The sequence below is a fragment of the Tachyglossus aculeatus genome, chromosome 5 (assembly GCF_015852505.1).
Source record: "Tachyglossus aculeatus isolate mTacAcu1 chromosome 5, mTacAcu1.pri, whole genome shotgun sequence".
Lineage (NCBI taxonomy): Eukaryota > Metazoa > Chordata > Mammalia > Monotremata > Tachyglossidae > Tachyglossus > Tachyglossus aculeatus.
This window is the reverse complement of record NC_052070.1, coordinates 43,198,130-43,270,218: the sequence shown is the minus strand read 5'-3', so window position 1 is coordinate 43,270,218 and position 72,089 is coordinate 43,198,130.

Genomic DNA, 72,089 nt, shown 5'->3' with positions numbered 1-72,089 from the left:
AGGTGATCAGGTTGTCCCACATGGGGCTCACAGTCTTAATTCCCATTTTACAGATGAGGGAACTGAGGCACAGAGAAATTAAGTGACTTGCCCAAGGTCACACAGCTGACAATTGGCAGAGCCGGGATTTGAACCCATGACCTCTGACTCCAAAGCCCATGCTCTTTCCACTGAACCATGAACCTTGCCGTGATGATGTAAATCAGAAAATGATTTTTATTAGGGGCATTAAAGGTTCAAGGTCATGAAGGCTCCCCTGGTTGGTCTGCAGCTACGCCGCAACCCTCTAGTGTTAAGTAACTGCTCCCTGCTGGTTTGGAGCTGACCTGCATAGGAAGAATCGATGCCTTTGTCTTGAGGAGGAGAGTTCAGAATCCAGGAATCAAATCCCATCACAGATAATAATAAGAATAGCATTTATAAAGCGCTTACTATGTGCAAAGCACTGTTCTAAGCGATGGGGAGATTACAAGGTGATCAGGTTGTCCCACGGGGGGCTCACAGTCTTAATCCCCATTTTAGAGATGAGGTAACTGAGGCCCAGAGAAGTTAAGTGACTTGCCTAAAGATAGAGTATAGTGAGGCTATTGATTTCTGCCACCACTTTTCTCAGACTCCCAGGCTTAGGCTGTTTCTACGAGGCCTGCTGCTTCCGCTTCTGTCCACTCTTCTTCTGCCCACTAGAGAAGCAGTGTGGCTTAGTGGAAACAGCATGGGCTTGGGAGTCTGAGGTCGTGGGTTCTAATGCCAGCTCTGCCATTTCATTTATTCAGTCGTATTTATTGAGCGCTTACTGTGTACAGAGCACTGTACTAAGTGCTGGGGTAGATACCGGGTAATCATGTTGTCTCACATGGGGCTCACACTTTTTCCCCATTTTACAGATGAGGTAACTGAGGTAACTGAGGACATGGGTTGTAATCCTACCTCCGCCACTTGTCAGCTGGGTGCCTTTGGGCAAGTCACTTAATTTCTCTGGGCCTCAGTTACCTCATCTGTAAAATGGGGATTAAGACTGTGAGCCCCACGTTGGACAACCTGATGACCTAGTATCTACCCCAGTGTTCAGAACAGTGCTTGGTACATAGTAAGTGTTTAACAAATACCAACATTATTATTATTATTATTATTCTTGCTAATTCAACTGTAAAGTCCTTAAGGACAGAACCCCTGTCTTTTAATAATGATAATTGTGGTACCTGTTAAGTGCTTACTATGTGCTAAGCACTGTTCTAAGCACTGGGGTAGATACAGGTAATCATGTTGCCTCACGTGGGGCTCACACTTTTTCCCCATTTTACAGAGGAGATAACTGAGGCACAGAGAAGTTAACGGACTTGCCCAAGGTCATGCAGCAAACAAGTGGCAGAGGCAGGATTAGAACCCATGTCTCTGACCCCCAAGCCCGTGCTCTTGCCACTAAGCCATGCTGCTTCTCTACTTCGATTGTATACTCCCCAAGCCCCTAGTAAAGTACTTATCATTCAATAGATTTTCTGCTCACAGTAGGCAGCCAGTACAGTGCTCAGCATGCAGGAGATGCTCAGTCCAGTGATCTGCTCACAGGAAGCACCCAGTACAGTGCTCTGCATTCAGTAGATGCTCAGTACAGCAGTGTGTTCACAGTAGACACGCTGTCCAGTGCTCTGCACTAACTGAATATAGCTTAGTGAACATTGTACATGATGATGATGAAGAAATGGTTAACAAGAATAATAATAACAGTAACAATAATAATTGTGGTTTTTGTTAAGCACTTACTATGTGCCACGCATTGTACTAAGCCTGGGATAGATACAAGATTATCAGGTCCCATATGGGGGTCATAGTCTAGGAGGGAAAAGGGGAATTGAATCCCCATTTTGCAGATGAGGGAACTGTGGCACAGAGAAGTCAAATGACTTACTCAAGGTCACAGAGAAGTCACAGCAGAACAAGGATTAGAACTCAGGTCCTCTGACTCCCAAACTTCAAACTCTCTAGTTCAACATCTCTGACAGACACTGAACCTTCTGTAGAAACACTGTAATGGCTTTTGCTTGGCAATTTTATGGAGTAAATTCTGAGTGCGTTCAGAAGCTAGATGCAATGAAACAATGTGTGTTTAGTGTGATTAAACCAAAGACACAGGCGAAGAGGCTGCCGATACACTGGACATTAGGGGGATATTATTTCCATTTGCACAGATCCTTTCATCATCGCCCTCCTGGGTCTTCCCCCTAGCTGCTAGGCTGCCTCCTGGACCATGTCATTGAAGAATCCCCCTTTGCCACAAAGAAATCAGAAAAGCAGGGAACTCAAAGCGTGGGATTTTGTTTATCAGTAGAATATCCGTTTCATGCTCCACAAACTGAGAGCTCCCATTTAAATTGCAAATATTGTGCTGTCAGACTTCAAGGGTGATAGTGACTTACTTAAAGCTGCATGATTTGACTTAAAATGCAGGACTCAGATTCCAGTGGTCCATTGGCATTTTCTACAAGGCGGCGAAACGTGCATTTTAATAACCTTTCACTGTGTCAGGCGGTTTTTCTGTTTTAAGTGGTTTATCAGGGAAACGGTGCTAATTCTGTAATTGGCAGGTCGGAGGAAGTGCAATTAAACCAGTGCTCTGGCAGGCAGCCTTACTGTGTATCACTGGGATCAGGGTGGAGGCCATGGAGCCCAGTCGGTTTTTGTGGCTGGGGACTGACCAGAGGAGAGTTGAGGGCTTTTTTTTTTTAATGGTATTTTTTAAGCACTTACTATGTGTCAAACACTGTTCTCAGTTCTGGGGTAGACACAAGTTAATTAAGTTGGACACAGTCCCCACCCCGCATGGGTCTCACAGTCTGAATAATAATAGCTGTGGTATTTGTTAAGTGCTTACTATGTACCAGGCACTCTACTAAGTGTTGGAGTGGAGACACACAAATTGGATTGGACACAGACCCTGTCCCATGTGGGGCTCACAGTCTCAATCCTCATTTTACAGATGAAGTAACAAAGGCCCTGAGAAGTGAAAAGACTTAATCAAGGCCACACAGCAGACAAACAGCAGAGCTGGGATTAGAACCTTTGACCTTCTGACTCCCAGCCCTGAGCGTACTGCTTCTCATAGGAGGGAGAACAGGAGAATTGAGGCAAGGAGAAGTTAAGTGATTTGCCCAAGGTCACACAGAAAGCAATTGGTAGAGGTGGGAGTAGAATGCAGGTCCTCTGGCTCTCAGGCCCGTGCTCTACCCACTAGGCCATGCTGTTTCTCATGGTTGACAGTGTTTGTCAGGAAGGGAAGATGGCTGCTGAGCAGCTTCCTTCTGCTAGCAAAGATTGGGTAGTCACTGACAGCCTTGCCCAGATGTCAAAGCGAACAGGATGTTGGGGTATCCTATCGGCCCATAGAGTAACGCAACAATGTCCTTTGCGACACTTGACGGAAGTCTTTTGGACGACTAGCAATGACAATTGTGGTATTTGTTAAATGCTTACCAAGTGCCAAGCACTGTACTAAGTGCTGGGGTATATACAGGATAAACAAGTCAGACCCAATCTGTGTCCCACATTGGGTTCGCAGTCTAAGTCGGAAGGAGAGTGGGTGTTGGATTTCCATTTTCCAGATGAGGAAACTGAGGCACAGAGAAGTCCATTGACTTGTCCAAGCAAGCAAGCAAGTGGCTGAGCTGGCATTGGAACTCAGCTCCCTTTTCTCACAGGCCTGGTGCTCTTTTCACTAGGCCATACTGCTTTTCTATTTTGCTCTATCTTAGGATCCTTCTCTAAGGGGTCCCCTACCACCCTCACCACCAAATTCCTCCAGAGCCATTGCGTTCTGCTTCTAGAACCCTCTGAACCCAGACTCTGCTTCCAATACACAGGCCTTGCTGGCAGAAACTGTGGCAGAGAGAGCTGGGTGTGGAAAAAAACAACCAACCAACCAACCAACCAACCAAACAGGCATAATGGGCTTCTAATGACGTAGCCATATTCGACAGGGGACAGGCTAGCTGAAACTGCACTGCACCAGAGGAATTCCAGCCTAATTGGGGAATGAGCTAGGATCATAGCGGATGGGACCAGTTCCGCTCCATTCCAACGCGCCTGGTGTCGAGAGAGAGTCAGAATGGGATTAATCCATCCCCACACCTATCAACAGGCAATTATTTCCTCCAGCCGCTGCTGACTGCATTTTAATTGCTAAGTTATTTATTAATGTGTTAATCAATATTATCCCCGCCATGTAATTACCACCACGGTGATGGATTCCCATGTAACTCCAATGCATTAGGAGTCATCAAAGTAGCCTGTTATTTTCTTGGACATGGTTTAGTGCTATTAGCTTTTGTTCATCTTGTGCCTTGTGGCTCCACATTCGTGATCAGATGCCCAGGGTCTCTCTTTGTTCCATGGTCTTGGAGCAATATGAAAGCAACATTAGGCAAGACTGGTGCCTCAGACAATCTCACTTAATGATTTCAGAACATGATGTCAGAACAGATCATCAAACAGCATTGTTGGATTTCTCACCCTTCTCAAAGAGGCAGTGAGACCTACTGGAAGAAGAATGGGACTGGGAGACAGGAGACCTGGGTTCTAGTCCTATCTCTGCCACAAGTCTACTGGGTGACCTTGAGTAAGTCACTTAACAGCTGTGGGCCTCAGACTTCTCATTTATAAAGTGGGGAAAAAGTACCCGCTCTCTCTTCCTCTTAGACCCGGAATAGTGTTTGGGGCAGAGACTGTGTCCAATATGATTATCCTGTAACTACCCCAGTGCTTAGCACAGTGCTTAGGCCCATTGTAAGTGCTTAATAAATAATTGTAATGATAATTAGTGGTATTTGCCAACCACTTTGCTACAACTTAATCAGGTTGGACAGAGTCCCTGTCCCACTTGGGGCTCTCATTCTGCGTAGGAGCAATAACAGATATTGAACCCTCATTTTACAGTTGAGAAAACTAAGGCACAGAGGATTTAAATGACTTGCCCAATGTCGCACAGCAAGCAGGTGGAGGAATCTGGATTAGAACGCAGGTCCTCTGACTTCTAAGCCTCTGCTTTTTGCACTAGGTCACATTGCTGCCCAAGTAATTGTTATTCGTTGTGGGCAGGGAATGTGTCTGTTGTTGTACTGTACTCTCCCAAGCACTTAGTATGGTGCTCTGCACACAGTAAGCACTCAATAAATATGATTGGATGAATGAATGAATGTTATTGTCCTTCTGTAATTGACTGTTTTGGGGATGCGGCCTCCATTATCCTCTCCTAATAGTGTACCAGTACTCTGCACACAGCAAACAGCACTTAGAGCAGTGCCTGGCACACAGTAAGTGCTTAAGACATACCATTAAAAAAAATCTCAATAAATACATGGATTGATTGACTCCAGCCCTGACCCAGGTCCCTTCCCACTAGGGCCTGTGTGGGAAAGCAGGGTTGGAATGTTTGGAAAATTTGAATATTGAAGTCCATAGTCTTTGTGGTCTGGGAATTAGGCAGGGAGGGGCAAGGGCTGATTTTGGTGATTAACTGTTTGTTTTTCTGAGTTTGCCTGGACCCATTGGACTGTAAACTCCCTTTCTGCAGGGGTTGTCTCCAACATAGTTATGGTACTTGCTAAGTCCTTACTATGTGCCATGCACTGTACTAAGTGCTGGGGTAGATACAAGCTAATCAGGTTGGACACAGTCTCTGTCCCACATGGGGCTTACCGTCTTAGTCTCCAATTTACAGGTGAGGTAATTCAGGCACAGAGAAGTTAAGTGACTTGCCCAAAATCAAACAGCCGACTAGTGGCGGAGTTGGAATTGGAACCCAGGTCTTTCTGACTCGCAGGCCCTTGCTCTATCCATCAGTCCATACTGTTTCTCAGAGGGTTTCTAAGGAGCTTCCTGAGAAAACAGATTCTTCTTCCAGAAAGTAAACTGGTCATGTCAAAAAGCATTACAGGTAGGCTGACTGTACATCCTCATGTAGGCAGTGCAGTCCTGGATTTCTGCAGGCTGTCCAAGGCAACTAAAAAAAAAATGTGAATCCAGAATTAGGACAGTCCTGGATAAGCAACTTCTAGCTACTCCAGCCTACTTTAAGTGCCTGAATTTCCACCACCACTCTGGAGTAACAGTTAGTTTAGTTCTCACACTATTTTGGAGTCCCAGAATGTTGTGAAATTTTAGCCCTACACTCCCTTCCAAAATCCTTCCATCCTTCTTCATTCTCCCAGTGACCAAGGGAGAAGATGGGGACACTCAAGCTTGGCACAGTTCCATTGTCCTGACTTTCACCATGAATGATCTTGTCGTAGAAGACCTGTTGGGATTGGTGTGACATTTTGATTGATCTTTTTGCCACTGAATTATCCTCCAGAGGATTTAGACTTTTGGCTAACATTGGAACCCAGATGGGCTCTAGGGGGTGAGGATGCCTCTCCCCTAGATTTTAAACTCGTTGTAGGCAGGGAACCTATCTCCCAACTTTGGTGTGTTGCACTCTCCCAAAAACTTAATTCAGTGCTCTGCACTCAGTAAGTGCTCAGTAAATACCCTTGATTGATTGATTGGTGCCACTTGCATGGTTGAGGTTATTTCAATCAATCAATCAATCAATCAATTGTATTTATTGAGCACTTACTGTGTGCAGAGCACTGTACTAAGTGCTTGGGAAGTACAAGTTGGCAACATACAGAGATGGTCCCTACCCAACAATAGGCTCACAGTCTAGAAGGGGGAGACAGAGAACAAAACAAAACATATTAACAAAATAAAATAAATAGAATAGATATGTACAAGTAAAATAAATAGAGTAATAAATACGTACAAACATATTTACATATATACAGGTGCTGTGGGGTAGGGAAGGAGGTAAGGCAGGGGGATGGAGGGGGGAGGGGGGAGAGGAAGGAGGGGGCTCAGTCTGGGAAGGCCTCCTGAAGGAGGTGACCTCTCAGTAGGGCCTTGAAGGGAGGAAGAGAGCTAGCTTGGTGGATGTGGGGAGGGAGGGCATTCCAGGCCAGGGGCATGATGTGGGCCGGGGGTCGATGGCACTTCCTCAAATGGATGGCCATGACTCTGTTAGTTTCTGTCCTTCCTCTTGATTAAAAAAAAGATAACAATGAAGGTATTTGTCATGTGCCTACTATGTGTCAAGCACTGTTCTAAGTGCTGGAGTAGATCCAAACTAATCAAGTTGGTCACAGCCCCTGCCCCACATGGGTCTCATAGTCTTAATCCTCATTTTCCAGATGAGGAAACAGAAGTACAGAAAAGTGAAGCAACTTGCCCAAGGTCACACAGCAGACAAGTGGTGGAGATGAGTTGAGAACCCAGGTCCTTCTGACTCCTAGGCCTGTGCTCTATCCAATAGGCCATGCTGCTTCCTCTTCTCTCTGCCCTTGGGGCTCTCGGGGTTCTTTGGGTCTTTCTCATGTGATTGAACTTTAGGAGAGACCAAACAGGGTGGCATATTTCTAGCCCCATTTTTGCTTGAAGGAGGCTCTGGCCCTCCATGAGCTCCACTCTGTGGAAGACTGGCTCCATCTGGGAACTGCAACGGAAAGGCACAACTGACATAGGTGTGCCATCTTCTTTCACTCCCAATCACCTGGCACTAGGTTGGGTCTCTGTGGCTTGTATTGGTCCCTGCCTAGCTGCCAGGGCAGGGCTCACTAACGCTGCACAGAGGATCAAAATGCATTTCCAGCTTTCTGACATTTACCCATTAGAACCTTCCTAATGCCAAACCAAAACCTCGAGCAATTAGATTTTTAAAATTATACTCTGCCTCCTAAGTTTCTGATGGATGGAAACCGATGGTTTCTTTTGCTAAAGGATAATAGTTCATATTAACAAAGCTTTATTCGTTCCCTCTTCTCAGTTCATTAGGGAGCCTCCAGTCTGTCTCAGGCATGTTGATATTCTGGACAGTTTCCCACTTACCCTAACAACAGTTAGCAAACAGCTTTACTCATGCTTAGACCCTCCTTGGGTTTCTGGATCAAATTCTCATTACCAGTAGCTAACTTGGCAGAAGATGGTTAGCATCAAATCCAAATTGGAGAAAATGTCGACAAAGAAAAGCATTTTCCACAAAAAGAATTTAGGACAAAAGTCTTTTATTTCCTTTTCACCTGGAGCTTCCTGGATGAATCCATCTCATCACATATTAACTGACTGGATGGCTAGCTGAGGGTGTGTTGTTCATTCCCTGGATTTCTTCTTTTATCCCTCCAGTAGAACATTTGTACTTCTCCAGCTCATTTCAGACTTTGGGACCTTTCCTTGGCTGTACCATTGAATTTGTTCCAGCAGCAGCTGTTGATTTCTTTTTAATTACTCTGCAAACACTTTCCATGAAAAGTTACAACAGAAATCAATAGTCTCGCTACACTCTATTTGTGATGGGATTTGATTTCTGGATTGTGAACTCTCTCCAAGACAATGGCATTGATTCTTCCAGTGCAGGCCTGCTCCAGACAAGCAGGGGGTACTTGCTTAATGCTGACAGTGCTTGAACAGCTGTAGACCAATCAGTAGAGCTTTCCTGGCTACTAATCCTCTCTCCTAATGCCCGTTAAAAAACACAAAACAAAACATTTCCTGATTGACACCATCAAAGCAATCTCTGCAAGCCCTTCAGAAGACCTCACTTGGTTGGCCCTCTGAAAATTCAGATGCCTCCTTGGCTTTAGGAGAAGCAGCATGTCATAGTAGATAGAGCATGGGCCTGGGAGTCGGAAGGTCATGGGTTCTAATTCCTTCTCTGCCACTTATCTGCTGTGTGACCTTGGTAAAGTCACTTCACTTCTCTGGGCCTGTTACCTCATCTGTAAAAGGGGAATTGAGACTGTGATCCCCATGTGGGAAAGGGACCGTGTCCAACTTGATAGTACAGTGCTCTGCACACAGTATGCACTTAATAAATACGATTGAAGGAATTTGCTTGTATCCACCCCCGTGCTTAGGGCATTGCCTGGCACAAAGTAAGTGCTTAACAAATATCAGCATTATTATTATTATTACTTCTGTCACTGCCATCGCCACCACCTCCATTACCACCATCACCAGAAAAAACGACTTCCCCAGTACCTGTGAGCTCACTTTGGGCAGGGAATGTGTCTGTTGTTATATTGTACTTTCCCAAATGTCTAATACAGTGCTTTGCACACAGTAAATGCTCAATAAATGCAACTGAATGAGTGGCTTAGCACTCCATCCAGAGCTGTGCTGCAGTGCAGTGGCAAAGGGGATAAAAGGCTTTTGTCCCTTTCCATCCTCCTGCAAGTCACAGTTGATTGACCTGAGTCCAGTCCCAGAGAGAAGCATAAATCAAGATGCTTTTTATTCTATTTGTTAATCACTTAATATATGCCAGGAACTGGAGTAGATACAATCAGGTTGGACATCGTTCCTGTCCTATATAGGGCTCACAGTCTTAATCCCCATTTTACTGATGAGGTACATTAAGTGGTTTACCTGAGGTCACACAGTGAAGAAGTGGCAGAGCTGAGATTAGAACCCAGTCCCTTCTGATGCCCAGAGGATGGGCTGAATGATGAAGGAGAGGTAATCCCATATCTTCTGTCCCCACATTCACTTTTTCCATTCTCTCATGGCCTCAACCATTGTGATCTGGAGAATTTATCCACCTGATTGACTAAAACACAGAGTTTGTGATTTTGTCATCTGACATGAAGGTTTTTTTTTCCTTTCTCTTATCTCTATTTCCCTGGTTGTTCCTTGTAGTCTCTGCTTGCCTGTGGCCTCGGAGAACCATGCCTTGGTAGTGGTGAGTGGTGGGACTCGATTTGTTCACTTCTCCTCCCCTCCTGCTGGATGGAAACATGAAGGGCAGGTGCTCACAGGTGAATTGGGTGCATGTGTCAACCAATTTACAAAAAGGGCTCAACTCCATCTGCAAAATGAGCAGCAGTTCAGGCAGGTCAGCCAGGTGTATAGCAACTAGAAATGAGGGCTACCTTCACAGCTCCAAGTCTTCTAGAAGATCTTAGGGATATGAGAGGGAAACAAAATTAGCCACAGGCTTCCTGGAACAGTGAACAGGACAATCCATCAATGGTATTAATTGAACATTTGGTGTGTGCAGAGCATTGTATTAAGCGCTTAGGGCTGATCTCTGGGAAGCAGCATGGCTCAGTGGAAAGAGCACGGGCTTTGGAGTCAGAGGTCAGGGGTTCAAATCCTGGCTCCACCAGTTGTCAGCTGTGTGACTTTGGGCAAGTCACTTAACTTCTCTGTGCCTCAGTTACCTCACCTGTAAAATGGGGATTAAGACTGTGAGCCCCACATGGGACAACCTGATCACCCTGTATCCTCCCCAGCGCTTAGAACAGTGCTTTGCACATAGTAAGCGCTTAACAAATGCCAATTATTATTATTATTATTATTATTATTATTATTATTATTATTATTTTTATTTCTCTGTGCACATGCTGAGGAAGAGACTGGTCTTCCCAGCCTCATTCTCACCCTCGGATCAAAGCAGCGTGGCTCAGTGGAAATAGCACGGGCTTTGGAGTCAGAGGTTATGGGTTCAAATCCCGGCTCCACCAATTGTCAGCTGTGTGACTTTGGGCAAAGTCACTTAACTGCTCTGGGCCTTGGTTCCCTCATTTGGAAAATGGGGATTAAGATTGTGAGACCCACATGGGACAACCTGATCACCTTGTATTCCCCCAGTGCTTAGAATAGTGCTTTGCACATAGTAAGCGCTTAACAAATACTATCATCATCATCATTATTATTATTATCAAAGCTCAGTGTCAGTAGCACCCTTCTTCTAGCCTTGGATATTTTTCAGAACACTTTGCTCAGGTCAAAATAATGCCTCCCCCTTTGCCCCAGAGTGCTCAGAGTATTTCCAAATTATTGCTTCAATGACTCCTAGCAGCACTGTGACACAAGAAGGCAAAATTGAGCTTTACCCATTTCGTAGGTGGGAAAACTGAGGTATACTGAAAGAAGATTGGAACCATGCTAGCCAGACTTTTGTGGTATTCATTAAGTGATTATGTAAGTGATAATCACTGTGCTAAACTTTTTTGTAATAGTTTCAAAATAATAATAATAATAATGGCATTTGTTAAGCTCTTACTATGTGCAAAGCACTGTACTAAGCGCTGGGGAGGATATAAGGTGATCTGGTTGTCTCACGTGGGGCTCACAATCTTAATCCCCATTTTACAGATGAGGTAACTGAGGCTCAGAGAAGTTAAGTGACTTGCCCAAGGTTACACAGCCGATATGTGGTGGAGCTGAGATTCAAACCCAAAGCCCGGCTCTTTCCACTAAGCCATGCTGCTCTCTAAGATAAGCGGATTGAACATGGTTCTCATCCCATATTGTGCTCCCAACCTAGAAAGTAAGACAAGTAGACATTTTAAGCACATTTTCAGATGAGGATATGGAGGCACAGAGAGGTTAAATGACTTGGGTGATGTCACACAACAGATTTGTAAGCAGAGCCCATCTAACAGAGCTGGGACTAGAACCCAGTTTTCCTGAACCCCCTTCCCAAACTCCATCCACTAGACCCCACTGCTAGACTCATAGTCTTGGGTGAGGTCCCACAGTGAGCAGTTGGAGGAGCATGGCTAGAATCCTCCTCTTCCTCTGAAATCTGGTGCTCTTTCTACCACAGTACACTGCCCGCTGCTGGTCCGATCCTGCACTCAGAGGTCCAAATTGATCAATCAATCGGTGGTATTTATTAAGTGCTTAATATCCAGCGCTTAGAACAGTGCCCAGTGCTTAGAACAGTGCTTTGCACATAGTAAGCGCTTAATAAATGCCATTATTATTATTATTATGTGCAGAGCACTGTACTAAGCACTTCAGAGCAAAAACATCTGGCATTGGAACTCAGGGGCTCAACCTGGACCTTTATTATTATTATTTTTATTATTATTCTGGTATTTGTTAGGTGCTCACTATGTGCCAAGCACTGTTATAAGCTCTGGGGTAGATACAAGGTAATCAGGTTGTTCCATGCAGGGCTCACATTCTTAATCCCCATTTTACAGATGAGATAACTGAGGCCCCAAGAAGTTAAGTGGCTTGCCCAAGGTCACATAGCAGACAAGTGGCGGAGTTGGGATTAGAACCCATGCCCTTCTGACTTCCAAGCCCATGTTCTTTCCACTAAACCACACTGCTTCTCAATATCAATCAGGAGTATTTACTGAGCAATGGCTGAATGGTATACACTGTGCTATTTATTATATTAATTAATTAATACTATTTATTACTATTGATGTCTGTTCCCCCTATAGACTGTAAATACATTGAGGACAGAGAATGTGTCTAACAACTCTGTTAACCCAAGCACTTAGTATAATGCTTTGCACACAATAAGGGCTTAATATATATGATTGGTTGATTGATTGATTAGTAAGCACCCAGGAGAATACTCCAGAGCCTCTGTCTTTGAGTAGTTTGCAATTTAGGAGATGTCTGAAATCCTCCCCTTGAATACAGTTGGCCGAGAAATGACACGGAACCACTGACTTCAAGGAAAACACCCAGGATTTGAGGCTAAATGAAAGAGACCAAGTCAAAGTCTGTCAAATAGTGAATAAAAAAGACATTATCAAAGTGTTACAGTGAGTAGTTGAACTCTGGGAGAAAGTTGGGGCCAGGGTTACAGTTTGAGATCGCCAAATATGTCATCTCCACAAATCGTTCCTTTTCTGTGACTGCTTGCAGTGATTGCGGTTGGAATAAAATAACTCGATTAAAATGTATAGAACTGAATTAAAGTATCAGTATCAGCTTGTATCAGTTCCAGGTTTAACGTTCCGTTTAGGCACCCAGCCGAAAACCTTTTAATTCACTCAATGGGAAACAATGAGTCTGGCTGATTAAATTTAAGCTGGTGATTTATTCACCCATGTCGATATTTTAGGCAATTTCCAATTTTGCAATTTACCTAGCAGTCCTGTTCGGTTGTGTATGATGGCAGCCTTTTAGATGGGATGCATTTGTGTAGATTTTAGGAGAGTCCAGAGGTGAAGGACATTGAAATTCTTTATTTCTTGTGTAGTTTAGTTTTCTTTTTTTTTAAATGTTATTTGTTAAGCACTTACTATGTGCCAGGTACTGTACTGAGGTAGATGTGGAGAAGCAGCATGGCTAGAGAAGCAGCATGGGTCAGTGGAAAGAGCACGGGCTTGGGAGTCGGAGGTCATGGGTTCTAATCCCGGCTCCACCAATTGTCAGCTGTGTGACCTTGGGCAAGTCACTTAACTTCTTTGAGCCTCAGCTACCTCATCTGTAAAATGGGGATTATGACTGTGAGCCCCATGTGGGACAACCTGATCACCTTGTATCCCCCCAGTGCTTAGAACAGTGCTTTGCACATAGTAAGCGCTTAACAATTATAAGGTAGTCAGGTTGGATACAGTCTGTCCCATATTGGGCTCTCAGTTTTAATCCCCATTTTACCGATGAGAGGACTGAGACACAAGAAGTTAAGTGATTTGCCCTCGACCGTACAGTACACAAGTGGTGGAGCTAGGATTAGAACCCAGGTCCTCTGAATTTCAAGCCTGTGCTCTTTCCACTAGGCAACACTGCTTCTCTGCTCTGACAAAGTAGTCTAAGATGTGGGCTTGGAATAGGTTGGTGACACATTGTGATGGAGGCTGTTAAGTTTTTTATGCTTATCTGCAAGGTAAGGCAAGAGAATATTAACTCATTCAATCGTATTTATTGAGTGCTGACTGTGTGCAGAGCACTGTACTAAGTGCTTGGAAAGTACAGTTCAGTTACAGATAAAGACAATCCCTACCCAAAAACGGGCTCACAGTTTAGAAGGAGGGAGACAAATAACAAAAAAAACAAGCAGACAGGCATCAAAATAGATAAATAGATTTATAGATATGTACACATCACTAATAAAATAGAGTAATAAATATGTACAAATATACACAAGTGCTGTGGTGCAGGAAAGGGGGAGTGCAGAGGGAGGGAGTAGGGGTGATGGGGAGGGAAGGAGGAAAAGAGGAGAGGGGGTTGCTCAGTTTGGGAAGGCCTCCTGGAAAATAGTCAAGGAATAGGATTTCTCCAGAGATCATATGGGCACTTGCCTTCTGGCTTAATAATAATAATTGTAGTATTAGTTAAGCATTTGCTATATGTCAAGCACATGAAAATAATAATGACTCCTTAAGCAGTCGTAAGGCGGTCTCAACCGCTGTGCTAAGCCTTGGGGTAGACACTAGATAACCAACTCAAACCCAGTCCCTGTCATGGGGTTCACAGTCTAAGGAGGAAGGAAAATAGGTATTGAATTCCCATTTTACAGATTTGGGAACTGAGGCACAGAGAAGTTGAGAGACTAGCCCAAGATCACACATCAGACTAGAGGCAAAACCAGGGAACTAATACCCAGGTTTTCTGTCTCCTAAGTCCATGCTCTTTCCATTAGGCTACACTGTTTATGGAGTAAGCTTGCCCCTTTTACCCACTGGCTGCTGATGTTGATAATATAGAGCATGGTATGGAGGTTGCCCTCGTGTTGTCTGGACACTTTCCCATTGATCCACATTTAGAATGATACCATGGGTACAGGAGACCGAAGGTCTGCCTGCCAAGCCTGTCTGGAGTGTGCCCATAATTGCTAGCCTAGGGACAAATAATAATAATAATAATAATAATAATAATAATAATAATAATGGCATTTATTAAACACTTACTATGTGCAAAGCACTGTTCTAAGCACTGGGGAGGTTACAAGGTGATCAGGTTGTCCCACGGGGGGCTTATGGTCTTAATCCCCATTTTACAGATGAGGTAACTGAGGCACAAAGAAGTGAAGTGACTTGCCCAAAGTCACACAGCTGACAAGTGGCAGAGCCAGGATTTGAACCCATGACCTCTGACTCCAAAGCCCTTGCTCTTTCCACTGAGCCACGCTGCTTCATGCTCTGAGCCACCAGGGGGACAGGGACTTCCGGACCCCATCTGCCCTGGGCCCCCTGCCTCTAGTCTGTAAGGTCATCTTGGTCAGGAAATGTGTTTGTTTATTGTTATTTTGGACTCTCCAAGCATTTCAGCAGTGGCATTTCTGTACTTCCCAAGTGCTTAGTACAGTGCTCTGCACACAGTAAGCACCCAATAAATATGATTGAATGAATGAATGAATGAGTGTAGAGAGGCCTGCCCATTCAGGGGAACGTTGGCGTGCAGTAGTGAGGGAGGAAAGACAGAAATGACAGGAGAACAAATGGCTGCAAAGAAACGGTGACCCTGAGTGCCACTGGAGGTTCTTGACAAGAGGGGAAGAATTGATTGAATGTTTTTATAGAAAAATGAGAAGTAGGAGAGGGAGAAGGATGGGGAAGATGCAAATAACAGTTCTTGTCCAGTGAGCAGTCCAACACTCGGAAGTGCTCCCCCGAGATGTTTCTAGATTCAATGCGTGTCCCCTTCCATTCCACTACAGGATTTTTGTTTAAATTTCCTCATGCTTGACTGCCTGCTCCACGGTTTACTAGGTCCCTCAGAAAATCGAAGCTCAGAGATCAGGTTTCGGTGTTTTGTTTTTCTTGGCAAATCAGCTGGGTTACTAACCCCAAACAAGAGCAGAGTCTATGACAGGACAAGCTGGACAAACGATGTTGCCAGCGGATTGAGGGATGTTTCTGAGTGTGCTGCGTAGGCCGAGTTGGGGGCAGGGAGGGGACTCCCTTGCCTGATGTCAGTCCTAAAAACTGTCAAGAAATTGCCCCCCCCAGCCCACTGCTCTTCAGGGTGTCTGGCCAGGGGTTGCTTTTCCCATCCCCCATCCTCCCCAACCTCTCCCAGCTTCTGCTGTCAAATTCATAGCACAAGTCTGGGATGGGCAGGGTGCAGGAAGAAGCCAGACTGGGAGATTGGGAAAGGAGAAGGGAGAAAGGGAGGCAGAGAGAAGGAAATCATGCTCTTAATCAATGCTCAAGATTTTGCATTGTGTCTGTGCCTTCTTTGTCTCATGGGTCAGACAAGAGGCTATCCTATGTGGTCCTGCTTCCTGACTCCCAAAACCCCTCACCTCCTAGAAGTGTAGAGGAGTGGATTTCCACATTTTCCTGATGGTGAGCTGCTGGAAGCAGGGTTGTGGATTGAATGTATAATCCACCATTCTGTAGATGTTTCTCAGTGCTCTTTCCTGCCCAGTGAGGAATGCTGTGCTGTAGGGTTGAGGTCAAGACTCCTCCAATGTCAATCAGTGGTATTTATTGAGTGCTTACTATGTACAGAGCACTATACTAAGCACTTGGGAGAATACGACAGAATTAGTGGACAGGTTTCCTCCCCAAAACAAGCTTACAGTCTAGAGGCGGAGACAGACATTCATATAAAATGTCATTTATAATATATAATTTAAAGATATGTACATAAGTGCTGTGAGGTGAATATCAAATCATCAATCGTATTTATTGAGCGCTTACTACTTATCAAATGTCCAAAGGTCACAGATCCAAGGACACACTTCCTACAGAGTTCCGGAGAGCTCGTTATGGGCTGGGAACTGGTCTGATACCTTCATTGTATTGTATTCTCCCAAGCACTTAGTAGAGTGCTCTGCACATAGTAAGCTTTCAATGAAAACCATTGACTGATTAATTGTCTACAGAGATAGGGCAACTTGCCTGTGGCCAACCTCCTTAACACCACTCTGTGGCCCAAATGGCTACCAAGGGGGAAGTGTCTAATGCTGATGGTGTAGCGAGATGGAGCTTCTCCCTATCCATTGATCTGTCAGTCAGTCAGTCAATCAGCCAATAGTATTTACTGAGCATCTACTCTATGCAAAGCACTATACCAAGCCCTTGGAAGAGTACAATGGCAATAAAGAAAGAGCACTGGCTTTGGAGTCAGGGGTCATGGGTTCAAATCCTGGCTCCACCAACTGTCAGCTGTGTGACTTTGGGCAAGTCACTTCACTTCTCTGTGCCTCAGTTACCTCATCTGTAAAATGGGGATTAAAACTGTGAGCCCCCCCATGGGACAACCTGATCACCTTTGTAACCCCTCCAGCACTTAGAACAGTACTTTGCACATAGTAAGCACTTAACAAATTCCATCATTATTGTTATTATTATTAAAGAACATGGTCCCTACCTTCAAAGAATTTGCAATTCATCCTCCTCAGACTCTGATAATTAACCGTGGTATAATTTCTCTATTACATATCTAATTCTTGTTCTTCTTACTGCTCCTACTACCTTTCATACTTAATTTTTATACCTGCCTCCTCCCTTGAGAGCTGGAAACGTGTGCTTTTCTTATGGTGTTCTTTCCCACACTCAGTACGGTACATAGCACTGTAGTATAGCTATGCACTGTAGTATAGGTGCTAGATAAATACCATTAACAACTGCTACTACTACAACTACTGCCAGCCTGTATCCTTTTGGTCCCAATCAAAGCAGAGGTGTTGAAATGAAGTTTTTTTCACCCAGAGGACCCTCTGGGATATGCTACCTTGCTCTCCTCTTTTCCTTTTCTTCAACTCCCTTCTGCATCACCCTGACTTGCTCCCTTTATTCATCCCCCCACCTCCAAGCCCCAGAGTACTTATGTACCTGTCTGCAAGTTATTTATTTATATTAATGTCTGTCTCTCCCATTCTAGACTTTAAGCTCGTTGTGGGCAGGGACTGTGTCCGTTTATTGTTATATTGTTTTCTACCAAGCGCTTAGTACAGTGCTCTGCACACAGTAAGTGCTCAATAAATGCGATTGACTGACCAACTGACTGCTTGGTACTTGTTAATCAGTCAGTCAGGGGTGTTTGTTGAACACTTGTACATGGAGCACTGTACTAAGTGCTTGGGAGAGAACAGTATAACAGAGTTGGTAGACACATTCCCTGCCCATGAGGATCACTTACTATGTGCCAAGCACTATGGAACAAAGTTGGAATCTCATTCCCAACTGTGTATTCTTTCTCAATGCTTAACATGGTACTCTGCACACAGTAAGCACTTAATAAATACTCTCATTACTAAGTTCGGGCAGAATCACTATGAGAAGATTGGCCCCAGTCCCTGTCCCATATTGGGCTCATAGTCTCAAGGGGAGAGAGACAAGGTATCTTATCTCCATTTTTACAATTGAGGAGGCTGAAACACTCAAGGTCACACTGCAGACAAGTGGAGGAACCGGGGTTAGGACCCACATCTTCTGCCTCCCAGTTCCAGGCTCTTTCCACTAGGCTGTACCTCTATGGGCCAATATCTCCACCTAAAAAATGGTGGACTGGAGCCTGTGAGGAACAAAGTGGAAAACTTTTGCAAAGATGAAGAGACTGTGCCCTGCCCCAGTATCTGCAAAACTGCTACCCACTCACTTTCCCTTATGTGACAGTTGAGGGTGTGGAAAATGTTGTTTATTCTCCAAGCTCTCACTTATTTATCAAACGGCTCCCCAGAATACTCCCTAAGCCCTGGCATGATTCACAGCAGATAACGAAGGTACATTTAAACTTGGCCTTCGAAGTTCAGAAGTAAATACCTGTGAAACAGATGTGCCCAGACGCTCTGCCAGAAGGGCACAGCTGGAGGTCACGAAGGAGACATTACACACATTGTTGACTTGGCAGGAAAAGGCTCGAAAAGGATCCACGAGAAAGGAAGTTGCCACTGTTCTGAAAAGTTTTGTCTTTCCATGCTTCTCTCAGATCTTCTCTTCTTTCAGCGTTTGCTTCCCTCCCTTCAAGAGGGGTTTGGGGATATTGGCCAAAGCAGTCCATCATAGGATAATTAGAATAATAATAATAATTTTGGTATTTGTTAAATGTTTACTATGTGCAAAGCACTGTTCTAAGCGCTGGGGAGATACACGGTGACCAGGTTGTCCCACGTGGGGCTCATAGTCTGAATCCCCATTTTACAGACGAGGGAACTGAGGCACAGAGAAGTTGAGTGACTTGCCCAAAGTCACACAGCTGACAATTGGTGGAGCCGGGATTTGAACCCATGACCTCTGACTCCAAAGCCCGTGCTCTTTCCACTGAGCCACGGGACTGTTTGGGATGTAGAGGGGAAAGTTCTGGGATATTGTATGGTCAACTGTGAGGGTGGGTAGTGATTATATTTATTGAAAACCCATTACATGAATGTGCTGTACTAGGCGTCGTGGAAAGTACAAAAAGAAACAAGAGACAAGCTTCCTGCCCACAAGGAACTTGAACTACCCCATGCGAGACAGACATAAAATCATTTACAGCTAGTGAAATGAGAATAAATAATTGCATGTACAATGGATTATATATTATTTAGCAACATGTTAAGGGTGAAGAGCTGTATGGCCTATTGGAAAATCAGTCAATTATATTTACTGAGCCCTTACTGTGTGCAGACCACTCTACCAAGCGCTTGGGAGAGTACAATATAACAGACACATTCCCTGCCCACAACAAGCTTACAGCCTAGAGGGATCGAAAGAGCACGGGACTGAGAGTCAGACCTGGATTCTAATCTCGCCTGCGGTGTGACCTTAGGCAAGTCACTTCACTTCTCTGGGCCTCATTTGCAAAATGGGGCTTCAATATCTGTTCTCCCGCCTCCTTAGTCTGGGATCCATATATGAGACAGGAACTGTGTATCTTATATCTACCCCAGGGCCTAGTACAGTGCTTGGAGCATAGTAAACACTTTACAAATACCATTATTATTAAATACCTTAGTATCTGAAACAGGCTGTTGAGTATGTGAGATGTCAGGTGTCCAGATTTAATGGGAGAAGGTTTGTTGGAGGAGAGGGATTTTAGGAAGGTGTGAAAATGAGGAGATTACTCTGAGTATCCTGGTGCTCTGTTGGACACAGCTGGCTGGGTTGGATAGATCAATGGTCTGACCCAACGATGGTTAACGGACTTCCATTCTCTGTTCACGTTGCAGCAGTGCTCTGAGAAAGATAAACCCTGATGTCTGGGCAGGTCTTCCTGTCACAAGACAACTGACCCAACCAAGGGAATCCTCAGTGCTTAATGAATCTATGTGCAATAGAAAGACAATGAGGAAAAAAAATCCACTTCTTGAGCCAACCAATATGTGAAATTCTTTCCTAATCAGAATTCCATGGGACATGCTTGCACATGCATTTTCATGGAAAAGAGCCAAATCCAGGAGGGGGAATATAATAGTCAATTCTGGTTTTTTGATTCAATATATTTAAATGAGCTTTGAGAAGCGGTATTCCATTTTGGGAACTTTTGAGCTATTTGCTTCATTAATTTTGTTACAACGGCAACATGGAAAGCTTATTCAGACAAACAGATGGGTACCCGCGGTGCCTAGACTTCATTTCTAAATGAGAAACACGCTCCAATTTCTGTCTCACTTCAACATTTAGAGGAAGCAATTTCAGTGAATGGATGCAATGATGAATAGAAGTTTCAGATGTCCCCTGGCCGTCTGTCCTGGGACCTTCCAGTTTTCTCATCTTACTTAGATGGGCCCAGTGGAAATTTCTTGGCATTTTCCTTATCACTCCCCCAAGGTTTCATAATCTCCAGAAAGCCCCAAAGAGCCATTAGAGGATTATTTTCACACACCGAGCTCCAGCGGGTGATTTTGAATTCTTCTCCAAACATAGCCCTGCCAAGGACTAAATTATTCACAGGTTCATTGGTTGGAAGTCTTGGGGAAAGTAATGGTGCCTTCTGGGGAAGGGATAGAGATAGAAAGGGTGGGGTTCATGGGGCTCCGGGCTAGGGAGAGGGTACTGACCACCCCACAAAAGTGCACCCAGTGGCAACTGTAGTTCTAACCCCCAATCCCGCTGAAAGCCACCTTCAAGCTTGATTGGATGGAGCAGGATTTTCCCACCGGTCAGGCTCTTTCCCACACTTGCACTCCATTTCCTCCCAGCAGCTCTGGTCTGCTGCAGGGAATGGTGTTCTGGAGACATGCAGAAGCTGCAGACCCCAGATGTAAAGCAGCGTGGCTCAGTAGAAAGAGCTCTGGCTTTGGAGTCAGAAGTCATGGGTTCAAATCCCAGCTCCAACAATTGTCAGCTGTGTGACTTTGGGCAAGTCACTTAACTTCTCTGTGCCTCAGTTACCTCATCTGTAAAATGGGGATTAAGACTGTGAGCCCCACGTGGGGCAACCTGATCAGTGCTTAGAACAGTGCTTTGCACATAGTAAGCGCATAACAAATACCATTATTATTATTATTATTATGTACAGGAGCCAAAATCATGGCCAATCTGACTCAGCTTTGACAAGTCGGGGTGGGGGTGAGAGCCCTCGGGCCATCAGAGAGAGAAGTGGCAGCGGGGGGATCACCTTCACCATATCTGTCCCCTTCTCTCCTTCCCCTGCCTTGGAAACTCGGGGCTATAAGAGGGCTGATCCTGACAGAGCTGTAACAGCCCTGAGGACATCTCTGCTCTGGGGTCCAACAAACTAGTAGCCCCATAAGCAATGCAGTAGTCAATGGAGTCATCAGAGTTGATCTTGAGGATTAGCAATTTCTCATGGGAGCAACTAATGGGGATTCATTAGTCAGATCAGCCCGCACTAGGCTGAGTGGGTAGCACGTGCAGAATTCTTGAATAATGAGAACCATTGTGGAATGGGGGATTGGGGACCTCTTTTGGGAACATGGAGGGAAGATTCTTCCCTAGAACTCCATCAAAGAAAGAGCATGAGAATCAACATAAGAAGGTTGTCCAACATGAGAAGAAGCATGGCCTACCATGGGCCTGGGAGGCAGAAGGACCTGGGTTCTAAATCCAGCTCCATCACTCATCTCCTGTGTGATCTTGGACAAGCCGACTAACTTCTTGGTGCCTCAGTTATCTTATCTGTTAAATGGGGACTAAAGACTGTTAGCCTCATGTGGAACAGGGACTGTGTCCAACCTGGTAATCTAATATCTACCCCAGCACTTAGTACAGTGCCTGGCTCATAGTAAGTACTTAACAAATACCATTAAAAAAAACTCCATGGGGCATAGATGGGATTAGGAATGCTTCAGACCTGCTGTGGAATTGGTGACTCAAGGAGAATTGGAAATCTGTTTGGTGTGTCTCCTGTGTCAAAGAGAACCCTAGTCACTAGGGCCCTAGTTACAAGGTGTAAATGATTCTCCAAAGCATGTGAAATAAAAATAAGTATTGGGATCGGCTGCATAAGAAAGACAGATGATTCTCCTTCTTCTCCCCCTTCTTCTCTCCTCCCCCCTTCCAATTACCTAGGAATAACTTTTCAGGAAGACTTTTAAGGTGAGGAGGGACATGATTTGGAAACTTGGCAATGGAGAAGGAGTTATTTGCAGGGGGAATAGTGTGAACAATGAGTCAGAGATGGGAGCAAAGTCAGCTTGAGAGGATCAAAGAAAGAATCAGGGATGTCGCTGGAGAATAGCTAAGTGGGAGGATGCCAGTGGAGAGCCTTGAAGCCAATCACAGGGAAGTTTAGATTCACGTGAAGAGATATAGGTAACTCTTTAGAGCCATTTTGATTGAAGTCACTTAAGGGTGAGGGATAATAATAATGATGGTATTTGTTAAGCACTTACTATGTGAAAAGCACCGTTCTAAGTGCTGGGGAGGTTACAAGGTGATCAGGTTATCCCATGAGGGGCTTACAGTTTTAATCTCCATTTTACAGATGAAGCAACTGAGGCACAGAGAAGTTGTGACTTGCCCAAAGTCACACAGCTGACAGTTGGCAGAGCCAGGATTTGAACCCATGACCTCTGACTCCAAAGCCCATGCTCTTTCCACTGAGCCATGCTGCTTCTAGAGGGATCTATGTCTTTTGCTCATGACCTGCACTACCAAGCACTTAGAAGAGCACTCTGTCTGGGGTAGGGGCTCAATAAATATCACTCTTTGTTTTGTGAGAAGAGGAGTGAGGTGTTCAGGGTTTTACGAGGGCCTGTTCAACTCTATGTAGGATAGATTGAAGAAGGAGAGGCTAGAGGCAGGGAAGCCGAGAAGGAGCTGTTATAGTGATTCAGGCTTTGGAAAGTTACGGTCACTCCTTAGCCCTGACCCTTAGAAAGACAAGCACAGATTTTAGTGCCCTTCACTGGGAGGCTATTGGTCTGTTTCTCTCTGCCCTCTGAGGTCATTCCATCTCTTCTTTCTGCCTCCAAATGCTGAGACTTCCCAAACAACAAGTTTAAGCTTCTCTTTGTTCTCCCATCCACGATCCAAACTCCAATTCCCTCCCTCCTGCCCCCACCAACCCGTAACTCTCTTGTACCTTCCATAATCTTCATCTTCCATTTCCACCAAACATTCCTTCATTTCATTAGCAGCCAATAAAGAAAAGGTCAGAGACAATCAGTCTAAAGATTTCAGCAGCATTTAATCATCTCCAATAAATAGAAACCCTATCTCCGAAGAGAGAAAATGATAACACGATATTTTTTTTCTTTTTAAATGTTGTTGGAGTATTTTTAAGAGGCCCGTGACCTTTTCTATCCTGGTCTGGGCTTTGAATGTAGTCTGAAGAAATCAAACGAATCACAGTCTCTCACCTAAACCATTAAGGGCTGAGATTCTTTATGCTGGGCTCCAGTGAATCTTCAAAAGGGAGGCTTTGGAAGGCTCCGTGCCTTTTTGACTTGATTCTGTGATACTTGTTCCCATCGCCCCGTGCTGGAAGGGTCCACGTGATTTGCATGATGATTTACAGATGCCAAGCTGTAGCTCCCTCCAGTTTCCTCTTGGATCTTCTTCCTCTGCTTTTTATTAGCCATGAATGGGAATGTGAACCACAAGAGCCCTGGATGATAATAACAATGATAGTGGTGTTTGTTAAGCACTTATCCGGGCCAAGCACTGCAGTAGACATTACATCATCGAGAAGCAGCATAGCCTAGTGGTTGAAGCATGGGCGTGGGAGTCAGGACCTGGGTTCTAATCCCGGCTCCACCAGTTGTCTGCTGCAGGACCATGGGCAAGTCACTTAACTTCTCTTTGTCTCAGTTACCTCATCTGTAAAATGCAAATTAAGGCTGTGAGTCTCATGTGGGACATGGACTGTGTCCAACCTGACTTACTTGCATCTATCTCAGCACTTAGTACAAGGCCTGGCACATAATAGGTACTTAAGAAATGTCATATAAAAATACAAAATAATTAGGAGGGACACTTCTAGTGTCTAGGGACACTTCCCCTTTCTAGACTGTGAGCCCAATGTTGGGTAGAGACCGTCACTACGTGTTGCCAACTTGTACTTCCCAAGCACTTAGTACAGTGCTCTGCACACAGTAAGCACTCAATAAATACAGTTGATTGATTGATTGATTGACACAGCCCCTGTCCCACACGGGGCTCATAGTCTAAATGGGAGGGAGGACAGGAATTGAATCTCCATTTTACAGAGGAGGAAACTGAGGTCTGGAGAAGTGATTTGCACAGGGTCACCCAACAGACAAGTGGCTGAGCTGGGATTAGAACCTAGGTCCTCTGGCTCCCTGTCCCATGCTCTTTCTGCTAAGCTATGCTGTTTCTCTAGAATCCTGTAGAACAGCCAAGGTCGGCACAGGTCAGGTGATCAGAACAGCTATCCCATTACTAGAAGTGTTCCCCGTTTGCATATTTACCAGCTGCTTTGCAGATAACTGACCCAAACACAAACTCATATCATTGCATGATAGGTCAAAGAACACAGATGTTTCCATCAGCCCCTGTGCTCTCCCAGAACAATCCACACCAATGCTCCCCAAATCATATCAGTGTCGGGCTGGCCTGATCCATAGAACAAAATCCCTCTGGATTCAACTAGCTTCGACAAACATTTGGAAAGGAATTCTGTTTAACTTGGAATGTGGAATCTGTTCCTTCTCTGTCCTCACCAGTGACTTTCAGAATGGAGGGCCTGAGGGTTCCCTCCAACAGAGTACTTTTCCTGTTGCTGTGATAATACGTATTACAGATGTATTAAATAGACAATTATCTCTATTTATCTTTAATTGTCCTTCATACTTGAAAGAGATGCCAGTCATGGGTCATAGTTCTGATCATTCAGTGCATGCACCAAGTCTGTTGCTTGCTGTGCTGAAATGTTCAATGTTTGCTGGACCTGGCATTATTTATGCTCCTTCTGCAAGCTTCTGCTCAAATAGAGCTGTTCCTTTCTTGATTGCAGAATGCCATACCAGTCTACCTATGGCAGATGATAAAAATATGGCACTTGTTAATCAATCAATCAATCAATCGTATTTATTGAGCGCTTACTATGTGCAGAGCACTGTACTAAGCGCTTGGGAAGTACAAATTGGCAACACATAGAGACAGTCCCTACCCAACAGTGGGCTCACAGTCTAAAAGGGGGAGACAGAGAACAGAACCAAACATACCAACAAAATAAAATAAATAGGATAGAAATGTACAAGTAAAATAAATAAACAAATAAATAAATAGAGTAATAAATATGTACAACCATATATACATATATACAGGTGCTGTGGGGAAGGGAAGGAGGTAAGATGGGGGGATGGAGAGGGGGATGAGGGGGAGAGGAGGGAAGGGGCTCAGTCTGGGAAGGCCTCCTGGAGGAGGTGAGCTCTCAGCAGGGCCTTGAAGGGAGGAAGAGAGCTAGCTTGGCGGAGGGGCAGAGGGAGGGCATTCCAGGCCCGGGGGATGACGTGGGCCGGGGGTCGACGGCGGGACAGGCGAGAACGAGGTACAGTGAGGAGATTAGCGGTGGAAGAGCGGAGGTTGCGGGCTGGGCAGTAGAAGGAGAGAAGGGAGGTGAGGTAGGAGGGGGCGAGGTGATGGAGAGCCTTGAAGCCCAGGGTGAGGAGTTTCTGCCTGATGCGCAGATTGAGTGCTTTCTATGTGTCAAGCAGTGTTCTAAACCCAGGGGTAGATAAAAGTCAATCAGGTTGGACACAGTTCTTGTTCCACATAGGGCTCACAGTCTAAGTAGGAGGAGAAACAGGTATTGAATCCCCATTTTACAGGTGAGAAAACTAAGGCACAAAGAAGTGAAGTGACTTATCCTAGGTCACAGAACAGGCAAGTGGCAGAGCTGGGATTAGAACCCTTATCTTCTGGCTCCCAGGCCTGTGCTTTTTCCACTAGGTGACACTGCTTCTCTAGTTGATGTCTAGTTTTTTGTTGATATTGGCCGAGGCTTTGACTTACTATATTCAATCATCCAATCGTATTTATTGAGCACTTGCTGTGTGCAGACCACTGTACTAAGTGCTTGGGAAATACTATAACCCTTACAGGGTGTATATTAGACCACTAATCAGTGGAATTTGTGTTCTAAAATGATGAATATTATTCATCGATCAGTGGAGTTCGCAGAGTTTCCATGGGGAGCACGGTATATACCAAACTCTGGGGAATGGACAATGAAAATAAAAATCATGGTTCCTGCCATGTGGCTTCAATTTAATGGGGGAGGCAGTGTACAGAAATTGCTTAAAAATAGTAGGAGCAGGATTAAAAAAAATCCAGATATCATTGTTGATAGCAATCTTTCAGTCAACGAGTACCAGTTACTAAGTGCCTCCCAAGTCAATAGGAACTAGAACCATTTTCAGGAGCTGCTGTATTGACATCCCAGACACTTGCTTCACCAAACCTGGGTGAGATATATATATATATATATATATATATATATATATATATATATATATATATCCTCCTGTGGAAAGTCAAAGATCATGATCACTCATCAGCCGCCTTCTGACTCCATTTGCTCCCCACTGCTCCAGACATACTCAGGTTTGTTGGTTGGTTGAGGAAATTTAGATCAAAGGAAAACCAAGTGCTGAAGGTTTCCACACCAAAGGTCTAAGCTTCCCGATTCACAGAACACAAGGGAAAGAACTACTATTAGAGAAGCAGCATGGTCTAGGGGAAAGAGCACAGGCCTGGGAATCAGATGACTTGGGTTCCAATCTGGGCTCTTCCACATGCCTGCTGTTTGATCTTAGGCACTTGTATATGCTTCAGTTATCTCCTCTGTAAAATGGGGATTAAATCCTATTCCCTTAGAGTGTGAGCCCCATGTGGGACAGGGATTTTGTCCAACCTGATTAACTTGTCTCTACCCTAGAGTTTAGAACAGCATATTGCACATAGTAAACACTGAGCAAATACTATAATAATAATGATAATAATATCAACTCTCCCCTTTCAGGATCACGCCTGGAAAGTTTTGAGTACTCTACCAGTCTTGGCTACTGGACGGAGAGTCAAGCACAGGGATACCCATTCCATTCCTAGCTCGGGCAGGGGCTAGCTAGTGGAAGGCAATCTGCTAGAAGTCAAAACCCACCTGTGCTGGGCAGCAGTGGCATGGGAGAGAGTCGAGGGTGGTGACTCAAGTCTACTGCAAAGAAGAAGGCAACAGTAAACCACTTTTGTATTTTTACTAAGAAACCTCTATGGATACACTAATATTCAGTCATTCATTCAATCATATTTATTGAGTGCTTACTGTGTGCAGAGCACTGTACTAAGCGCTTGGGAAGTACAAGTTGGCAACAAATAGAGATGGTCCCCACCCAACAATGGGCTCACAGACTAGAAGGGGGAGACAGACAACAAAACAAAACATGTAGACAGGTGTCAAAATGGTCAGAATAAATAGAATTATAGCTATATGAACATAATTAATAAAATAGAGTAGTAAATACGTACAAATATGTAATAGAACGATTACAGATGGATGTGAGGCATTCTAGGAGAGATGTGTCCATGGAGTTGCTGTGTGTCAGAGACCACTCAACAGCATAAGGCAATATCAACTTTACCAACTCTGTTGTATTGTGCTCTCCAAGCACTTAAAGTTCAATAAATACCACCGATTGATTGACAGATTAATTGTTTGAATGTCTTATCAGTTGAGAAATCATTCCTGCAAGGGAGAACATTTGAAAAAATACCAGATATGAGGAATTGGGACTTGACTGTAAGTCATTCAGAATGACCTTAGCAGGGATCCCGGTGGGTGAATTCGGAGTGAACATGTCAGTGGTCTTGGAAATTACTCACAATGGCTACGGTGACAAGCAGTGACAAAGTGAAGGATGAAAAAGCCTGGGAACAAAATAGCAGTAGGCTATCCAAGTCTCCGGCCTGTCTCTCCATCCTTTACAAGCTCTAAATACCAACCACGAGGGAAACATAAAGCATATGTGTGGTAGCTATATAAAAAAAAAAGCAGTGAAACCACATATAAACCAGCAAATTATCCATAGAAAGTATTTTATGTCTTGTTTTCTTAGAGTCTGTTCTGAAAGGGAATATCAAAATGACCGGAGAGTTTCAGCTTCAGACATATTCATGCTTGCTTCAGACTTCACAGTGGGTCCCGTTTTTTTTTTTTTTTAATCACAGGACTCAGGCTCGATGATGCTCAGATAGAACAGGTAGGATCGGAAGCATGACTATTAAGATTTCATTATCGAGAGAAGAATAAATATTTTCCTTGCATCCTGAAGACTGAAATTTCTTTCCACCAGGAGTCTGACGTGTGGGGCTGTGATGTGTGAGAGCTGCAAGTGAAATTCACAGCTTTAATCCCATAGCCCAGTTCCTTATCTAAAGCTTCCAAATGTTCCTTTGTCGCTGCCACATCTTTCAGGGACATAATCAGAGGATGGCTCTGTTCATGCAAAATGGCAGGTGCAATGTTCTGGCATTATGATTGGTAGTGTCCTTCACTCCTGACCTGCTATCATCGCTACCCTCTGCCCTGTGAAGCCTGATGACTCCTGATAGTGTAGTCTAATGGCCAGAGCATCGCAAATTTGGAGCTTAATTCACTTCCTCTTGGGGCTCTCTGCATAGGTGAAAATAGGACATTTTGCCTTATGGGTGTTGTGTATCTCTTGAAACTTCTTGAGTCCTCAGGACAGCATGTTGCATTCAGTAGGCATGACTCAGTGGAAAGAGCACGGGCTTGGGAGTCAGAGGTCATGGGTTCTAATCCCGGCTCTGCCAATTGTCAGCTGTGTGACTTTGGGCAAGTTACTTAACTTCTCTGTGCCTCAGTTACCTCATCTATAAAATGGGGACTGAGACTGTGAGCCCCACGTGGGACAACCTGATCACCCTGTATCCCCCCAGCACTTAGAACTGTGCTTTGCACATAGTAAGTGCTTAGCAAATGCCACCATTATTATTAGTAGGCACTCAATAAGTAGCTGCCATTACAGCACTTGCCTCAGTGTTTCTTCTGGAGTAGGTTGGTCTGGGTTCTAGTCCCAGGTTTGCTACTAACCCAGCATGTGGCTTTGGACTATGGGTCACAACCTCTATAGGCCTCAAATTTCTCATCTGTAAAATAAATATGGGATACCTGCTCTCCCTGGGTCTTAGACTACGAGACCTAGGTGAGGCAATGACTGTCTGATCATATTCTCCTGAATTCATCCCAACATACAGCCCACAGCTTGGCAGCTAGTAGGCCACTAAAAAATTTTATTATTATTATTATTATTATTATTATTATTATTATTATTATTGTTATTTTCATCTGTAAAATGTGGCCAGAATTCCCTGGCTACCTCAGAGGGATAGATGTGCTGCAGATGAGCAACTCGGACCAAAGCTCAGGAGGTGGAGAAGGCCAGATTGGTCACTGTACCTCTGGCTTCCCTCACTGGTATGGACATTCATCAGAGAAGCAGTGTGGCTCAGTGGAAAGAGCACGGGCTTTGGAGTCTGAGGTCATGGGTTCAAATCCCGGCTCTGCCAATTGCCAGCTGTGTGACTTTGGGCAAGTCACTTCGCTGCTCTGGGCCTCAGTCCCCTCATCTGTAAAATGGGGATGAAGACTGTGAGCCCCCCATGGGACAACCTGGTCACCTTGTAACCTCCCCAGTGCTTAGAACAGTGCTTTGCACACAGTAAGTGCTTAATAAATGCCATCATTATTATTATTATTATTCATCCAGTTTTAGACCAGGTAGTCCAGCTTTCAGCTGGTCAGGACAACACGGATGTGTCACAGGCCACTTTTATGTCTAGTGTTTATCTTTTCAATGCCCAGCCTCCCTTCATCTTGGTTCCTTCTGCTGAGTTCCATGGCTTGGACTTGGTGCCTGTGTTCACAGGGACCAGGGAGGGAAACATGGTGGTTCTGGAGTGAATGAAGATGGTCAACAAGCCCCACCTTCTGAAGAAACAGTTGAGGTTCAGGCTAACTCTGTCCATGAGATGTTGCTATGGTGGCATGATGATACACCACAAGCCCAGCATTTATGCTTGTGACATCACAGTCACAGCAATGTCTGGGATTCACGATGGCTGACTGCAGTCACCCTAACCCCCTCCCTCAGTTAATGATAATAATAATAAAGGCATTTATTAAGTGCTTACTATGTGCAAAGCACTGTTCTAAGCACTGGGGAGGTTACAAGGTGATCAGGTTGTCCCATGGGGACACAGTCTTCATCTCCATTTTACAGATGAGGGAATTGAGGTCCATGAAGTGAACTGACTTGCCCAAAGTCACACAGCTGACAATTGGTGGAGCCGGGATTTGAACCCATGACTTCTGACTCCAAATCCCGGGCTCTTTTCCACTGAGCCATGCTGCTTCTCTGAATAATAATAATAATAATGATGGCAATAATAATGATGGCATAAAGCACTTACTATGTGCAAAGCACTGTTCAATGCACTGGGGAGGTTACAAGGTGATCAGGTTGTCCCACAGGGGGCTCACAGTCTTAATCCCCATTTTACAGATGACTTAACTGAGGCTCAGAGAAGTTAAGTGACTTGCCCAAAGTCACACAGCTGATAATTGGCAGAGCTAGGATTTGAACCTCTGACCTCTGACTCCAAAGCCTGTGCTCTTTCCACTGAGCCACGCTGCTCTGAAGACTGGTTTCCTCCATAGTTCCTGCTTTACAGGTCCCATAAAGCAGATTTGATCACACAATCATGTCAGTCTGATAATACATTAAGACAGCTGACACCGAGATTCATCAGTCCCTGAGTTGGGCTCTCTGGGCTCAACGTCTGCCTTGTGTAACACTGACAGCTGATCTGGCCCAGTTGTTGTTCAGACAAAAGCCATTTTGGCTCCTGAGAGAGTTTCCCATCCTGCACTTACGAATTTTTATGGGTTGGCGGTGACATTTCCATTTTAATTTGCTAATTATTATTGGTGGAATTGAGAGCCACCTCCAGATTTATTAGTATTTCACCGTCTGCTGTGATCTACATACAGCTGTGAATCCTAAAAATTCTGGGGGTATTTCTCACTCTACAATTGCCTGTTAACCCCAGCTGAGCAGGTCACTCTCAACATAGCAGGGCCCCCAGAAGGAAGGCATCAGTAGCTGGTGTTAAATCCCCTTCTTTTTGGTCTCTCATCCTTTATTAAATCCGTGACTCTGTGACTTAGATAAAAGCTCTTCTGCTTGTGAGCAGGGATCAGGTCTTCTATTAACTCTTCCAAATGCCTAGTAAAGTGCTCTGCACACAGTAGATGTGCACAAATTTTATTTATTGATTGGTAGATTAGTGATTGTGACAATGACAGCAATGATAACAGAGATGATCATAATGGTGGTGAAAATACGATGATGATGATGAAGGCAGTGATGAGGATGGTGACAATGATAGTGTTGATAATGATGGCGTTGGTGTCAACAGTGATGACGATGATGATGATGGTATTTGTTAAGCGCTTACTGTGTGCCAAGCACTGTTCTAAGCACTGGGGTAGATACAAGGTAATCAGGTTGTCCCACATGGGGTTCACAGTCTTAATCCATATTTTACAGATGAGGTAACTGAGGCACAGGGAAGTTAAGTGACTTGCCCAAAGTCACACAGCTGACAAGTGGCAGAGCTGAGATTAGATCCCATGACCTCTGACTCCCAAGCCTGTGCTCTTTCCACTGAGCCATGCTGCTTCTTACTATAGTGGCCATGATAGTGACTGTGAGACATGATAGATGGTGCTGAAGATGATGAGGTGGATCATTTCATAAACTTGACTGTGTACCCCTTAAGCCCTTTGATATGTAAATATTTGTATATTCTATTATTTCCCTTTTCCCCAATCTATTTTAATATCTGTCTTCCCCTGTAGACTCTAAGCTCCTTGTGGATAGGGAAAAGGTTTACCAACTCTGTTGTAAGGTACTGTCCCAGGTTCTTAGTATGGCAGGATAGATAGAGCATGGGCCTGGGAATCAAAACGTCATGGGTTCTAATCCCGGATCTGCCACTTGTCTGCTGTGTGCCACTTCACTTCTCTAGGCCTCAGTTACCTCATCTTAAAATGGGGATTGAGACTGTGAGCCCCACATGGGGCAGGGACTGTGTCCAACCCTATTTGCCTTGTGTCCACCCCCGAGCTTAATACAGTGCCCGGCATACAGTCAGTGCTTAACAAATATCACAATACTTATTGCACACTGTAAGCAGTCAATAAATGCCATTGGTGGATTGATTGATTTTTCATGGAGCAATACTAGTTCTCCTTTTTATTTTTATAGTATTTGTTAAATGCTTCCTATATGCTAGGTGCCGCACTAAACCCAGAGATACGTACAAACGAGTCCAAGTCCCACATAGGGTTTAGAGTCTTAATCTCCACTTTACAGATGAGGTAACTTCTCTGTGCCTCAGTTAAGTGGATTACCCAAGGTCACATAGCAAAGTAGCCAAGTGTCAGAGTTGGGATTAGAATCCAGGTCCTCCTGACTCCCAAGCCCATGCTCTATCCACGAGGCTATGCTGCTTCTCCTGAGAGAAAAGAACCCTGCCAAGTTGGGCACCCATTTTCCTGGGGAATCAAGAGAGTTAGTGTGGTGATGATTGTGAAGGGCTTTTGAAAATACAGAAACCAACGTTGAATGACACCAGAGTGGCTTTCCCCTTGTTAGGTGCTCTCCTTGGCTCTGGAAAATTCCTTTTTCATTTCAGGAAAAAAAACCCAAGGGTTGGGTTGACTTTGGAATTTCTGCCAAGTCGAAATGAATTGCATTGGAGTCTCCTATCTATTCATTTCATAGTATTTACTGAGCACCCACTTTGTGTGAAGTACTATAACCAATCAATTGGAAGAATACAATGAAGGCAAAAGACACAATCACTACCTTCATGGAACTTTCAGGGTAACTTCCTGGTGGAATAAAAAACTTAGTCCTGGTGGGTAGGGAACGTGTCTACCAACTGTTTTATTGGACTCTCCCAAGAGCTCACTACAGTGCTGTGCACACAGTACTCAATAAATACCATTGATTGATAGTTGGATCCATCTTTGGAAGCACTTAGAGAGAGAGAGAGAGAGAGAGAGAGAGAGAGAGAGAGAGAGAGAGAGAGAGAGAGAGAGAGAGATATTGAACATGAGGAAGGGTTTCCTCACAATTGGGAAGGATTCAACTCTGGAAGCAGCTCCTGAGGAAGAATGGTGTGTTTGCTTCACTGGAGTTCTGTAAAGGCAGAAAAGACCCCCACCTGTCCTGAATCATGTAATCTGGAAACAGGGAGCAGTTTTTCCAACTCAGAGGGTCTATTAAACTTGAAGGAGATTCTTTGTTCCTTCCTCCCAAATTCCCCTACTGGGAAATAACACAATTGGGGCGAGCTATAGTTGATTTTGTTGTGGTCTGCTCTGGGGAAGTTAATGATCATTTAGGGGGTTTCAGGTATTTTTTGTAATGGTATTTGTTAAGCACTTACATTTTGCCAGGAACCATACTAAGCCCTGGAGTATATAATCAGTTTGGATACAGCCCATGTCTCATTAGGGGATCACAGTCTTCATTCCCATTTTACAGATGAGGTAACTGAGACACAGAGAAGTTAACTGACTTGCCCATGGACACACAACAGACAAGCTGGGTTAGTATCTTAATTCTTAGCTCTTTAGTAACTTATAGGGGAAGGGGGATGGGGGCAGGAGGGTGAACTCTGAATATATGATTCTCTGAATGTGGAATCTGGTTTTGTGATGGGGAGATGGTAACCTAATAATCAATTATCAAATCCAACAATCGATCATGTTTATTGAGTGCTTATTGTGTGCAGAGCACTGTCATAAGCACTTGGGAGAGTACAAATCAAAATAATATTTTTTTTTCAATTGTTTATGTTAAATGCTTACTATGTTCCAGGCACTGTACTAAACTCTAGGGTAGATACAAGCTAATCAGATTGGACACAATCTATGTCCCATGAGGTGCTCACAGTCCTAATCCCTACTTTACAGATGAGGTAACTGAAGCACAGAGACGTTAAGTGACTTGCCTAAGGTTACACAGCAGATAAGTAGCAGAAGCAGGATCAGAACCTATACCCTCTGACTCCCGGGCCCATGCTCTTTCCACTGGGCAATTCTACTTCTCTAATAGTAGACATGATTCCTGCCCACACGGAGTTTACAGTCTAGGTGGGGACACAGACTTAAAAGTAATTTACTGAGAGGGGAAGGGAATAATTATATGTACATAAGTGCTGTGGAACTGAGGGTGGGGTAAGTATCAAAGTACTTAAGGTTTAGAAACCCAGGTTCATAGATGACATAGAGGGGAAGACAAGTAGGGTGGGGCAATGAGGGGTTAATCAGAGAAGGCTAGAGGAGATACAATTTTAGTAAGACTTTGAAGATGGGAGAGTGGTGGTTTGCTGGCTGTAAAGGGGGAAGGAGTTCCAGGCTACAGGGAGGATGTGGGGAAGGGGTTATTAAGTTACAATGAGTAGGTTGGCACTATAGGAGCCAAGTGTGCAGGCTGGGCTGTAGTAGGAGATTAACTAATTAGGACAGGAAGAGCTAATTGAGTAATTATAATTATAATAATAGTGACCTTTGTTAAGTCCTTACCATATGCCAAACACTGAACTAGGTGGTGAGGTAGACAAAAGATCATTATTCATTCATTTAGTTGTATTTATGGAGTGCTTACTTTATATAAAGCACTGTACTAAGCACTTGGACACGGTCCTTATTGCACACGGGACTCTCAGTCTAAGGGAGAGCAAGAACAGGCATTTACTCCCTATATTATAGTTGAGGAACTAAAACACAGAGAAGTTAAGTGATTTTCCCAAGGCCACACAGCAGACAAGTGGCAGAGCTGGGATTAGGCCTCAGGCCTTCTGACTTCGAGGCCCATCTTTTTTTTAAGAGGCCACACTACTAGTAAGGGGTTTTTGTTTCATGCCAAGATGGGTGAGCAGCCATCGGAGCTTTTTTAAGGAGTAGTGAGATGTGGACTGCATTTTTATTTTTAGGAAAATGACCAGGACAGCAGAATGAACTCTGGACTGGAGAGGGGAGAGATATGAGGCGAGATCAGTTTGGTGGAAGTTTGGATGGAGAGGAAGGAGTGGATTCTAAAGATGTTGCTAAGTTAGAACTGACAGAATTTGGTGAAAGACTGACTGTGGGTTAATGTGAAAGATGAGTCAAGGATAATGCCACAGTGGTGGGCTTTTGAAACGGGGAGGATAGTGGAGTTGTCTACAGTGATGGGAAAGTCACCAGGAGGACTGGGTTTGCATGGGAAGATGAGGAGTTCTGTTTTGTACATTTTAAATTTGAGACACTGTCAGGACATCAATCAATAAATCAATCATATTTATTGAGTGCTTACTGTATGGAGAGTGTTGTGCTAAGAGCTTGGGAGAGTACATTACAACAATATAACAGACACCAATCCTTGCCAACAATGAGCTTACAGTCCAGAGGGGGAGACAGACCTTAACATAAAGAAATAAATTACGGATATGTACATAAGTGCTATAGGGGGCAGGGGTGAATAAAGGGAACAAGTCAGGTTGACAAAGACAGGATTGGAAGAAAAGGAAAAGAGGGTTTAGTCAGGGAAAGCCTCTTGGAAGTGATGTGCCTTCAACAAAGCTTTGAAGGCGGAGAGACTAATTGTCAGATATGAAGAGGGAGGACATTTCAGGCCAGAGGCAGGATATGAGGGAGAAGTTGGCCGTGAGAGAGAGGAGGCATTAAATAAACAAAGTGTGTGGGCTGGGTTGTAGTAGTAGAGTAGGGAAGTGAGGTAGGAGGAGTCAAGGCGACTAAGTTCTTTAAAGCCACTCATGGAGTTTCTGTTTGATGTAGAGGTGAGTGGGCAACCACTGGAGGTTCTTGAGGAGTGGGGAAATATGGACATCCAAGTAGAATTTAGTAGGACATGAGAGACTGCAGAGAATAATAATAATAATAATGATAATAATAATAATAATAACAATGGCATTTATTAAGCGCTTACTATGTGCAAAGCACTGTTCCAAGTGCTGGGGAAGTTACAAGGTGATCAAGTTGTCCCACGTGGGGCTGACAGTCTTCATCCCCATTTTCAGATGAGGTAACTGAGGCACAGAGAAGTTAAGTGATTTGCCCAAAGTCACACAGCTGACAAGTGGCAGAGTTGGGATTTGAACCCATGACCTCTGACTCCAAAGCCCATGCTCTTTCCACTGAGCCACACTGCTTCTCGCGAGAGGGCATCACCGGGCTGGGCAGGGGCATGGGTCTTTCTAATTCCTGGGACCTCCCCGCCCCCAGTCACCGCTGCAGGCCTTCACCTGCTCCCACACCCACAGGACTATGTACTGAGTGCCTGCCGGCTGCAGAGCTCTGCGCTGAGTGCTCTGGAGAGACATCCACTCCAGTGGCGGCAGCAGCAGTGACCTGGGCTATGTATTGAGCACCTACCAGGTGTAGACACTGCACTGAGCGCTCCAGAGAGGCATCCACTGTGGCAGCAGCAGTGAGTGCCTTCTGTGTGCAGAGCACTGCACTGAGCACTCTGGAGAGGCGTCCACTGTAGCAGCAGCAGCGATCAGGACTATTTATGGAGCACCTACCGGGTGCGGAAGGCTGCACTGAGTGCTCCGGAGAGGCGTCCACTGCGGCAGCAGCAATCGGGGCTATTACTTGAGAGCTTATTATGTGCGGACGCTGAACTGAGTGCTCCGGAGAGTCCACTCCAAGGGCAGCAGTGACCAGTGCTATTTATTGACCGCTTACCATGTGCGGACACTGGGCTGAGCACTCTGGAGAGGCATCCACTTGAGCAGCAGCGATCAGCGTTATTTATTGAGTGCCTACTGTGTGTGGAACACTACACTGAGCTCTCTGGAGCGTCCACTCCAGCAGCAGCAGTGACCAGCGCTATTTATTGAGCGCTCACCGTGTACGGACACTGGACTGAGCACTCTGGAGAGGCATCCACTCTAGCAGCAGCAGCGATCAGCGTTATTTATTGAACACCTACTGTGTGTGAAACACTGCACTGAGTGCTCCTGGGGGCGTCCACTCCAGTGGCAGCAGTGACCAGCACTATTTAGTGAGCGCTTACTGTGTGCGGACACTGAACTGAGCATTCGGGAGAGTCCACTTTATCGGCAGCAGCGGTCAGGGCTATTTCTTGAGTGCTTACCTGTGCAGACACTGGACTGAGCGCTCTGGAGAGGAGTCCACTACAACTGCAGCAGGAGCAATCAGTGAAATGAGCTGCATGATTGAGAAGGCACTTGCCGACACCAAAGCCCTCATGCAGCGATTAGGAGACCATGACAACGCGGCCGAATCTCTGATGGAGCAGACCACCGTTCTCAGTAAGCAAGTGAGGTGATGAAGCAAGTCCGTTTGTCCGTGGGGCTCCTGGGAGTTAATTGAAAAAAAGTGTTGCTCCTTTCCAGCTGCACACAGCCTTCAATCCCCAATTTGTACTTCTCAAGCGCTTAGTACAGTGATCTGCACACAGAAGCAGCGTGGCTCAGTGGAAAGAGCCCGGGCTTTGGAGTCAGAGGTCACGGGTTCAAATCCCAGCTCTGCCAGTTGTCATCTGTATGACTTTGGGCAGTCACTTAACTTCTCTGGGCCCCAGTTTCCTCATCTGTAAAATGGGGATGAAGACTGTGAGCCCCCCGTGGGACAGCCTTATCACCTTGTACCCTCCCCAGCGTTTAGAACAGTGCTTTGCACATAGTAAGCGCTTAATAAATGCCATTTCAAAAAAAAGTAAGCGCTCAATAAATATGATTGAATGAATGAAAAGGAGAGAGGACAGGGCTGGAGAGGTAGATTTGGGAATCATCTTCCTAGAGAGGTTAAAGCTGTGGAAGTGAAGGGTGTGTGGGGAGAAGAATAGAAGTGAACTCAGAACTGAGCCTTGAGGGACTCTTGCAATTAGTGGGAAGGAGGCAGAGAAAGAGCTGATAGAAGAAACTTAGAATGAGCAACCAGAGAGATAGGAGGAGAACCAGGAAAGACAGTGTCAATGAAGCCAAGGCTGGATAATGTATCCAAGTGAAGGGGGTGGTCCACAGTGTCGAAGGCAGCTGAGAGGTCAAGGAGGATAAGGATGGAAATAGAAGCAAATGGATTTATCAAGCAGGCATAATTACAATTACAATATTCATGAAGCCAAAGCCTGGGGTACATTCAAGATAATCAGATTGGATATACTGTCCCACAGCCTAAAAAGTATAGTGAACAGGTATTTTAGCCCCATATTACAGATGAGGAAATGAGGCCCAGAGAGGTTGTGACTTGCAGAAGGTCACCCAGCAAATCAGTGGTCAGTGGGACCAGAACTGAGATCTCCTGGTTTCCAGTCCTGTGCTTTTCCCACTGTGACCCGTTCCATGCAACAGGATTAAGTCTGTCCCATGATGAAGCCCACCTGTACCCCTGGAAAAAATCATTGCTGAAGAGGGCCATTTCCCACAACATTAGAGTCCAGGTGCAGGGAAGCTTGTCCCCGCCAGCCTCTGGGGAGCCTGAAATATCCCTCTATATCATGTCACAGGGCAATGCATTAAGAGAAGAAAAAAAATGAACCATGGGCATCAGGAGCACTTGATGGATGTTAGCAATATTACTAGCCCATGGCAAAACACTTCAACAGACTGAAGATGGATTTGGAATGGATAACATAGCCGTGGGCAACATGATTTAGCATTGGGATTGAAAGGGAAAGTGCTGCTCTATTCAGGATGGCAGCTATATATTATCGATCCCTCACCTCTGGCCCCTGCCCCATTCTGGCACACATCACTCAGACCGGATTCTCGAGGTGGGAGGAAGAAAGCAACCCGCTCGTTACCCAGATTTAAGTCAGACATAGTATATTACTAGCCCAGTTCTAGTTCTAAGGAGAATCCTCGATCCATTGGATGGGATGCTCTCTGAGGGCAGGGAACATGCATCTTGCTCCTCTAGACGCTCCTAAGCCTTCGGTACAGTGCTTCACACTCAGCAGGAGCAGCTCAATCAGTGCCATCAGTTGAATTTCTATCATGAACACCTGAGAGAGTCCGTCAGGCATCGATGCAGGTTTCAACAATAGGGACAGTCATTCCCATGGATTTTAAGACATAAAGCTATGCAACTGTTGAATCATGTGGGCTTAGTAATTTCCTATAGGCCAACCATACGATTCCTGCTACAGTCTTATCCCACCTTGATTATTGCAACAGCTGACCTTCCTGCCTCCAGTCTATACTTCACTCTGCTGCATATCTCCTCCAAGAGGCCTTCCGTGACTAAGCCCTCATTTCCTTTCCTCCCACTCCCTTGTGCGCCATCCTGACTTGCTCCCTTGATTCACCCCTGCCCCCAGTCACACAACACTTATGTATATATCCATCATTTATTTCTCTAGATTAATGTCTGTCTCCCCTTCTAGACTGTAAGCTTGTTGTGGGCAGGTAATGTGTCTGTTTTTTACTGTTGCGTTGTATTCTCCAAGTGCTTAAGCAGCATGTCTTAGTGGAAAGAGCACGGGTTTGGGAGTCAGAGGATGTGGGTTCTAGTCCAGCCTCAGCCACTTGCCTGCTGTGTGGGCTTGGGAAAATCACTTAACTTCTCTGTGCCTCAGTGGGGATTAAAAAAGTGAGCCCCAGATGGGACAACCTGATTACCTTGTATCTACCCCAGTGCTTAGATCAGTGCTTAGTACATAGTAAGTGCTTAACAAACACCATAATTCTTATTATTACAGTGCTCTGAATACAGTAAGTGCTCCATAAATACTATTGATTGATTGATTAAAAAACAACAGAACAACAAAGGACAGGAAAACAATGTTCTGTGGGCTCAGGGTGGGCAGGACTCTTAGTCCCCCAGTCAATCATTCAATTAATCAAGGGTGTTTACTGAGTGCTTACCATGTGCAGAGCACTGTACTAAGTGCTTGGGAAAGTTCAATGCAATAAAGTTGGTAGCTGTGATTCCTGTCCACAAGGAGCTTACAGTCTACAGGGAGAGACAGACATTAAAATAAATTACAGATAGGGGAAACAGTAGAATATAAGTATATGTATGTGAGTTTTGTGGGGTAGGTATCAAAGTGCTTAAGGGGTACAAAGGCAAGTGCATAAAGTGGCATAGAAGCTTAGAACAGTGCTAGCGCTTAGAACAGTGCTTTGCACATAATAAGCACTTAATAAATGCCATTATTATTATTATTATAGAAGGGAAGACTTTTGTAGCCACACAAGCCAGTAGAGGAGAAAACACCTGTTCTCAAGTACAAAAGATGCGAGAAGGAATGTCAGTTTCTAGTTGGTTCTTTCTGGCCATATTCGCACATGTAGTTCTTGCATATTTGCAAGCTTGGATGGGATGTTGTCACCAGGAGCATCAGCTTCCAAAATGGCAGACAGCGATATCATATATTTCAGCTGCCCAAGTGCCTTTAGGGAAATTTCACCATTAGCAGCACCTCCTTCAATGCTTATAAACACAATATAAAGTCAGCCTATATTTTCCCATTTTGGTTTTGTTCTTTCTCTTTATGAGGTAGTAATAGCATTTATCAACTGTCCATTGTGTTTAGAACACTGTAGTAAATGCTGGAAAAAGAATACATAAAGAAGAATTAGATACATCCCTAGCCCTCAAGGAGCTCACAATCTAAGAATAAGTTTGGGAGGGGTTTGGTAAAGGCTGTATAAGGAAAGATGAAACAATAAAAACACAGAAACAGTGCAGGTACAACCAAAGTCTTCCTGATGTGCTAAATTAATGGAAGCCATGCCGCACAACCAGAGTTTTAGGCCCTCAAGCCCCACTGGAGCAGAGCAAACTGGGTGAGAAGGCCCAGGATGACCCAGTGGAGGACTACGAGTCTTTTTTTTGTATTTGTTTAGCACTTAATACTACTACTACTACTAATAATAATGATGGTATTTGTTGAGCGCTTCCTATGTGCAAAGCACTGTTCTAAGCACTGGGAAGGATACAAGGTGATGAGGTGAGGTTGTCCCACATGGGGCTCATAGTCTTAATACCCATTTTACAGATGAGGGAACTGAGGCCCAGTGAAGTGACTTTCCCAAAGTCACACAGCTGACAAGTGGAGGAGCCGGATTTGAACCCATGACCTTTGGCTCCCAAGCCAGGGCTCTTTCCATTGAGCCACGCTGCTTCTCGTGGTACTATGTGCCAGGAACTGTACTAAGCACTGGGGTAGATACAAAATTAAAAAGATTGGCCACTAACCATGTTCCATTCACAGTCATCCATCCCATTTTTTACAGAGAAGTAACTGAGGCTCAGAGAAGTGAAGTGACTAGCCCAAGGTCACACAGCAGACAAGGGGTGGAGCTGGCTTTAGAACCCAACTCCTCAGACTCCCAGACCTGTGCTTTTTCCACTAGACCACGCTGTTTCCCTGCATGAGATAGAGGTGTTATTTGCCAGTGGTCTGGTGGAGTGGAAGACAGAGAATATGCTTCTGCAGCTCGAATCACATACCTTCCAAGCTGGTTTGTGTGCGGTAGGTGTCATTCCCCTGCCTGCAGTGAGGTCACATGTCGTGTGTTTTTCCACATTATTGTGTCTTCTAACCGTCTGAGTTTTCTCCCATTGTGATTTTCTTGGCTCTGTTCTCTGTGGAGATGGCAAATATTTCCATTTATATTATGGGAATTACTTATGGCATTTATTAAATGCTCACTATATGCCAAGCACTGTGCCGAGTTCTAGGGTAGATTCAAAGTAATCAATTTGGACACAATCCCTGACCCACACAGGGCTCACAATCTAAATGGGGGAAGATGGATTAAAGAAATAACAATGAATTCCAAACAACATTAAGGAATATAGTCAATAACAATTACAGTATTTGTTACACATTTAATACATGACGAGCTCTGGGGTAAGTGCTGGATCGGATCATCAGAATGAACAAAATATCAGCCTCTTATGGGGCTCGCTGTCAAAGAGTAGGAAAGCAGCTGTCAACCTTATTTTGCAGATGAGACAACTGAGGCACAAAGTTGAGTGACTTTCCCAAGGTCATGCAGTAGTCTCCTAAATTCCCATCCTGTGCTAATAATAACAATAATTATGGTACTTGCTAAATGCTTACTATGTGCCAAGCACTATTATAAGCACTAGGGTAGATATAAATTAGTCGGGTTGGACACAGTTCCTGTCTCATCTGGAGCTCACACTCTTAATCCTCATTTTGCAGATGAGGTAACTAAGGCCCAGAGAAGTGAAATGACTTGCCCATGGTCACACAGCAGATTGGATACAGTTCCTCTCCCACATATTGCTCACAGTCTTAATCCTCATTTTACAGGAGAGGTAACTGAGGCACAGAGAAGTGAAGTGACTTGTCCAAGATGACACAGAAGACAAGTGGTGGTGTCAGGATTAGAACCTAGCTCCTCTGACTCCCAGCCTCATGCTCCTTCCACTAGGCCATGCTGCTGCTTCTTCAAGATAACAGGGTTTAAATAAGTAAATAACTATTATTTGGAAGGAGGCTTCATGATCTTCACTGTTCCTAGAAAATGGACCTTAGTTACAAAGAGCCACATTCTCCCTAGATTTCTTGACAGCTTCTAGCACACCGTGGTCCTCAGCGATGGAAGCAGTAGGTCTGGGCATAGGGCTGGGCATCGCACAGGTAGCAGATCTTAGATCTTCCCTCCCAATTGCTTAATACAGTGCTTTGCACACAGTAAGTGCTCAATAGATATGATTAATAATAATAATAATCATCTTCCAATCTTAGAGAGGCTGCAGGGTGGTGGGCATCAGTCTCTGCCTTCCCTCTGCTCCTCCTGTCATTCATGCTGGAAGATGCTGTTGATGGTAGTGAGATTCCATCTGGAGTAAGTAACATGGTGACCAGACTCTTCCTGCCTGGGCCTATGCACTCCAAGGCACTTCTCAACCAACCCGGAGATGCTGAAAGGTCCAATAACAAAAGGCTCAGAGAAGCAGCATGGCAAAGTGGATAGAGCATGGGCTTAGGAGTCAGAAGGTCATGGGTTCTAATCCAGACTCTGCCACTTGTCTGCTGTGTGACCTTGGGTAAGTCACTTCACTTCTCTGGGCCTCAGTTACCTCATCTGTAAAATGGAGATTGAGACTGTGAGCCCCACGTGGGACAGGGACTGTGTCCAACCCTATTTGTCTGTAGCCACCCCAGGGCTTAGAACAGTGCCTGGCATATAGCAAGTGCTTAACAAATATGATATTTTTTTTTGACTGTTTACTTACACAAGACTTCAGGTCTGAGTGCAGGGAGAAGGGAAAAGGAGGACCAGCAAGATTCAAGCTTGTTTTTCCACCAGAGATGATAGTGTGCACTGAACCATCCATACTCTCTGACCTGCACTCCATGTGCTGCATTTTGTGAGTTGGTTGGATAGGAGAGGATGCCGCCTGTGACTGTGGAACAGAAATTACCTAAAAGACAACTCAATGACAGACATTGTGTTCCCTCACACAGCTCATCAGTTATTACTGGATAGGAGAATTCTAATGGGTGGGTCTTCAATCAATAAATCAATGGTTTTTATTGAGCATTAACTGTGTGCAGAGCACTGTACTAAGCACTTGGAAAGTAAAATACAAGAGAGTTGGGAGACATGATTCATGCCCATTAGGAATTTATAGTCTAGAAGGGGAGACACTCCCTTCTGCATCTCCCTGACTTGCTCCCTTTATTCATCCCTCCTCCCCGCTTCCCTGCCCCACAGCACTAATGTACATATCTGTAATTTATTTATTTATACTAATGCCTGTCTCTCCCTCTGGACTGTAAACTCACTGTGGGCAGGGAATATGTCATTTGTTTTTATATTGTACTCCCCTAAGTGTTTAGTATAGTGCTCTGCACAGTCAGACAGTCAGAAAGACCTAGGTTCCAATACTCGTTCCACCACTCATCTGCTGTGTGACGTTGGGCAAGTCACTTCAATTCTCTTTGCCTCAGTTACCTCTTCTGGGATTACTCTGTGAGCCCCATGGAAACAGGGACTCTTTCCAACCTGATTAGCTTGTATCTACCCCGGGGCTTAGAGCAGAGCTTGACATACAGTAAGCTCTTAGTAAATACCATCATTATTACACTGTACACAGTAAGCACTCAATAAATACCCTTGTTTGATTGAGGAGTCTCTTTTCAGTAGTAGCTACAAGAGCAGTTCGACAACGTTGCAATGTGTAGAGGTCCTCCTCCTTTGCCAACCAGTTTCAGATAGTCACCAGGGCCTTGCTGACACCCCTCTAGTCACTGGCATTTGGGCCCAACTTGAATCTCTCCATGCCATTGTAGACCCAGTCTTCCCATTAGTGAGATTAATATGTCCCCACACAATTTATCTGGGGGTTTGATAGACAAAAATGTTCCAGCTCCATACATTTAATGTAATGAGAGCATTAGTAATGTATAATGATGGTGGGAATCACTTCCTAATACATAAAACATAAATACAGCGAAAGTGAACAAATGAGCTATAACTCTTCCTAATGGAAAACACTTTTTTTTCCTTTCATGGTCAATAAAAAAAAAAGTCGCACAATCTCCCCTCGTTAATTTTGTACAGGACCAAACTGCGGTGCTGCTGATTTTCCAAAGTGCTTTCTGCAAAATAATGAGGCCGTTTATTAGTGCCAACGAGGCCGCAGAGAGAACAGTTATGATAGTTTCTATAGTAACTCTCCTTTCCAGCCTTTAACACCCCAAAAGTATCTGCTCTGCTAGCGTAATAGTAGATTATGGAGATATAACTGAGTTCAGGGAAAGAGTTATCTTTGGACCTCAGTGGCCTTTGGGGGCTGAGGGCGGTAGGGAGCTGATTTTTCAGGTGTGAAACAGCATTTGATGAAAAGGGATGGTAGCTTCATTTCTTTATTTTATGGGAAGCAGTATAGGCTAGCTAGAGGGACTAATAATAATTGTGGTATTTGTTAAGATCTTACTACTTGTCAGATACTGTACTGAGCACTGGGGTGGAAGCAAGCAAATAGGGTTGGACATAATCCCTGTAACACATGGGGCTCATTGTCTTAATCCCCATATTATAGGAAGCTGAGGCACAGATAGTTCATTCATTCAATTGTACTTATTGAGCACTTACTGTATGCGGAGCTCTGTACTAAGCACTTGAGAGAGTACAATATAACAATGAGCTGACACAGTCCTTCCCCACGATGAGCTTGCAGTCTAGAGTGGGAGAAGTTAAGTGACTTGCCCAGGGTCACACAGCAGACAAGTGCAGAGCTGGGATTAGAACCCAGGTCCATCTGAATCGCAGGCCCATGCTTTTTCCACTAGGTCATACTGCTTCTCTACAGAGACTGTCAAGGAGAACCAAGTTCTAATGCTGACCTGCTATGTGACCTTAGTTGTGTCACTTAATTTCTCTGTGCCTCATCTGTACAATGGGGATAAAATATGTGTTCTCTCTCCCCTGAGATAAAGAAGTATCATATGGGACAAGGACTGTGTTTGATCCAATTCTTTTTCATCAATCAATCCTTGCCATTTATTAACTCCCTACTGAATGCTAGCTGCTTAATTAGGCATTTGGGGGAGTAGAATTAAAACAAGATACATGTATCCTTCCTTCTTAGAATCTAAATGGATAGCCAGATAAAAATTTTCACAGATAGTGAAACCCAGAGGAAGACAAGTACAGACTAGAACAGCAGAGTCACAGCTGGTGAAGAAATAATTGAATAAAAGGTGAATGATCTTAATAACATATAAAAAGTCAAGCTATGCATATGGACATGCATATGGACATGAGTGCTGAGAGGAGTGAAGTTCCAAGTATACAGGGTGTATAATAATGATGATGGCATTTATTAAGTGCTTACTATGTGCAAAGCACTGTTCTAAGCCCAGGGGAGGTTACAAGGTGATCAGGTTGTCCCATGGGGGGCTTACGTCTTAATCCCCATTTTACAGATGAGGTAACTGAGGCACAGAGAAGTTACGTGGCTTATCCAAAGTCACACAGCTGACAATTGGTGGAGCCGGGATTTGAACCCATGACCTCTGATTCCAAAGCCCGTGCTCTTTCCACTAAGCCTGGTGTATTGTTGGCTGACACTCAATGAAGTATGTGACAGTTGGGAAAAGATTCTTTTTTTTTTTAATGGTATTTGTTAAGCACTTACTGTGTGCCAGGCACTGTACTAAGTGCTGGGGCAGATGTAATCAGGTTGGCCACAGTCCAGGTCCTACACAGGGTTCACAGTCTTAATCCACATTTTATAGATGAGGTAACTGAGGCACAGAGAAGTTAAGTGACAGTTAAGATTCCTGGAAGAAGTGGGATTTTAGGAGGTCTTAAAACTATCCCAGGGCTTTGCACTGTGCTTGGCACCTAATAAATGCTTAATAAATACCGTAATATACATTTTAAACAGCAGAGCCTTTCCTTTTTAGAATTCATAATAATAATAATAATAATATTTGTTAATCACTTACTAAGTGTCGAGGTCTGTGGTAGATGCAGGATTAACACATTGGACACAGTCCCTGTCCCACATGGGCTCAACATTGAAGAGAGTTAGCAGCTCAGGCAAAGCTGGGCCCCTAGTAATAATAATAATAATATTATTATTATTATTAATAGAGTGCTCTGCCCACTGTAAGCACTCAGTCAACACCGTGGATCGATTGGTTTGATTATAGCCCGTCCCTCTAGACTCTAAATTATTAAATTATTAATAATAATAATTATTATTATTATTATGCTTGTTAAGGGCTTACTATATGCCAAGCATTGTTCTAAGCGCTGGGGTAGATAGATGTTGATGGGGTTGGACTACATGGGGCTCACGGTCTTCGTCCCCATTTTACAGAGGAGGGAAGTGAGGCCCAGAGAAGTCAAGAGACTGCCCAAGGTCCCACAGCAGGCAAGGGCGGAACTGGGATTAAAACCCAGGCACTTTGGACTCCCAAGCCTGGGCTCTAACCACTAGACCATGCCGGCTGGAACCTGGTCAGTCCATCAGTGGGATTTATTGAGCGCTTACTCTGTGCAGAGCACTGTATGTATTATTAAGGGCCTGGGAGAGGGCAGTATAAAAGGATGGGAGTTAGCCGCTGCGGCTAACTTAATTTCATTTAAAAAAAAAGATTGATGTTGTGGGAGCGGATGAGTGAGCCTGGGGATTGGAGGTAGAAGGAGAAGAAAGTGGGAGGACTCAGGACTGAGCCTTGAGGGACCCCCACAGTTAAGGGGGTGGGAGTCAGAGGAGGAGCCCACCAAGGAGGTCGAGGAGGAGAGGCCAGAGACATTATTAGACCCAATAAGCTCGTGCTGGGTGGGGGACACGACTACCAACATGGGTGTATCTTCATCTCCCTGGCACTTAGCACAGTGCTCTGCCCACTGTAAGCACTCAGTCAACACCGTGGATCGATTGGTTTGATTATAGCCCGTCCCTCTAGACTCTCAGTTGGTTCTGGGCAGGGAACATGGCGACCAAATCTGTATCTTCCTCTCCCAAGCGTTTAGTAATAATAATATAATGATGGCATTTGTTAAGCACTTGCTGTGTGGGAAGCACTCTTCTAAGCACTGAGGGGGCCTATAAGGTGATTGGGTTGTCCCACGTGGGGCTCATGGTCTTCATCCCTATTTTGCAGATGAAGGAACTGAGGCCCAGAGAAGTGAAGTGATTTGCCCTAAGTGACACAGCTGACCAGCGGCGGAGCTGGGATTGGAACCCACGACTTCTGGCTCCCAAGCCCGTGCTCTTTCCACAGAGCCATGCTGCTTCTAAATAATAATGGTATTTGTTAAGCGCTTACTAGGTGCCAAGCACTGTTCTAAGCTCTGGGGTAGATGCAGGGCCATCAGGTTTTCCCACATGGGGCTCACACTTTTAATCCCCGTTTTGCAGATGAGGTAACTGAGGCCCAGAGAAGTGAAGTGATTGTTTAGTACAGTGCTGTGCACTCAGTAAGCGCTTAATAAACACCATGGATGAATGACTATAGATTGTCCCTCTAGATTGGAAGCTTGTTGTGGGCCGGGAACGTGGCCACCAACTCTGTCATATTGGCCTCTCCCAAGCACTTAGTACAGTGCTCCACACCATTGTTGGGTGGGGACCATCTCTATATGTTGCCCACTTGTACTTCCCAAGCGCTTAGTACAGTGCTCTGCACACAGTAAGCGCTCAATAAATACGATTGAATGAATGAATGAAAGTAGGAGGGGAGACAGGGATTGAATTCCCATTTTACAGATGAGGAAACTGAGACGCAGAAGTTAAGTGATATTCCCAACATCACACAATGAGCAAGTGGCCAAGTCAGTCTTAAAACTCAGATCCTCTGACTTCCAAGACCATGCTCTTTCTTCCAGATCATGCATGATCTCATAGTTCATTCATTCATTCAATTGTATTTATTGAGTGCTTTCTGTGTGCAGAGCACTGTATTAAGAGCTTGGGAAAGTACAATACAGCAATAAAGAGTGATGTTCCCGAATGGGCTAAACAGACATCAGTACAAGTAAATAAAATTACAGATATGTACATAAGTGCTTTGGGGCTGGGAGCGGGGAAGAGCAAAGTGATAAATAAAATTAAAGATATGAACATAAGTGCTGTGGGACGGGGAGGGAGCAAGAGCAAAGGGAGCAAGTCAGGGTGATGCAAAAGGGAGTGGGAGATAGGAAAAGTGGGGCTCTTTGCTATCTACTCCTCTCTTTCATCTAAATGTGGATTTTTGAAGTAAGGTGGAGGGTAGAATGGGGCTTCTCTTCAGTGCTGAGCCTGGAGGGACACAGCTCCAAGGGCCAGACCAGGGAAGAGGAAAGGACACCCTAAGGACACTTCAAACCTGGAGAAGCCCTTTTCTCACTCTTGGCTCAGGCCCGTGGAGACGAGGGACAGCTCAACTGCAGCAAGGTAAGCCACGGGCCCCGAGGGACAGGACTCCAGATAGGGTTTTAGGCTTGGTTTCTCTTCCTCTGCCTACCAGCTTGGTAACATGGCTGCAGTAGCAATAGCAGCAGCAGCAGAAGTGGAGGCAGTTGTGATAGTGCTTGGGGTAGAGGAGCAGAACAAGTAACAAACAGACATAAACTGAAAGGATCTTTGTCCCTTCCTGTCATTCATTCATTCAGTCATATTTATTGAGCACTCACTGTGTGCAGTGCACTGTACTAAGCGCTTGGAAAGTACAATTCAGCAACAGAGACACTCCCTGCCTAACAATGGGCTCACAGTCTAGAAGGGGGGAGACAGACATTAAAGCAAGTAAACAGGCATCATTATAAATAAATAGAATTGTAGATATATACACATCACTCCTTCAGCGTGCCTGAGAGAAGCAATAGCTTCCTAACTTCCACCCACATCCTCTCATCTGACGGTCACTGCCAGGATTGCTCCTACCACAATGGGAGCATCTTCTAGAATCAGTCAATTGTATTTATTGAGTGTTTACTGTGTGCAGAGCACTGGGTTAAGCAATTGGGAGAATACAATATAACAATAAACAGACATATTCCCAGACCACAATGAGTGTACAGTTTAGAAAAAAAATAATAGTATTTGTTAAGTGCTTACTATGTGCCAGGCACTGTTCTAAACACTGGGGTAGATATAAGATAATTGAGCTGGACACAAGTCCCTGTCCCACATAAGGCTCACAGTCTTAATCCCCATTTTGCAGATGAGGTAATTGGGATACAGATAAGTTAAGTGGCTTAAATTAAGCACCGTGGCTCAGTGGATAGAGCACAGGCTTGGAAGTCTGAGATAGTGGGTTCTAATCCTGGCTCCGCCACTTGTCAGCTGTGTGATCTTGGGCAAGTCACTTAACTTCTCTGGGCCTCAGTGACCTCATCTGTAAAATGCGGATAAAGACTGTGAGCCCCACGTGGGACAACCTGATTACCTTGTATCCACCCCAGCACTTAGAACAGTGCTTGGCACATAGTGAGTGCTTAACAAATGCCATTATTATTAAGTGACTTGCCTAAGGTTATACAGCAGGCCACTGGAGGAGCTGGAATTAGAACTCAGGTTCTTCTGACTACCAGGCTTGTGCTCTAACCATTAGACCACACTGCATTCGGTGGGGTGGTTCATGGTGGCAACACCCGGCATCTGGTGGGACAATCCCCAACAAAGCTAGTGCTCATCCAGGGTAGATCTTTCTGACACCGGCCTTTAGGACAACCCCCAGTGGTCCACCCAGGACCCGAACATATATACTACCCCGGGCATTGAAAAAACATAGCATTGTCATATGTACCATTTTGCAGAAACTTGTTTAAATCTAGAGCATATCTCCTAGGTGGTGGGGTGGGATGGGGAAGGGTGGGGAGAGGGGGATGAGCCCCTCACTCACTCCAGAACCTCTGTATTCACCTCCTGAGTCCCCATGACTACAAGTGCTGCTTCTGAGCCATGGAATTCAGCATCAGGAGCTGAGGTGAAGTTTGGGTACTGAAAATAAAAACAGTTGGTGAAAAGAATTCAGCTCTGTATCTGAACTGGTCATGGGATAGGCCAGCAGAAAACCAAACAATCTGGTACAAAACCAGAAGAATACTGCTTTTCTATCTCCTATTGTGGCATTTGTTAAATGCTTACTATGTGCCAGGCACTGTACTAAGCGATGGGTAGATACGAGCAAATCGGGGTGGACATAATCCCTGTCCCACATGGGGCTCAGAGTCTTAATCCTCATTTCACAGCTGAGGTTGCTGAAGCATGGAGTAATGAGGTGACTTGCCCCAGGTCACACAACAGATAAGTGGCAGATTCAGGATTAGAACCCAGGTCCTTCTGACTCCCTGGCCTGTTCTCTTTCCTTCCTGGGTGACCGGGTTTCAGAGAAATCTTCCCTCCACAACAGACCATTCTGTTCTTTAGAATCCACTGAAATAATTGTACCTGCCGGAGAAGGTTTGTTTAGGAGAGAATTGAATGTGCAAGCTAAGATAATCAACTATTGATTGAATGGGTGATCTCAGGTTCTCTCTTGCATATCTAGTGAACAGTCTTTGCCAGGAATGTTTACTAGTCCTAACAGGCTGCCACAAATATTAACTTGCTTCATCTCAGCTTTTCTCTCCCCCCAGCAGGATTGTTATGTGCTGAGGTTTGTGCACAGGTGTACACATGTACATCTTTCATTCCCTGAGGTGTGTGGGTGCCTGAATGAACTGACTTGCCATTTGAGTTCCTGGTGCTTGTTTCTGTGTATCTCCTTTGTGGACGTGTGCCCTGAAGGTTGGCGGTAAGGATGGTAATCGTCCCTGTGGAGAGGGATAACAGATGATGGATGTGAGCTACAGTTCCATTTCCCCAGTTCTATCGATGGCCCATGGAGCTATTCAATCTGGTGCCTTTTTGTGCCCTCCTTTTTTTTCCCAATTTTTTAAAATGGCAGTTACACAACACTTACTGTATGCAGAGCACTGTAGTAAGCACTTGGGAGTGCACAATACAATAGAGTTGATGGACATGATCCCTATCCTCAAGGGTTCCACAAAAGATTAACATCATCTTGAGCTATGACCCGTTTATCTGGTGAAGTCCTCCAAGATGACCAGTAAGCAGATGGTGTCTCTTTACTTTGTCCATTGTCTAAGTGGTTTAAATTATGTTGGTCACCAGCTTAGTGTCAAGGGGGACAGCCAGGTCAGAGGGAGGTGGGACAGTCTCACAAGCCTAGCTTCTTCCCTAGCCTCTCTGTACCCCTTTACCTGTAGCACCCCTCTTAGAGCCCCCTTTCACTCCCTCTCTGTCCCTTTCTGGGATGGTGGGAGTTGCACCAACCTGACATCCCTAGAGCCAGAAAAGTCTCTCTGTGCCTGGCTGGAGGAAGTTTGGGAATGACCCCTCTCATGGCCAGCAGCAGTGGGGTGGTGGGGACGAGGATGGATATTTTGATTTTAATGATTTTCATAAATGATTTTGATTTGTCAGAATCTTTCCCTTTTGGTTTCTGTGTCTCACTGTAATTTCACTGTCAGGATATTGGCAGATGGTCCAATCAATCAAATCTTGCCTATGGAAATCAATCAGAGGACATGGCTCATGAATGTGCTGTTAATCAACCCTTTCAACTGGGTGTAGTACGGACAGCTGTGGACTCCCAGATATACGTGTAATCCAGCCAGATGTCGTAAAACCAATGCACAGTTGTATGTGTACTCCTCTCAAAGAGCATATAATCTAGCTGGTGAGATAGACATTAAAACAAATTACATACAGGGGGAGTGGGAAAGTATAAGGCTTTGTAATAATGTTCTTCACTTGCCTAAGCCCATTCTCATCTCAGCCTGCAGGTGTCTCTCAGTTGACACTGTAGTTAGTGAGGGGGCCAAGCAGGGAATGTGTCTGTTTATTGTACTCTCCCAAGTGCTAAGTAAAGTGCTCTGAACACAGTAAGTGCTCAGTAAATATGACTGAATGCTCATGGTCTCAGATACCTCAGGTCTCTGAGAGGAGGAGACAAATCATTCATTCAATTGTATTTATTGAGTGCTTACTGTGTGCAGAGCACTGTACTAAGCGCTTGGGAAGTACAAGTTGGCAACAAATAGAGATGGTCCCTACCCAACAGCGGGTTCACAGTCTAGAAGGGGTGGGAGGAGGCAGAGAGATCTTTGAGGGGCTCATTGTCAGCCCAGCCACAGAAGTCAGTGTTGTAAATGGACTGTGTCTGTCATCAGGGCCCTTGCCTGGAAATTGGATTAGCTCTTGCCGGCCTAGTATCGGCTGTTCTAGGAACCATGAAATATTATGCACATGTTTCTCACGTGACTAATTTTCAAAAATCAGCGAATCCTCTACTTCAGTGAGAAATGTGGGAATCTATGCTTGCTTCTTTCTTTAGCAAGTTATTACCATTTCCTTAAATTCTCTGTGATTTCAATCTTGACATTCCAAAACTAACCACTCAGCTGGCAGCCTAGTGATTCACAGCCTCAGCCCTTCTAGTAGCATCATCATCATCACCATCTTCAGACTGAATTTATTAAGCTTCCTCTGGATTGTAAATTCATTATGGGCAGGGAATGTGTCTGTCATATTGATAGATTGTTACTCTCCCAAGTGCTTAGTATAGTACTCTATACACAGTGAGTGCTCAGTAAATATGATTGAATGATTCCCCATAATGTTTGCTCAGAGCTGCAAAAAACAAGTTAAGAAGATTTGTTTCTTCTCCCCTCTAAGTAAGGATAGCTAGGTATGGTGAGCTTTTCCTCCTCTGTCACTGGCCAACTGTTTTAGCTTGGACAAGTCTTCTAATCCTTTTGGACCTCAGTTTCCTCAATCAGTTAATCAATCAATGATATCTAATGAGTGTTTATTGTGTGCAGAGTACTGTACCATAACTTGGGAGAGTACAATATAATAGAGTTAGTAGTTGGCACAGAGTTGAGCACATTCTCTACTCTCAGGGAGCTGATAGTCTATAGGACCTTACAGTTACCTGTAAATTTGAGATAAACTAAGAGAGAGGAAGAAGGGTTATTTAATCCCCATTTAGCAGATAAGCAAACTGAAGCACTGTGAGACTGGCCTGACATCTGTCCACAGCTGCCCTACCAGAGCAAGCCAAACCGACTCCATTTTGGAGAGGCCCACCATCTCATCCTTTCGGAGAATTGTTACATGCTCTTAGTTGTTTAAGTAAGAGGAAATGTTTTGTACAATGAATGACTTGTAGTTCACAGGAAGAAGGCTGCAGTTTGTTGACGTGGCTCAAAGTTGCACTCGATGGCGACTAAACATCTTACCCAATTCCCTGAAACCTTCCCTTCCTGCCATTTCCATGAAATGTTTATATGTAGATTATGGTTCATGAGGAAGAAGCTCAATGTTACACATTACAGACAGATAATCTTTTCCAAAACATGGCAGTTGGTATGGTTTGCTCGCCTGGTTGGTCGGGGGAATACGAACGCCTAGCTTCCACTTCCACTTTTACCTCCCCTTCTCCCCTCCCCCAAATAAAAATCATGTGCACCTAACTGCTGCTCCTCGCAACTCAGACGGGAGGCTAGGATAGCCTGGAGAGGGCTCGGCTTACCTGGGGAACCCTGGTTCTGAGGCTCCGTGAAGGACCTGCAGAGTACTAGAGAGGAAAAGGGGTTCAAAGACTTGTCCATCTGGGGTAGAGTTTGGTGCATGCCCTCAACTGCTTGCTACATGATGACGAGAGACACTGGGATCATAGGGGATGTAATGCATTTTGTTTGAGGTCTGGATATGTTTTCTGCATTGGATACACAACTGTCTCATAGGTTTATGCATTAAAGCTATAGCTTTTTCATAGGTTTATGCATTAAAGCCATTGCTTTTTTGTAGGTTTACACATTAAAGTCATAGTGTTCGTAGCAAAACTCAGTGAATCCTTATGTTTCATTCCTCTGCACTTGGACTAAGTCCCTTGGACAAAACCTCCTCCTTTGGGGTATGTCAGGTACAGAGAAATTAAGTGACTTGCCCAAGGTTACACATCAGGAGAGAAGCAGCGTGGCTCAGTGGAAAGAGCCCAGGCTTTGGAGTCAGAGGCCACGGGTTCAAATCCTGACTCCACCAATTGTCAGCTGTGTGACTTTAGGCAAGTCACTTAACTTCTCTGTGCCTCAGTTACCTCATCTGTACAATGGGGATGAAGACTGTGAGCCCCCCGTGGGACAACTTGATCACCTTGTATTCCCCCACAGCGCTTAGAACAGTGCTTTGCACATAGTAAGCATGTAGCAAATGCCATTATTATTATTATTATTATTATCCAAATTTTCACAGTGTTTTGAGAAAAATGGCAACCCATTCAGTTTTTCTTCAGATGCTATCTGTGAATTGAGACACTGGCCTTTACTGTGTGTCATTCGTAACAGTAATGAATGCTGGACCCATGATGACCAAACTGGGGAGTCTTGAAAAATAAGTTTACAGAAGTTTAATATCAGGCACACTGCTTCAGAGTGTTTATGAACCTTTCTTCCCAAAATGAAACAAATTCATTCTAACCAATTGGAGTCTCTTTATTTGCAGCCACCTGGAATGGAATGAGAAGAATGCTGTTTTGGGCGGGCGGGGGTCATCAATGAAAAACAACCATTATACAAAAGGCACTTTGAGTCCATTTGGGGAAAAGTCATTTCAATGAAAGAAAATCCCTTAAGGACTAGTTTTTAACCTTCCTTAGCTATGATCTGTTCGTCACTTTCTGGAAAATATAACAAATATTCAGCAAATGATACAATTCCAACAGTCCCAGAGTGAATCATTCCTGTAGTTTCCAGAAGAATTCTTCGCAGACAAGTTACCTAGTTGACTGTATAATGGCCCTTTTAGAGTCTCTCTAAACTGGCTCTATCTCATTTGAGTGAATTATGTTCCCCCTTCCCAGGCCTCCCGTCTTGCAAAGTGAGTGTGAGAAACGAATGATTAGGGCCTTTGTCTTTGTCATAGCAAAGTGCTGCAGGTTTCAAGTTAGAGTTTGTGGAAAATGTTAAAGAAAGACTTGCATATTTGATCTCTCTTTACCTAAAAGAATACGGAAACCCCTCAGCTTCTGGGAGCCCACTGAAAGTCTCTAAGGGTTGCCCATCATTCCTTCACAAGCACACAGTTGGACTCTCAGATTATCTTTTTCAATCACTACATAGCAGGTGGGACATTTTTGCAGTCTCCTGGGGGAATGGACCGCACCCTCACTGATCCCGCTTGCCAGACCTGGCTCTCCAGCACAATTGTTTATTTGCATACCAGTCTCTGGGGAACTGAGGTGGGGATCAGTTAATGTAAGTGGGGGCCAGACAAGATGAAGACCTGTTAATAGGTGGACTCCTGCCCAGAGGATTGATGGTACAGGAAAATGGGGACCCAGGAGACCTTATAATGGAGAAAAAGGAAGTCACCTTAAGTGAACTGGGACTGGAAGAAGGAAGGACTCTGTGATGGTGGAGGGGAGGCTCTTCTAGGTGTTGTATTGTTGTGTCTGTGTTGTGGAGGGGGCGGACCCTTTTTGGAGGATGGTGCATAGTTAGCTCTTGGCTATAGAAACACGAGGACTTATTTGTGTGACTAGGTCTTGGCATTAGCTGGAGGAGAGTAAGGGGGTCAGTAGCCTCACGGTCTTGGGCACTCAGGCAGTGTTCTTATAGTTGAGACCCAGTACTGCTTCAGGGTGGTTCCTGAAGCTTAGATCTGGTGCTCTCATGGCAGCGCTACTCACCTAGTTCCACCTTGAGGAGGCCTGGTGTTTCATCAACTCTTTAATTAACATCAGGAAGAGGTAAGAAACCTTAAACTCTTGACACATGGGGTGAAGCTCCAAATGTATTTAAGCATTAGTTTGAGGATGGGCATCAGTGGGCAGCTTGGCATATTTCCAATTCAAGAGTTAGTGTCTGGGGCCTTGGTAGGAACAACAATCTTGCTCCATTCAAATGTGAATTATTTCAATCCAATTTCACTTTGGGCTCAAGCTGTGCAGTGTATGTTGTGATTTCATCTTTCTGGGTGCCAATTTAGAGATCCTTGCTTGAAAAGTCTAGCTGACATGATTGCTTGGTCTTCACACTGATGGCAGCCACCATGAAAATACTTGACTGGCCCAAGCCAGCTGGAATGGGATTATCTGGTTTTGTCTAACAGTCTTTCGGTGACTTCTGACCAGCTGTAGCCTAGTGAGTTGTATTTTTCTGCTTTACATGGAGCTGTGGCCAGTTGAAGAGGGTGATCTCTGGTGTCCTAGGATTGTAAGGCTCAGTCCAGGGGAGGGATCTACAAACTACTGCCTGAATCTGTATCCTACAGAAGCAATTCATTAATTTATTTATATTAACATCTGTCTCCACCTAAAGACTAAGCTTATTCTGGGAAGGAAATGTGCCCCTCTATTGTTATACTGTACTCTCCCAAGTGCTTAATATAGTGCTCTGCACATACTAAGTGCCCAATAAATATGACTGAATGAGTGAATAATTGGGATGATGCTGTCTTGTTTTGGTATGAGTTTATTCCTGGAGTGATCTTACTAAGATTCTTCGAACCATCCTCAACTCCTTTTGGAGAGAGGGCATGTCCAGTGAGGACTTTCCAACAATTAATCAAATTTATTGAGCACTTACTGTGTGCAGAGCACAGTACTAAGCACTTGGGAGAGTACAGTATAGCAGAGTTGGTCAACATGTTCCCTGCCAACGATGAATTTTCAGTCTAGAGGTTGAGACAGGCATTAATATAAATAAATAAATTATCCATATGTACATAAGTGCTTTGGGGCTGAGGGAGGGGTAAACAAGGTGTACAAATCCAAGTGTGAGAAGCATTGAGCATTGAGGCTTAGTGTATAAAGCACAGGCCCGGGAGTCTGATATATATGTTTATGTTGCCAACTTGTACTTCCCAAGCGCTTAGTACAGTGCTCTGCACACAGTAAGCACTCAATAAATATGATTGATTGAGTCAGAAGGACCTACGTTCTAATCCCAGGTCTGCCATATGTCTGCTGTGTGACCTTGAGTGAGTCACTTTACTTCTCTGAACCTCTTACCTCATCTGTAAAATGGGGATTAAGAGTGTGAGCCCCAAGTGGGAGAGGGACTGTATCCAATCTGACCGGTATCTACCCCAGCACTTAGAACAGTGCTTGGCACTGCTGTAATACAGTACAACATCACTTCAGTGAATGGAAATGTACTTTCCAGTCATGAAAGACTGAACCCAGCTGGAAGCACTGTAGAAATGGGTGGGGCCCATTTCAGAAGGCCTCCCCTGGCCACCAGGTCCTATCTGTTAAGCTGGAGCAGATGTGCATGTTACTAATGAAAATTGCTCGCATCAGATAGCATCAAGCAACTGACAGATAATCCAAACAAATCAAATCCCGGCTGCAGGAAGAAGGGGGCAGAAATCATTTAAAGATTGTAAATAGACCATTTCAACTGGTCTATACCCTCAAATACATCTGTCATCCTATCAAACGTTTCTTATGCAAATAGCATTCCTGTTGTGTACCTTTCACAGGTTGTGAATCCCTTGGGGGCCAGGGGTCATGTCTACAGCTCAACCGTGTACTCCTTTTCCAGCACTTAGTATAGTACTTTGCACAGAATAAAGCTTAATGAACACTGCTGTGGCTATTACCTAATCCAAAGTGGTAACTGAAAATAAAAAGAGAACACAGGCATAGATTGGGAATTCATCTGATTTCTTGTCACTAGGAGAAGAGGCCATGGCCTAGTAGAAAGGTCAAGGGCTGGGGGTCAAGGGACCTAGGTTCTAATCTCAGCTCTGATGCTTGCCTGCTATATGACTGTGGGTTAAACACTTCTCTGAGCCTCCCAGGTGTGTTCAACCAAATTCATTTGTATCTATCCCAATGCTTAGAGTGTTGTTTGACACATAGCAAATGCTTAACAAATGACATTGGGAAAAAAAAAAGAAAAAGAAAGAGCTGGGATTGCAGTGGTGGTCTGGTCAAAGTTCTCAGAGTCGAGAATTGTGAGCCTATTGTTGGGTGGGGACCATCTCTATATGTTGCCGACAAGCTTCCCAAGTGCTTAGTGCAGTGCTCTGCACACAGTAAGTGCTCAATACATACGATTGAATGGATGAATGAGACAATTTCAAGCTTCTGCCATTGTCTGAATTTCATTCATTCAGTGTGTGTGTGTGTGTGTGTGTGTGTGTGTGTGTGTGTGTACGCACACGTGCCCCTGTCCTGGGATTCATCTGGAGGGAAACTCTGAGCCCTATCCCTATTTCCTTGCTTCATATCCATTGGTCACTGACTCTGATTCAGAAATATCATCATTTCTCAAATGTGTTTGTTGCATCAACATGATTAAGAGCTCTCCTCTGTCCTTCTGGGTCAAAATCCATCAGGAAATAATCCAGCTTGGAATCCTGGCATTCCAGTCTCAGTGTCTTCACTGTCAGTCATGACCCAATGTTAAGGCAGTTGGATCCCATCCCAAAAGGGCTGTGTTTGATATATATTTATACTAATGAAAGATCGAGTCCCCTAAGTGGGTCATGTCCCAGTTTGACAACCTTGTTCTTCTCCTTCGAAAGGTTTTCCCAAGGTGATTGGAGAACTGGATCAGGCCTTGGGACTTGAATCCATCCATCGATCAGTGGTATTTTTGAGTACTTACTATGTGCAGAGCACTGTTCTAAACACTTGAACACTATTCTTGAACGCCAATTTGTTGGGATGGATGGAAGTGGGTTATAAGGAGGGAGGAAAGGGCATAAGGCTCATCTAGTTGTTTCCTAATAATAGTAATTGAGGAATTTAAGTGCTTAGTATATGCCAAGCACTATACTAAGTTCTGAGGTAAGTACAAAATAATGAGATCAGACATAGTCCCACTTGGGGCTCAGTCTAAGAGGGAGGAGGAGCAGGTATTGAATGTTCATTTTACAGGTGAGGAAACTGAGGCTCAAAGAAGTGAAGTGACTTGCTCAAGGTCATACATCAGGCAACTGGCAGAGCTGAGATTAGAACTCAAGCCCTCTGATTCCCAGCCCTGGGTTCTTTCCTCCTTTCCAACAGGCCATGCTCCTCCCAAGCTGCTTATACCAGGGAAGGTGTCTTGCATGGCTCAATGGAAAGAGCACGAGCTTGGGAGTCAGAGTTCATGGGTTCAAATCCCGGCTCTGCCAATTAGCTGTGTGACTCTGGGCAAGTCACTTCTCTGTGCCTCAGTTACCTCATCTGTAAAATGGGGATGAAGACTGTGAGCCCCCTTGGGACAATCTGATCACCTTATATCCTCCCCAGCGCTTAGAACAGCACATAGTAAGCACTTAACAAGTGCCATCATTATTATTATTCCCTTTCTCTCCCTCTGGAGACCATCAGGACAGTCAGGAAACACAGACTCCCATGATTCTCCAGCAGTGACAATCCTCAGTGATTGAGGGGCTTGCAGCAGGGCCGTGAGGAAAGGGCTGTGATGAGGTCCAGGGAGGACGTCCAGGGAGGCAGGCCCTACGTGATGGGCTGAACCCCATGAGACTGAGTCTTCTGCTGAGTCCTGAGTGTCTGAGAGGAAAAAGAAGCAGGACAGATAGATGTCTGTGTCACCTTGTGAGGAATTGCAAAGCAAGAGACCCTGCTGGGCAAAATAGAACTGGGATCATCATGTCACATGGGCTATGGCCTGGGCCTTCAATCAATCTACCCATGATAATAATAATTATGGTATTTAAGTGCTTACTATGTGCTAGGCACTTAAGCGCTGGAGTGGATACAAGGAAATTGGGTTGGATGCAATCCTTGTCCCTCATGGGGCCCCATTTTACAGATGAGGTAACTGAAGAACAGAAAATTAAGTGGCTTGCCCAAGGCCACAAAGCAGACAAGTGGTGGATGCAGGATTAGAGCCCATGACCATCTGACTCTCAGACTCATGCTCTAACCACAAAGCCATGCTGGCCAGTTCCTGAGTGCCTACTGAGTGTGAAACCCTGTGCTAAACACTTGGGAAAGTACAAGAATAATGATGGAGTCTCCTGCCAGGATTGATGGTTGAGCCTCGGACCTGGGACATCAGGGCTGAGAATCAGTGCCGAGGAATTGACAGTCTAGTGACTCATTTGGTGCCATGGCAAGCTCTCAACACTGCCGGTGCTGCATGCACTGTGGAGTGGAGAGAAGTGGACTGGCAGGAGTGCAGTGAGCAAGCAGGAGGGAAGCACATCGCAAAGTGCATGTGTGGTCTTTGCTCCTGTTAGCCAGATCCAGGCAGAATCGTAAAGTGTTCTGTAAAATGGGGATTAAGACTGTGAGCCCCATGCTGAACCTGGACTGTGTCCAACCCGATTTACTTGTAACCACCCCCAGTGTTTAGTACAGTGCCTGACACATAATGAGCATTTACCAAATACCACTATCAATTTTCAGAGCAGTACTCAATCCAGTGGGCTGCCAGGAGGTTCAGGAGAATACAACAGCAGTAAAAGACATGGTTCACATTCTCAGGGAGATTACAGTCGAAAGATGGAGAAAGGCAAGAGTTATTTAGAAGTACTGAAGGGGGAGCGGCAGGAAGAAACATGCTGGACCTGGGAGTAGAAGGGTTCTGGAAAGCTGAAATGAGAATGAAGACTGTGAGCCTGTTGTTGGGTAGGGACCTTCTCTATCTGTTGCTGACTTGTGCTTTCCAAGTGCTTAGTACAGTGTTCTGCACACAGTAAGCGCTCAATAAATACAATTGAAGGAATGAATGAAGTTGATAGTTTATGTATGCTTCTATCAGCTAAGGGCAGCAATTGGGATGACATGATCTGGGGGATGGGAGGTAACCAAGGAAGGCTTCCTGGAGGATGTGTGTGGGGGGTGTCATGCACCCATTGTGTGCTTTTCCTCGATGACCTGAGAGACCTTTGTGCCTCTGTGACCAGGCAGGACCCTAGCCCATCCAGGGTAGTCGTCCATGCATTGGAAACTCAATGAGGGGAGAGGAAGGCTTCCAGCCACGTCCACGGTTGTTTTTGACAGGAATCCTTGCTTTTCTCCATCCTGCTCACAAATGCCACAGTGAAATGAGGGAAAGGCTCAGGGCCTCACTACCGATGCAGTGTAATTAAAATCCAATCAGGAAATATAATTAACGAGGTTAGCACTCAGCTTCGGCAGGGGCAGGCATTCGCAGGTTGGCAATCAGCACCCCTCCGCTGTGCCTGTCCGTCAAATCTGGGGCGAGATGTTAATTAGGATGTAAAGTTTGCTGGGTGGGGGGACCACCCACTCTGAGAAGGAAGTGGGAGCTGTAAGATGTCAGGGATGGGGGCTTCTGGGCTTCCGCAGACATGAGCTGACATCAGCAGCCACGACATGTGGAAGGATTAGGTGACCCAGTTCCTTTGTATTCCTCATGGTTATTGAATAGCTTTATTCGATATAGTCTCGTGTTCACTCCAGCCTCCCTGTTCAGGCTGCTAAATCACAAAAATGATTAGAATTTCATGCAGTTTTCATAATTACATTTCAGCTGAGGAGTGATGACCGTCACAGTTTCATTCGGTCTCCCTTTCTCCTCCAGGGGTCTTGGCACAGTTAGTGTTCTTCTGGCTTTACAGAGAAAAGTGGCTGGGTTCCCCTCCCATGAGGGAGTGTAACCTGGATGGAGAGGAAGCAAGCAGCATGGCCTAGTGGAGAGAATCTTGTTCTGGGATTCGGAAGTCCTGTATCAGATAAAGCTATTCTAATCTCTGCTCCTCCACTGCTGCGAGAACTTGGGTGAGTCACTTAGCTTCTCTATGTCTCACTTCCCTCTTCTGTAAAATGGGGATTCAATACCTGTTCTCCCTCCTACTTAGACTGTGCGCCCCATGTGGGACTATCTGATTACCTTGTATCTATTACCTTGTATTTACTGAGTGTTTACTGTGCATAGAGCACTGTACTGGAAAGTACAATTCAGCAACAGATAGAGACAGTCCCTACCCAACAATGGGCTCACAGTCTAGAAGGGGGAGACAGACAACAAAACAAAACAAGTAGACAGGTGTCAATATTTTCAAAATAGATAAATAGAATTATAGATATTTGCACATCATTAAAATAGAGTGGTAAATATGTACAAATATACACAAGGGCTGTGGGGAAGGGAAGGGGGAAGGGCAGAGGGAGGGAGTGGAGATGATGGGGAGGGGAGGAGGAGCAGTGGAAAAAGGGGCGCTCAGTTTGGGAAGGCCTCCTGGAGAAGGTGAGCTCCTCCATGCCACTGACCTGTGAGAACAAGTCACAGTGAGGAGGTTAGTGGCAGAGGAGTGGAGCGTGTGGGCTGAGCTGTAAAAGGAGAGAAGGGAGGTGAGGTAGGAGGGGGCGAGGGGATGGAGAGCCTTGAAGCCATTAGGAGTCTTTGCTTCATGTGAAGGTTGATAGGCAACCACTGGAGATTTTTGAGGAATGGCATGCCCAGACCGTTTCTGTAGAAAGATAATTCAGGCAGCAGAGTGAAGTATAGACTGAAGCAGGGAGAGACAAGAGGATGGGAGATCAGAAAGAAGGCTGATGCAGTAATCCAGTCGGGATAGGATGAGAGATTGAATCAACTAGGTAGAGGTTTAGATGGAGAGGAAAGGGCATATTTTGGCGATGTTGTGAAGGTGAATTTTGGCGATGTTGTGAAGGTGAAACCGGCAGGTATTGGTGATGGATCCCAAGTGCTTAAAACAGTGCATTACACCTAAGAGGGGCTCAATAATTACCACCGCTAATGCAACAAGGGAAGAAATAATAATAATGGTATTTGCGAAGTGCTTGCTATGTGCCGAACACTATTCTAAGCACTGGGGTAGATACAAGGTTGTCAGGTTGTCTCATGTGGGGCTCACAATCTTAGTCTCCATTTTACAGTTACAGATGAGGTAACTGAGGCACAGAGAAGTTAAATGACTTGCCCAAAATCACACAGCTGACAAGAGGCAGAGCCCATGATCTCTGATTCCCAAGCCCGTGCTCTTTCCACTAAGCCACACTGCTTCTCATACTTTGGTTTCATTGGCATTGACACATTACAGTAGCTTGTGAACTAAAGTGCTGACTGAGATACTGTATCACTGTAAAGCTCTGCCCAATCCATATCAGAGGTAACGGGAATTTGAATGGTTCCAAAGGAATGAAGAGGGGAAACAGAGAAGGAAAAAACAGTGCAAGCCAAATCCCCTGGGGAATGCTGACTGCCCCCTGAAACTTTTGATTATTTCAGGGTAGCAACCCCCTCCATAGACTACAAACTTCTTGAGAGCAGGGATTGTGTGTAGTTTTTGTTGCACCCTCCCTAGCACCTCGTATACTACTTTGCATTCAGGAGACACTCAATAAAGACCATTCTACTGATTGATTGACTGCAAGCTCCTTGTGTATAGGGAATGTATCTACCAACTAGGAAGCAGCAAGAGCCTGGGAGTCAGAAGGGCCTGGGTTCTAATTCTGGCTCTGACACTTGTCTGACATGTGACCTCGAGAAAGTCACTTAACTTCTCTGGGCCTCAGTTACCTCATCCCTCTAGACTGTAAGCTCATTCTGGGTTGGGAATTAGTCTGTAATATTGTTACATTGTAGTAATGTTAGTATTTGTTAAGCGCTTACTAGGTGTCAAGCAATGTTCTGAGCGCCGAGGTAGATACAAGGAAATCAGGTTGTCTCACAGTCTTCATCACCATTTTTCAGATGAGGTAACTGAGGAACAGAGAAGTTAAGTGACTTGCCCAAGGTCACACAGCTTACAAGTGGCAGAGCTGGGATTAGAACCCAAACCTCTGACTCCTAAACTTGTGCTCTTTCCACTAAGCTCTCCCAAGCAGTTAGTTAAGTGCTCTGCATACAGTGTTCAATAAGTATAAATGATTAATCAGCAAAATAGCACACGGACTGTGTCCAACTTGATTAGCTTATCTCTACCCCAGCACTTAACGCAGTGACTGGCACATAGTAAATGCTTAACAGATGCCACTTAAAAAAATACATTGTATTGTATTCTCCCAAGTGCTTAGTACAGTGCTCTGCATATAGTAAGTGCTCAATAAATACCATTGATTGATTGGTGAATCTTAAAGATCTTAGATGGTAAGGTGAATTCAGAGTAGGAGCAGATGGGAATGAAAGACTCTTGTATGCTTTAAATTCCCCATTAGAATGCAAGTTTTTTAATGGTGGAGATGATGTCTTCTATTATACTCTTCCAAACTTAATATAAGGTGCCACACCCAGTACTCGCCTTCTCTCCTTCTACAACCAGCCCGCACACATGGCTCCTCTGGTGCTAGCCTTCTCACTGGGCCTCGTTCTTGTCTGTCTCACCGCTGACCCCTGGCCCATGTCCTACCTCTGGCCTGGAATCCTCCCTCCTCAAAGCCTTAATGAAGGTGCATCTCCTCCAAGAGCCCTTCCCACATTAAGACCCCTTTTCCTCATCTCCCACTCCCTCTTGCATCACCCTGACTCATTCCCTTTGCCCTTCCTCCCTCTCCCCACCCCTCAGCATTTATGTATATCATTGCAATTTTGTTTATATTAGTGTCTTTTGTCTCCCCCGCCCCTCCCCTACCCCAGAATGTGAACTCATAGTGGGCAGAGATTACCTCTATTGCTGTATTGTACTTTCCCAAGTGTTTAGTAAGGTGCTCTGCCACAGTAAGTGCTCAATAAATATGATTGAATGAACAAATGAATGAATACTCAAATGTTATTAACTGATTGATTGATTGAGGCTTCTAGCCCACTGATCAGGCTAGAAAACCTACCATTTTAAGAGGTCAATTTGCAAGAGAACAGATTTGCTTTTGGGTTTTTGGAAATTTTGTTGTTTAATGGGGCTTCCAATTTGTCTTTCCTCTCTCAAATTCCATATCCAGACATTTTCACAATTTCCCCATCTCTCCCATCTTAATATGTCTCTTTAAACTATAAGCTCCTTGTGAGTTGGGATTGGGTCTATCAACTCGTATTGTACTCTCTCAAGCACTTAGTACAGTGCTCTGCACACAGTAAGTGCCCAATAAATATCAATTGATTGTTTCAATAGTCCTACTTTCCCTCCCTCAGATGGCATCTGCTCCTGCCCCAACCCATTTTCCTTACTCAATAAGCATTCTCTTGTAGTCAGAATGGCCACACATAGTGTTAAAAACAGGAAGATCGGGAAACCATCCCAAACTCATGCATCTTTCCATTTCTCCCATTGACCACGGGAAAACAGAGTGGACAGGGAATGTTGGCTTTGTCACTGAACCACCTGAAATATCTTTACTGTGTCACGGAATGCTCCAGGATGTAAACTGAGTAAATTCCATCCAACTTAACCTCAGATGTTCCACCTTTTGGTGCGAGCAGGAACCAGTGGGAATCAGAACAGGGCAGACTGATCAGTTTAGGTTGGACAGTCCTAATTCTGAGGAATTTTAGATTTTTTTTTTCAAAATTGCCCAAGACGGGCTGCAGTGACCCAGTTAAACTGTGCCTCTTGACCACTGCCCTTCTGCCCTTCTAAAGGTCTTGCTGTTCAGTTTTAGGGCCAACAGGAATCACTTGGAGGTCTGAGTAGTGCCCTAGCTTTTTTTCCCACATAGGTATTCTCTACCAGTGCTTAGTACAGTGCCCTGCACACAGTAAGCACTTAATGCATATGAATTACTTAATTTCTACATTTGGAGACCCAACAGTAACATGGATATAGCAATTTGTCCCATCGTGGATTGGTGGTCAACAGTTCTGACTATGACTTTTCACCTGCTCCGGAGACTTGGGCTGTCTTGATCCCCTGGCCATCCATACCCAGTTGAGCAGTGGAATTTAGCTGGCAATACAGAATGGTGGTCTTAGCTAGGTATCTCACCCAGGAAAGGTAGCTCAGAAAGTTATTCTGTGATTGGAATAGAAAATGAAGTACACCCAAGCAACACTCTTGGTCTCTTTGTATATAGGCAGAATGTTATTCTTTCTCTCTCTGTCTCTCTCTCGCCCAATTTTCTCTTGCATCCTCTCTCTTTTTTCCTCTTTCTCCTTTCGTCTCTTTCCTCTCTCCTCTTCTTTCTTTCTCCTTTCTCTCTTTCTTCTCTCTCTCTCCTCTTTCATCTTTCTCCCCTTCCCCCTTCTCTCCTTCCCTCCCTCCTTTTCTTCCTCACTCTCCAGCTTCTTTGGCTCTCCTCCTTTTCCAAGCATGAACAATTGGTGTGTTGACTTAAGAATGGAATCTTCCCAGCAAAATCTTTATTAAACTTGGCAAGCCATCATGAGAAATAAAGATTTATTGTGGTATAATTTCCCAGGAGGGTGGGAGATTAATGCTGGGGAAACAGAAGCTGGAAAAGCAGCAGGCAACTCCTTTTCTTTTAAACATCTCTGCTCAGCTGAGCTGCAGGCCTACCCTAAGGAGGAACTTTTTCCTTCTCTCCAGTCAACAGAGATGGCTACTGTGGTTTCCTCACTCCACTGAATCACACACACATACACACACACACACACACAGAAGCACTCTGATTGCAGGGAGCCATTCCAAGAATTCCTCTGAGGGGAATGGGGGGGGTGGGGGGGGGTGGGGTGTGTGTGTGTGTGTGTGTGTGTGTGTGTGTGTGTGTGTATAGCACAAGCCTGCGAATCAGAAGACCTAGGTTCTCACTGCAGCTCTGTCACTTGCCTGCCGTGTGACCATACTTAGCTCCGTGCCTCATTTTCCTCATCTGTAAAATGGAGATTAAGTACCAGTTCTCACTCCCCCTCAGTCTGAGCCCCATGTGGGACTTGGGCTATGCCCCCAGGCTAGAGGGCAGAAAGACATTAAAGTAAATGATATCCTGTACCCTTTAGACTCTTGATTTTTCTTCTCACCCTCAGCCCTACACGTATGTACATATCCATAATTTATTTATATTAATCTCTCTCTTCTCCTCCTCTAGACTGTATGCTTATTGTAGGCAAGGAATGTGTTAAACCACTCTATTGTATTGTACTCTCCCAAGTGCTTAATAACAGTGTTCTGCATACAGTGAGTGCTCAATAAATACCATTGATTGAACAATAAATTACACATAGGGGAAGTGGCAGAGCATTAGGCTATTTGAGCCCCATCTGGGACAGGATTGAGTCCGAATTTCTTAATTTTATCTACCCTAACCCTTGGTATACAGTAAGGTATTAAAACAAATGCCTCTATTATGTGGTCATACAGAGAAGCAGCATGGCTCAGTGGAAAGAGCATGGGCTTTGGAGTCAGAGGTCATGGGTTCAAATCCTGGCTCCACCAATTGTTAGCTGTGTGACTTTGGGCAAGTCACTTAACTTCTCTGGGCCTCAGTTACCTCATCTGTAAAATGGGGATTAGGACTGTGAGCCCCCCGTAGGACAACCTGATCACCTAGCGCTTAGAACAGTGCTTTGCACATAGTAAGCACTTAATAAATGCCATCATCATTATTATTATATGGTTAGAATTATTATACATTAGTAGAAGCCTTTTGAAATAAGACATTCTGGTGGGAGAGAGTGGTCTAGTAGGAAGAGGCTGGGATTGGAATCAGAAGCCCCAAATCCCAAATCCAGTTCGGGCACTCTTCTACTGAGTGACCTTGGGCAAATCCCTTAACTTCTCTGGACCTTTGTTTCCTCATCTGCAAAATAGGATGAGAACTGCTCTGGGACTCTGCATGACCTCTTTATCTTGTGTGCACCTCAGTGTTTAGCATAGAATTTGCTATGTAGTAAGTGCTAAATAAATATTATAATGATTAATATTCTGAAAAAAGGAATTGTATCAGAAGGCATCATCACAAGGTTCCCAGGTCAAATGTCAAATGTCAGAAGAGTATAGGAGAAGTCAGAACACACTGGAGAAAGAGACCTGTGCTCCTTCTCTCTTCTCCTGGAAAGGGTGTGTGTGTGTGTGTGTGTGTGTGTGTGTGTGTGTGTGTGTGTGTAGGGGTCAGGGGTGGGGTGCCCCTGCCCAACCCACAAAGAGATCAATTATTCAGTGAAAAAATAGCATTTGAGCACTTACTTTTTGCAGAGCACTGCACTAGGTGTTTGGGAGAGTATACTACAACAGAGTTGGCAGACAATTTCCCTGCCAACAATGATTGGAGAAGAATTATTGTGTCTCGTGCTTCTTCTGTTGCCTTTCTTTGTCCTGAAGAGGTAAATTAATGCACTAATGAAACTTTATCCCAGACTGCCAGGATTTGTATGTATCAGTCTTATATCTTTTTATAGCATTGAAATTCAATATAGATAGCACCTTTTATAGTTTTTCAGCTTTTATGAAATGCAGTAAATCAGCCAACAACTACTGCAACTTGGACACGATGTTACACCTACATGGAAAAGGTTGGACTTAATCAGACTGTTTGAATCTAGCACAAACGTCTCATCTCTATAAATCTCCCATCAGATTCAAAGCCCCCTAGTTGATGAATTTTTTCAACAAACAAGGCTTAGACCGAATTATCTGACTTGTCATCTCCATTACCTCCAGGCATTTTGGGGGAAATTGCACAGGATTGAGGGTTGGGGATTCTGGGTTGTGTCCTGGACTCTCCACCTTCTGACACCATACTCCCCATTTTCTTCCTGCCTTGGACTCTGGTAGTCCTCAAATCCAACAGGACAGAGCTCTCCTTATCCCCAAAGTCCCATGGAATTCCCACCTCCTGGACACTTTCCCAATTAAACTTCATCTTCCTGGATGACATCCAAGGCCCTCCTTTAATGCTTTTGTTTAAGCCCTTTTGCACTTACATATATTCATGACCCAGATTAATTTACCCCTAGTAATTCATTTATTTTTCCTTCCATAATTTTGCAATCATCAATTGCATCCTATCTTTTTACTCTCCCAACTATTTGTAAATGGCTATGTGGCTTAATGGAAAGGGCATGGGCCTGGGTCAGAGGATCTTGGTTCTTCCACTTGCATGCTTTGTGTTCTTGGGCTAGTCACTTCCCTTCTCTGTGCTTCAGTTTCTTCATCTGTAAAATCAAGACTCCTTACCTGTTTTCCCTCCTTCTTAGGCTGTGAGTGCCATCTGGAATAAGGAATGTGTCCAACCTGATTGTCTTGTGCCTACTCTAGTACTTAGAGTGCTTGGCACATAATAAACACTTAACAAATACCATAATTATAATTATTGTCTGTCAACTTCCCAGGTAAATTGCAAACTCCTTGAGGGCAGAGGCCTCTTACTCAGTTGGACTGTCCTAAATGTTTATGGTTTCTCACACACAGTAGTGGCTCAGAAAAGTGCTCAGCAGGAAGTAGGTGCTCAAAACAATCAATCAATCAATCAATCGTATTTATTGAGTGCTTACTATGTGCAGAGCACTGTACTAAGCGCTTGGGAAGTACAAATTGGCATCACATAGAGACAGTCCCTACCCAACAGTGGGCTCACAGTCTAAAACAGTGCTCAACAATATGAATGATTAGGCCTGCACTGATGAAAAGATTTATTTATCCCATGTGGGATGCGACTCCGCTCTCTTGTTCACCCCTCACATCCAATCCATCACCAAAACCTGCCAGTCTCACCTCCGCAACATTGCCAAGATCCGCCCTTTCCTCTTCATCCAAACCGCTACCCAGCTCATTCAATCTCTCATCCTATCCCATCTGGATTACTGCATCAGTCTCCTCTCCAATCTCCCATCCTCCTGTCTCTCCCCACTTCAGTCCATACTTCCTTGCCGCTGCACAGATCGTCTTTGTCCAGAAACGCTCTGGGCATATTACTCCCCTCCTCAAAAATCTTCAGTGGCTACCAATCAACCTACACATCAGGCCAAAACTCCTCACCCTTGGCTTCAAGGCTGTCCATCACCTCGCCCCCTCCTACCTCACCTCCCTTCTCTCCCTCTACAGCCCAGCCCACACCCTCCACTCCTCTGCGGCTAATATCCTCAGCATGCCTCATTCTCGCCTGTCCTGCCTTCGACCCCTGGCCCACGTCATACCCCTGGCCTGGAATGTCCTCTCTCTGCACATCCATCAAGCTATCTCTCTTCCTCCCTTCAAAGCCCTACTGAGAGCTCACCTCCTCCAGGAGGCATTCCCAGACTGAGCCCCCTCCTTCCTATCCCCCTCCTCCCCATCCCTCCCACCTTACCTCCTTACCGTCCTCACAGCACCTGTATATATGTATATATGTTTGTACATATTTATTACTCCATTTATTTTACTTGTACATATTTATTCTATTTATTTTATTTTGTTAATATGTTTTGTTTTGTTCTCTGTCTCCCCCTTCTAGACTGTGAGCCCACTGTTGGGTAGGGATCGTCTCTATATGTTGCCAACTTGTACTTCCCAAGGGCTTAGAACAGTGCTCTGCACATAGTAAGCACTCAATAAATATGATTGAATGAATGAATGAATGAACTGATATCATGAGCTCACTGTGGGCATGGAATGGGTCTGTTTATTGTCATATAGTATTCTCCCAAGCGCTTAGTGTATTGCTTAGCACACAGTAAGCACTCAATAAATATAACTGAATGAATGAATAGACAGTGTTTAAGTACCTACTGGATGTGAACACTATGCTGAGAATCTACCTACTGCATGCTGAACATTGCTATGAACACCTACTGAGTGCAGAGCATTCATTCATTCATTCATTCAATCATATTTATTGAGCACTTACTGTGTACAGAGCACTGTAGTAAGTGCTTGGGAACTCCAAGTTGGCAACCTATAGAGATGGTCCGTACCCAACAACGGGCTGACATTCTAGAAGGGGGAGACAGATAACAATGCCAAACATGTAAACAGGTGTCAAAATTGTCAGAATAAATAGAATTATAGCTATGTGTACAACATTAACAAAATAAATAGAATAGTAAATATGTACAAGTAAAATAAATAGGGTAATAAATCTGTACAAATATATACAAGTGCTGTGGGGAGGAGAAGGAGGTAGGGCGGGGGAGAATGGGGAGGAGGAGAGGAAAAAATGGGCTGTCTGGGAAGGCCTCCTGGAGAAGGTGAGCTCTCAGTAGGGCTTTGAAGGGAGGAAGAGAGTTAGTTTTGTGGATGTGTGGAGGGAGGGCATTCCTGGCCAGGGGAAGGACGTGGGCCAGGAGTCGACAGCGGGCAGGCGAGAATGAGGTACAGTGAGGAGGTTAGCAGCAGAGGAGCAGAATGTGCAGGTTGGGCTGTAGAAGGAGAGAAGGGAGGTGAGGTACGAGGAGGTGAGGTGATGGAGAGCCTTGAACCTGAGAGTGAGGAGTTTTTTTGCTTCATTTGTAGGTTGACAGGCAGCGACTGGAGATTTTTGAGGAGGGGAGTGATATGCCCAGAGCATTTCTGTACAAAGATAATCCAGGCAGAAGAGTGAAGCATAGACTGAAGTGGGGAGAGACAGGAGGATGGGAGATCAGAGAGGAGGCTGATGCAGTAATCCAGATGGGATAGGATGAGAGATT